At 38.7% G+C, this 72,089-nt stretch overlaps 3 protein-coding genes across 3 annotated transcripts; all 3 read left to right on the top strand.

Moving 5' to 3' along the window:
• The first annotated feature begins 13,213 nt into the window (after positions 1-13,213).
• Positions 13,214-14,146, top strand: LOC122450056 (olfactory receptor 491-like). The gene has a single exon (XM_043482193.1). It carries the CDS (start codon positions 13,214-13,216, stop codon positions 14,144-14,146), a length of 933 nt encoding a protein of 310 aa, XP_043338128.1.
• Positions 14,147-36,013: 21,867 nt separating this feature from the next.
• On the top strand, positions 36,014-36,952 carry LOC122450053 (olfactory receptor 491-like). Its single transcript, XM_043482189.1, has one exon. The coding sequence runs from the start codon at positions 36,020-36,022 to the stop codon at positions 36,950-36,952; it is 933 nt and encodes a 310-aa protein (XP_043338124.1). The 5' UTR covers positions 36,014-36,019.
• A 22,241-nt stretch (positions 36,953-59,193) lies between these two features.
• Positions 59,194-60,138, top strand: LOC122450039 (olfactory receptor 491-like). Its single transcript, XM_043482167.1, has one exon. The coding sequence runs from the start codon at positions 59,194-59,196 to the stop codon at positions 60,136-60,138; it is 945 nt and encodes a 314-aa protein (XP_043338102.1).
• The last annotated feature ends 11,951 nt before the right edge of the window (positions 60,139-72,089 follow it).

Here is a 72,089-nt window from a genome sequence, read left to right as displayed (position 1 = left end):
ATAGTTGTGAATATAATAGCAAAGTACTAAAAACCAAAGTGAATCTTGAAAGCAGCAAGAGGGAAACATCACATTATCTGTAGGGAACTCTGATATAAATGGGCTTCCCTGGTGGCTCAGATGATAAAGAATCTGCCTGCAATTCAGGATTGGACCCCTGGGTCGGGAAGATGCCCTGGAAAGAGGAATGGCAACCCACTCCAGTATTCTTGCCTGGAGAATTCCATGGACTTAGAAACCTGGCAGGCTACAGCCCAAAGGGTTGCAAAGAATCAGACCTGACAGCAACTAACATTTTCACTTTCTTTTTTTCTGATATAATTAATGCCTGATTTCTAATCAGGAAAAAAATAAAGGCATGGGGGTCAGAATCTATTGGAAAGAAATATTCAAAGCTGTAAAAGGGAAAATAAACTTTCAACAAAAAATTTTATAATTATAAAATGACCTTTTAAAAATAAAGAAACAATTAAGATATCTTCAGACAAACCACCCTGGAAAGATTTGTTATCTACAGACCTAAGCTTCAATAAAAATCTAAAGGAAAAATTCTAAGCTGCAGAAAAAAATTCTAAGCTGTAGTTTTGATGTCTATGAAGTAGTAAATTACATTAAAAAATGAAAGGTATGTGTGGTTTAAGATGCTAATTGATCATTTTCTATGCATCAATAGAAGTACAATGCCAGAATCAAAAAGACAGCGCAAAAAAATAAGACATATTATGATCTGGGTTAAGAAACTTAACAAAGATGTCAATGCTACTTATATTAATCTCTAACACTCATGCAATCCTAAATAAAATTCCAAATTGATTTTTTTTTGAGAACATAAAAATTAATTCTAAAACTCATATGGGATCAGGGACTTCTGGGTAAAGATGATATAAATACAAGCATCCAATTTTATAACCCTCCTATACCCCATTAAAATGACAAAAGGGGGATTTTTAATTTTTTGTTACTTCATTCATTGAAGGATACCTACCTATAGTAAAATGTATAAACCTAGGTATACAGTTTGGGGAGTTCTGACAAATGTGTACACCCATGTAACCAACACACTAATCAACATGAAGAACAACATCATCACACAGTAAAGATTCTATATATCTAAACTGTAGGCTTCAGTTTTTTTTTTTAAAAACCTTTTCTAAAGTATAATAACCTTCCGTAAAATAATCAAATCCATTTAAATAGTTACCCATTAAAACACAACCACAGTCAAGCAAAAAAATATTTATGTTATATCTCAATGTCCTTCTGCTCCATGGCAATATATTTTTTTCTGTACTCCTGATTAGAGATAACCAGTGATTTATTTTCTGACAATATAAATCAGTTTTTCTGTAAATTTATAAGATGAGGAGTATACAGTATATACACTATGGCACGTGATTTCTTTCTCTAATCATAATTATTTTGATACATACAAATACATTAATAATTTATATATCCATAGTTTTGCTTTATGTTGTAAAGTAGTATTTCACTGTATAGATACGCCACTTTTCTAAATCTACTCTCCAGTTGGTGGGAATTGTTTCTAGTTGGAACTACTGTGAATGATGTTGATATGAACATTTGAATTATTTCTGTGTGGATATATTTTTTCCATTTGTTTTAGGTAAACACTTAAGAGTGGGATTTCTAGGAGACATGCTTTTGTTTTTAGAATTTTCAAACTATTGTCAAAGTGATTGTACTGTTTTATACTCACATTTGCAATGCTGAGAGTCCAATTGCTTCAAAATCTTGCCAACATCTGGTATTAGTTTTCTCTAAATTTAACCATTTAACGGGTGTGTGGTGATATCTATTTATGCCTTTAACTTGCATTTTTATATTTCCAATTTATCAATTTTTGGATATATATTGGACTTTTGGTGTCAAGAACTGGTCATGAGTAACTCTATGTTTTCTTCTGAAAATCTTACATTTCATATTTTGGTCCATGGTCCATCTTTTTTTTTTTTTTCATGGTCCATCTTGAGTGTATTTTTGTATAAGATATGAAATTTAGATTGAGGTTTGTTTGGTTTTGCCTATGAAATTCTAATTATTCCATTTATTGAGACACTATTTATTGAAAAACTATCTTTTCTCCATTGAATTGTCTTTGTAGTTTTGTTTAAAGTTAGTTGGCTATACTTGTGTGAACCGATTTCTGAATTTTCTGTTCTATTCCATTGCTTTTTTTTTTTTTAACACCAAAAACATGTTGTATTGGGGTATAGCTGATTACCACAATGTTGCAATAGTCTCAGGTGAACAGTGAAGGGACTCAGCCATAGATATGCATGCATCCATTCTCCCCCATGTCCTCCTCCTATCCAGTCTGACATATAACATTGAGCAGAGTTCCATGTTCTATACAATAGGTTTTCGTTGGTTATCCATTTTAAATCAAGTAGTGTATACATGAAAATGACAAAAGGAAAGATATTCCCATTTGAATACAGAGCTCCAAAGAATAGCCAGGAGAGATAAGAAAGGCTTCCTCAGTGATCAATGCAAAGAAATAGAGGAAAACAACAGAATGGGGAAGACTAGAGATCTCTTCAAGAAAATTAGAGATATCAAGGGAACATTTCATGCAAAGATGGGTTTGATAAAGGACAGAAATGGGATGGACTTAACAGAAGCAGAAGATATTAAGAAGAGGTGGCAAGAATACACAGAACTGTACAAAAAAGATCTTCACGACCCAGATAATCATGATGGTGTGATCACTCACCTAGAGCCAGACATCCTGGAATGTGAAGTCAAGTGGGCCTTAGAAAGCATCACTACAAACAAAGCTAGTGGATGTGATGGAATTCCAGTTGAGCTATTTCAAATCCTGAAAGATGATGCTGTGAAAGTGCTGCACTCAATATGCCAGCACATTTGGAAAACTCAGCAGTGGCCACAGGACTGGAAAAGGTCAGTTTTCATTCCAATCCCTAAGAGAGGCAATCCCAAAGAGTGCTTCAACTACTGCACAATTGCACTCATCTCACACGCTAGTAAAGTAAGGCTCAAGATTCTCCAAGCCAGGCTTCAGCAATCAATATGTGAACTGTGAGCTTCCAGATGTTCAAGCTGGTTTTAGAAAAGGCAGAGGAACCAGAGATCAAATTGCCAACATCTGCTGGATCATCAAAAAAGCAAGAGAGTTCCAGAAAATCATCTATTTCTGCTTTATTGACTATGCCAAAGCCTTTGACTGTATGGATCACAATAAACTGTGGAAAATTCTGAAGGAGATGGGAATACCAGACCACCTGACCTGTCTCTTGAGAAACCTGTATGCAGGTCAGGAAGCAACAGTTAGAACTGGACATGGAACAACAGACTGGTTCCAAATAGGAAAAGGGGTACATCAAGGCTGTATATTGTCACCCTGCTTATTTAACTTATATGCAGAGTACATCATGAGAAACACTGGGCTGAAAGAAGCACAAACTGGAATCAAGATTGCTGGGAGAAATGTCAATAACCTCAGATACGCAGGTGACACCACCCTTATGGCAGAAAGTGAAAAGGAATTAAAAAGCCTCTTGATGAAAGTGAAAGAGGAGAGTGAAAAAGTTGGCTTAAAGATCAACATTCCAAAAACTAAGATCATGGCATCTTGTCCCATCACTTCATGGGAAATAGATGGGGAGACAGTGGCTGACTTTATTTTTCTGGGCTCCAAAATCACTGCGGATGGTGATTGCAGCCATGAAATTAAAAGACGCTTACTCCTTGGAAGGAAAGTTTTGACCAACCTAGATAGCATATTAAAAAGCAGAGACATTACTTTGCCAACAAAGGTCCGTCTGGTCAAGGCTATGGTTTTTCCAGTGGTCATGTATGGATGTGAGAGTTGGACTGTGAAGAAAGCTGAGCACTGAAAAATTGATGCTTTTGAACTGTGGTGTTGGAGAAGACTCTTGAGGGTCCCCTGGACTGCAAGGAGATCCAACCAGTCCATCCTAAAGGAGATCAGTCCTGGGTGTTCATTGGAAGGACTGATGCTGAAGCTGAAACTCCAGTACTTTGGCCACCTCATGCGAAGGTTTGACTCATTGGAAAAGACCCTGATGCTGGGAGGGATTGGGGGCAGGAGGAGAAGGAGACGACAGAGGATGAGATGGCTGGATAGCATCACCGACTCGATGGGCATGACTTTGAGTAAGCTCTGGGAGTTGCTGATGGACAGGGAAGCTTGATATGCTGCGATTCATGGGGTCGCAAAGAGTCGGACACGACTGAGCGACTGAACTGAACTGAACTGAACTGATACATGACCGACCTTCTCAACTTCCTTAACTATCCCTCCCCACCCCCAACCCCACCCCCTGGGAACAATGGAGTTCATTCTCTCAGTCTGTGAATATCTTTCTGTTGTGTAATTTCATTTGTATCATTTCTTTTTAGATTCCACATATAAGGGATATCATATGATATTACTCCTCCGTCTGACTTACTTCACTCATGTATAGGACACTGTATAGGTCCATCCATGTTGCTGCAAATGGCCTTATTTTTTTAATGGTTGAGTAATATTCTATTGTATATTTATACCACATCTTCTTTACATTGATGTTTGTTTTTAATCCCCCTCCCCACTAAAAACACTTTATCTTGATTACTATTGATATGTAGTGAGTATTAAAATCAGGTATGTCCTTCTATTTTTAAAAAATTGTATTGAACTATCCCTTTGCTTTTCATTTAATTTATGTAATCAGATTATCTATAACTATAAAGATTCAAGCTGCTGTTTTAATAGGAATTGCATCAAACCTATAGATTAATTTGGGGAGAACTGATATACCTTCATTATGTTGAGTCACCAAATTCATGATTATATTCCTCTCCACTTACTGAGAGCTTTGATTTCTTTTAATGCATTTGATAGTCATTGCCTATAACACAATGATAAAAAGGAGGGTGGGGGACTGAAGTGCATGTCCTTATTTTTGAGCAAAACATTTGACTAATATTGTGCTTAATAGTGAAAGATTGTATACTGAAAACTATCAAATGCATTTGGAGAAGGAAATGGCAACCCACTCCAGTACTCTTGCCTGGGAAATCCCATGGTCGGAGGGGCCTGGTAGACTACAGTCCATGGGATCGCAAAGAGTTGGACATGACTGAGCGACTTCACTTTCACTTTTCACTTTCATGAACTGGAGAAGGCAATGGCAACCCACTCTAGTATTCTTGCCTGGAGAATCCCAAGGACAGAGGAGCCTGGTGGGCTGCCATCTATGGGGTCGCACAGAGTTGGACACGACTGAAGCGACTTAGCAGCAGCAGCAGCAGCAGCAGCACAGTAGAAAAAAAAAAAAAGAAAAAAAACAAAGACCTAAGTTTTTAAGGAAAGAAAAAAAAAGTTTTTTTCACTTGCAAATGGTCACAGAGAATTCAAAAAATTAATCTTTAAATAGTGACTATAATTATATTTAACAAATTCACTTCATACAAGGTCAATATTTTAAAAATCAACTGTATAGTGACACTAAGCAACAGAAAACTAAAAATAAATTTTAGGGAGTTTCCTTATGGTCCAGTGGTTAGGTCTCAGTGCTTTCACTGCCATGGCCCAGGTTCAATTCCTGGTCAGGGAACTAAGATCCCTGCAAGCCACAGGGAGAGATCAAATAATAATAAATGCAATTTTAAATTATTATCATTAAATAATTTAAATCATCATTAAATAATTGAATCATTTTAAATTATTATAATAGCATCAAATATTAAGATGTCACTTCTCCCAAAAATGATCTATAAATTCAATGCAATAGAATAAAAATTTTAGTATTTTGTGTGTGTGTGTATGTGTAAGTGGATAAACATTCAAAAGTTTATAAGGAAAATAAATGAACTTGGAGTAGTCAAAACAAATTTGGAGGAGGAAAACAAATTTAGAGGATATAAATTATCTGATTTCAAGCCTTACAATAAAGCTGAGATAATCAAGACATGTGATATTGTCAAAATGGTAAATATATAGATCAATGGAATAGGTTAGAGTCCCTAAAATAGACCCACACATATTACATGGTTAATTGGCTTCTTAAAAGATAAGACAATGAAATTTAATGGAGAATATATAATCTTTTCAACAAAGTATGCTGGATCAGTTGAATAGCTGTTTTGTTTTAAAAAAAAAAAAAACAGGGATCGGGTAGAAAGGGAGGTGGGAGGGGGGATCGGGATGGGGAATACATGTAAATCCATGGCTGATTCATGTCAGTGTATGACAAAAACCACTACAATATTGTAAAGTAATTAGCCTCCAACTAATAAAAATAAATGGAAAAAAAAAACCCTCAATACTTATTTCACACACAAAGCAAAAATTAAGTCAAATGAAATCTTAGAGTGAAATGTAAGCCAACATCATAAAATTTTAAGAAAAAAAAGTAAAGAAAATTTTATTGACCTGGAGCAAGGTAAACTTTTCTTAAATATGACATGTGAACCACAAAAATAAATAAATTAGATTTCATAATAATTAAAGTCTTAATCACAGCTAAAGTCCTTGTTAAAAATGAAATAACAAGCCACTGATTGGAATAAAATATTTAAAAACATATGTCTCTTAAAGGATTAGCATCTAAAATATATAAAAAGCTCTTAAAACTCAATGATAAGAGAACAAACAATCCAAATTTTAAAATTGAGCAAAAGGTTTAAATAGACATTTCACCAAAGAAGAGATATGGATGGCAAACAAGCACTTGAAATTGAAGCTAAGCACAATTAGTCAATAGGGAAATAGAACCTAAAATAATGCTACACACATATTTACTAAATTTATTGATATAAATGCTACACACATATTAGAATAGCTTTTCTTTTCACCTGAGTATACCAGGTACTGGGAAGGACCCAGAGCAAACAGAACTTGATACAGTGCTGGAAGGAATGCCGAATGGTACCGCCATTCTGAAAAAAATGTTTTGCAGTTTCTTATAAATATGCACTAACCATTATACCAAGCAATTATAATCCTAAGTATTTATGCAAGAGAAATGAAAATGCATTTCCACACCAAGACTCATAGAGAGATATTTATAGAAACTTTATTCATAGCTGTCAAAACCTAGAAAATCCTCAAATGTTCATTATTAAATGAATAGGTAAATAAATAAATGGTAGTACACTAATACAATGACTATTATCGAGAGAATTATAACACAATCCAGACACTCTAAAACCTATCCTTCACAATATCCATGACATCATTCAAAATTGCTGCCACATAATAAAACAAACAAAAATATAAAAATATGGTCCATATTCAAAATAAAGGTTTGGAAACTAGTCTCAAGGAAAGGCTGAAAACAAAATTATAGTTTGCATCTCAGGAAACTTGAAAAGAAACTATAATTGTGTCAAATACAAGAATTGAAAGAGCATAAAGAAAGAAAAAATGATCCAGAGTAAAATAAATCTGTAATTTTATTCATTGAAAAGATTAATAGAATTGAAAAAACCATAGGAATAATGAAGGAAAAGGCAAAAATATTAATTAACCAAATAAAACACACAAAAGAGGGCATAACTACTCATTCTGCAGATATTAAGGTAGTCAAAAATATATAGTATGAACAATTTTATATCAATAAATTTAGTAAATGATAAGAAATGAGTATTTCCAGAAAAAACAAAACTTTCTAGGATTGAAAAAAAAAAAAAAAAAGTCCATCATTCTTCAGGCTGAGAGGAGAGACACAGAATAACCTACCAACAAAGTTAGTAGAAAATGTTTCTCCCAACTTTATGCTGCAACTACAAAAACACCAAAATGATCTAATTTTTCAGTGACTACTGCTTTCTTAGTATGGTGTACCCAAGCCTGAAATGTTATTCCTACCTATTACTCGAGATACCCAACTACTAAATTGTCATCATTATGTAACAGCATCCAGTCCCTCCTACGGTAACAGCAAACTGTCAGAACTGAACCCCAGAACCTCTAGCCCTTCTTCAATATCCTTAAATAAGAATCAAACCCTTCAAAGGTCCTGTACCTTCTCTCTGTTGTTGAGAGATATGTGATGCTTCTCTGCAGAGCCCTCCCTCGCTACACTGACCCAACAAACTTGATTTTGTTGAATTTTATGTTATTTCTGGTTGCCTTTGGCTAATTAAGCTTTGACAACATAGTAGTACGTATTTTTATTTTAGTGGTGGAATAGAGCTGCAAATTAATGAGATTTCAAGTATGAACATGATTAAGGTTTTCATAAGTAGAGTGTGGATAAATAAAAGCTATTGAAGTCAAGAAAGTAAAGGAAATTTGAGGTTAAGTGGTCAGTTGAGCTATTCTAATGGTTAGAAGTTGCCTTCGCTCATGACAAAGACAGAAATGGAGAGGAAAATGGTCATGCAGGTGATAAAGTCTTCAGGGGTTGAGGAGCAGCATGGAAGTACCATAGATGGAAAGTCATGGATCTCAAAGGAGGAAGAATCTGGGACTGAAGATGTGTGTGCTATGCTGTGTTCCTTGGTCATGCCCACTCTTTGAGATCCCATGGACTGTGGCCCACCAGGCTCTCTGTCCATGGGGATTCTCCAGGCAAGAATGCTGGAGTGGGTTGCCATGCCCTCCTCCAGGGAATCTTCCCAACGCAGGGATCAAACCCAGGTCTCCTGCATTGCAGGTGTATTCTTTACTATCTGAGCCTCCAAAGAAGCCCAACACAATAATTTGCAAAAGGTAACAGGCTCCTCCCAACTCAGGTGAGTGTGACCCAAAATAGTCAACACATCCAGGAACTTTGTTCCATTTGTCATATTTTTGAGACACACCAATAACTTCAAGTAACTTTTCCAGTTTATTTCTCTTTTAAATCACACAAGCCTATAAAGTACAAGTTATTAATCAAAGTAATCATAAAATCGAGTCTCAAAAAAGTTAAACAGTTTTATTGAATTTATATACCTCAAAATGAATGTAGGTTTCCTGGCTACAAAACCACACCTAGTATTTCTCAAACTATTTAAATGAAGGATCGCTTTTTCCCAAGCATCCGTGGGTGAATATTTTTAGGAAGAAAATAAAATGAGGTCTATTCAAACAATTTAGTAAGAGAAACCAAAATATAAATGTATAAACCCATTTTTCAGGTTACTGGAGTCAACACACAAAATTACTTTCTCAAATTGCTGTGAAGGATATAAATGATTCCCCACAACTCCTGCTGTTATTTGGTCCTGGACTGACAGTGGACAGTTTGCCAGCCAGCGCCAGTCCAGGCACTACACTTTGAGTAACACTGGACTGTGTTTTGTTTCTGCGTACTTACGCTTATTACTCCATGGCTTTCGCCACTACCTGAAGCCCTCAATTAAGGGAACTTTTGTCCACAGAGATGTAATTAGAGCCCTGGTGGCACTGACTCTTGTACTGATCTCCCACCAAATTTCTATTTCAACAGTTTTTTCTCCAAGTTTCTGGACAAAGCTTCTATCAGGATCCTCAGAAGTATACCTTTTGTTAGGAACTGGATCTTCTACTTATGCCAGCTTAATGAGACACACAGCACCACAAGTCACTTCTGGAGAACAAACCTAGGAAACTTTATCTCACAGGGGCAAGCAATAATGCCCAAGGGGATCCATCACACTCTATTACAGCCTTCACTTTCCTCCCAGCTCACACACAGACACCCACCCTCATCCTCACAGAATGTATGTAACTATGTTCTTGATGGAGGGGGAGGATTCAGTGGCTTTCACTGCCAGGTATTCAGTGCACAACTACTTGTAAATGTAGTGGAAAACATCTGCTTTATTACATTCTCTTTGGAATCAGTATCAGCGATTCTGGCTCTGAAAGGTGAGTGCAATAGTCATGGATTTTATTTAAACTTGTTATTTTTAACAATAACATGGATATTAATAATAACATTATTATTGTTGTTAATAAATTAATTTATTAATAAATTATAATAAATAATTAATAAATAAAAATTATTGTTAATAAATTAATATTATTGTTAATAAATAATAAATAAAAATAATAAATTATTATTGTTACTAAATTAATATTATTGTTATTAATAATATTAATATTATTAATAACAATGAACATGGATTTATTTAAACTCATTATTCAATGAGAAATGAAAAATAAACTCTGACAACAACTTTTGTGCTTGAGTCCTGTTGAAACTGTGGCCTCAGCAAAATTTGCACTGCAGAATGGTCATCCTGAACACCCAAAGCAAGCTGCCCAGGAGACCCCAGAGAAGTGTGGATGGTCTGCAGCAGTCAGAGCCACTCATAAGCTTGTATTACTGCAGCTATGATAATGAAATCAAGAAGAAACCAACTGATATTCAGGTTGGATGAGGCATAGAGCATAGGAGGCTATGCTTTCTCTCTATCATCAAAGTGATCAGTGCATTGAAGGAAGGGATATTTGACCTTCAGAACCCCTGAGCCAGCTGGAGAAGCATCAACAGGATGTTTATAGAAAGAACCCTAAGTAGCCAGTAGAGAGGACAGGAAGGGCAAGAATTAGTTATGAATCATTACACTTCTCATCAAAAATTAAATAATTGAAAACCTACCAACACATCATTTTTACTTAATGAAAAATAATTACTTAGCTCTAATATATGACCAAACACCTTTGAGTACTTTTCAGATATCATTTCTCTTAATCTCACAACAAAGCTGCATTATAAGGACAATTATTCCCATTTTAAAAAGAAACAACAAGGAGTCAGAGATTTAAGTATCATGTACAAGTTAAAATATCTGGTCACTGGGAGGATCTGAGTCTTCCATCTCCAGTCTCCATGACTGCTGTCAGCAAGATTGAAACTCACACTGTGTGCACAGTGAATGCAGGATTGGTCCCCCTTAACTCTTCTTGGGTCAGAAGGCAAAGATTATACATGCTGCCAGTGCTTGGCTCAGGCCTCAGATAAGAGTATGTTCGGAGGCTGAGAGCAGAACCATGGGGGATCTGAAAAGGATACCACGGGATGAATGGGAAAAGGATTTGTGAATGTTAATATTGCAAAAGGGGAGGCAATTAAGGCATGCTCTGCTTAGTTGCTCAGTCGTGTCTGTCTCTTTGACTCTTGGCAACTGCATGGACTGTAGCCCGCCAGGCTCTTCTGTCCATGGGGATTCTCCAAGCAAGAATACTGGCATGGGTGGTCAAGCCATCCTCCAAGGTATCTTCCCAACCCAGGGATCGAATCCAGGTCTTCTGCATTGCAGGCAGATTATTTACCACCTGAGCCACAAGGGAAGCCCAAGAATACTGGAGTGGGTAGCCTATCCCTTCTCTGGGAATCGATCCAGGGTCTCCTACACTGCAGGTGGATTCTTTACCAACTGAGCTACCAGGGAAGCCCATATTTAAGTATCAGTGTTTTGATATTGAAAGGAGATGACTTGTGCCAACCACACAGAGAATCAAGTGAAAAACTAAAATCAGCTTTTTCATGATAGAGCCAACATCTCTGGCAGTAAGCTTGCCTCTCACTAGAGTAATTTAAGTGCACTTACAGAAGATGAATCAAAAAGAACACATTGTTTAATGAATTGAAGATTCTTAGCTGTTGGTTCATAATATCTCCCAATTCATTCTGTCAAAATCCCATCAGTGGAAACAATAAAGGCTTTCATATTCTAAAGTAAGGAATTAAGAATGGTGAATATATTTTATACTTATATTTATCATTTATGGTAAATGTTTAAAATCTTAAGAATGGAAATAACATTAGCAGAAAATTGTCTATGAAAATTAGAAATAACACCAAATAGAAAATTTCATGTTTGGGTTAATGTGACTCTTAAAAGTACAAAAGTGGTAAAGAAGTGTATAGGGATATATGTTTCAAAAAATAATTAGTGATAGAATATGAAGCTCCATGAATATTGTACTAAGGAGTTGGGTCATATATTCCATCTGGCATATTAATTGTACAAATCATGCCTAAATTCATTTAACATGTTCTCTCCAGCACATTTTACTCCCACACAATAGTTATTTGTGATGCAGGAATACACACCATTTTGAGGAGACTATGTATTAATTGAGAATAATAAAATATAAACAAGCAAAAAACCAAACAAAACAAAACCCAATAAACCAGTACAAAGAATGGCAATCTAGACATCTTCAGAGCATGATGTCCACACAAAGGAAATTTAGCTGATTACACCTTAGATGTCAGAGCAGATTTGGTAGAGAAATGAACATGCAGGATGAGTAGAAGTCACCCAGGATAATGATGGTGGGAAGTTGGGGGGCCATCCAAGTGAGAGCACAAGGATTAAAAGTTAGAGAGGGTAAGTGCACTAAGGGGACTCTAAAGTGTTCAGGAAGGTTGAATCAGTGCAAGTGCTGGATGGAAACATCCTGAGAGACAAGCAAAGAGTCATATGCAGGGGATACATCAGAAAGTATACACTGTGCTGTGCTAAGGAGGATAGGTTTCATCTTGGAGGCTAAAGAAAGCATGAAAGACTTGAAAGAATCACTTTGGCATTACCTTTTACTTCAATAAGAGATCACTTTGGCAGATGTATTGTGAATTATAAAGGCACAGAACGAAGACAGGGAGGCAAACGGACGAATACAATAAAAGAGAAAAATGAACAGAGCCTAAAATGATTAGGGAAACTAGCAGTGTAAATATGGGAATGGATTAATAAAATGGAGAGCTAAATTGTAGATAGTATAAGCAGGATTTTATTAGATGTGGTACAATGAGAAGAAGGCTAGGATCACTTCCATGTTTCAGACATGAGAGAGTGGGTGGATTGTGGAGTCATTCCACAAACACAGGACACAGGAGTGGTCTAATGAAAGGATGAGTTTGGTCTGGAGAAGGCTGAGTTTAAGGTATTTGTGGGATTTCTAGCTGGAGACTTCCAAGATAACTGAACTTATAGAACTGGATCTTGGGAGACAGATATTTCTAGAAATAAGGTCGGAAAGATATTATACAATAAACATTAGACAAATAAAAGAATATAATTGAGGTCCCAGAAAGTGAGATTGAATCATGCTTCTTTTGTGAAAAAAAGACCCCCCCCCAAAAAAAAAAATCCTGTTCAGCACCATATTTACAGCTAGGCAGAGGGAGAAATTATTGTGAATAAGTGTAATGAATAACCAAGAAAAAATAAGAATGTATAGAATAAAAACATTTTTAATGAATTTTCAAATTTCCCTCAACAGGAGCAATTCCCAGAGGAGATGGAGGTTGGAAACCACACCAGTGTGACAGAGTTCATCCTTTTGGGATTAACAGAGGATCCTACACTTTGTGTCATCTTCTTTGTGATATTTCTAGGAATCTATGCTGTCACCTTAGTAGGCAATATCAGCATAATTATTCTGATAAGCAGCTGTTCCCAGCTTCAGACTCCCATGTACCTCTTCCTCAGCCACTTGGCTTTTGTAGACACCGTGTTTTCCACATCCATCACACCTCTGATGATCATAGGATTCCTGAAACATAGACTGGCCCTCCCAGTTGCTGGCTGTGAAGCCCAGCTCTGTTCTGTGATCACATTTGGGTCAGCTGAGTGCTTCCTGCTGGCTGCCATGGCCTATGACCGCTATGTGGCCATCTGCTTGCCCCTGCTCTACTCCACCCACATGTCCCCCAGAGTCTGTGTCCTCTTGGTAGGGGCTTCCTATGTGGGTGGATGTGTCAATGCTTGGACATTTACTAGTTGTTTATTGACTCTGTCTTTCTGTGGACCAAATCACATAAATGACTTTTTCTGTGATTTCTCCCCTCTGTTGAAACTTTCCTGCTCAGATGTCTCCACTATTGAAATTATCCCTTCCATCTCCTCTGGCGCCATCATTGTGGTCACCGTGTTTGTCATAGCTCTCTCTTACATCTGCATCCTCAACACCATCCTGAAGATGCGCTCCACTGAAGGGAGACACAAGGCCTTCTCCACCTGCACCTCTCACCTCACTGCAGTCACTCTCTACTATGGAACGATTACCTTCATTTATGTGATGCCCAAATCCAGCTATTCAATTGACCAGAACAAAGTGCTGTCTGTGTTCTACACAGTGTTGATCCCCATGTTGAACCCCCTCATCTACAGTCTGAGGAACAGAGACGTAAAGGAGGCCCTGAGAAAGATAATTCTAAGAATATATTCTTAGGATCCATTCCCAACATTTCAGATGCTTGTTCATCAGCATTACATTTGGGTGTGTCTGTGTGTTATTTGCTCAGTTATATCTGACTCTGTGCAACCCCATCAACTGTAGCCCACCAGGTTCCTCTGTCCATAGAATTTTCCAGGCAAGAACACTGGAGTGGGTAGCCATTTCACTCTCCAGGGGATCTTCCAGGGATCAACCCAGGGATCTCCAGGGGATCGACCCAGGGATTGAACTCTTGCGTTGCAGGCAGTCTCTTTACCATCTGAGCCACCAGAGAAGCCCACCCACTAAATACTGCTTAACTGATTGCTTAAATTTAAATCATAATATTTCTAATTCTCCCTTATATACACTTATGAGCCAGTTGGGAGACGTCTTGAAATCACTAATAATGACAGTAATTACTTTCACTATTACATGTTAACACTTGCAGATGCCTAGAACTTTTTCTTGAATCATTTCTACTTATAATATGCCCAGCCCTATTCTAAGTACATTGGTATATTAGCTGCCTTATTTCTTGTAAAAATCCTACATTAGTAGTTCTTATTTCTATTTTATAAATAAATTATCTGATACACAGAGACATTAAGTAGATTTCCCAGAATGCTACAGCTAGGAAGTTTTTCAGTCAGTCTTTGAATCTAGAAAGTCTGAGTCCAAACCACCATGCTTCTTCATTTAATTTTCACAGCAATCTCATGATGCTGCTTATTTAAAAAATTACCTCAATTTATAGATAAGACTACCAAGTCTCAGAGGGATTCAATAGTTTGTTTGAGAGATATGGACCCAAGTCTCCGATTCACTTGGATTCAAGTCCTCTCATTCCATGCACTTGATATACTCCGTAAAACATAATCCATTTAAGGACTTCAGCACTGTTACTGATCTAGAGGATTTGAGCAAGATAAGAAATCCTAAGTTGTTTCTTTTCATCAACCTTCTGAAAAAACTCTACTCCCAGTAAGTCTAGATTGTGAGGACTCCAAAAACAAGTATGAGAATGGGAAAACTGGATTGGTTTACATCTATAAAAAAAGAGGTCTAGACCTGACAGTTACATGATTTGACTGGAAGTCTAACTATATTTAAGCATATATTACAAATACTCCCATTTGGCTTAATGTAGTTTTCCTTAGCCTGTAGAAACTAAAAAAGGTATCTTTGAATTAGCATTCCAACTAATGTGATAACATTCAGAGTTCCATAATCTAGATTTATAAAAAAACTTAATTAAGAAGTGCTGCCAGATGAATGGATAAGGAAGCTGCGGTACATATACACCATGGAATATTACTCAGCCGTCAAAAAGAATTCATTTGAACCAGTCCTAATGAGATGGATGAAACTGGAGCCCCTTATACAGAGTGAAGTAAGCCAGAAAGATAAAGAACATTACAGCATACTAACACATATATATGGAATTTAGAAAGATGGTAACGATAACCCTATATGCAAAACAGAAAAAGAGACACAGAAATACAGAACAGACTTTTGAACTCTGTGGGAGAAGGTGAGGGTGGGATGTTTCAAAAGAACAGCATGTATACTATCTATGGTGAAACAGATCACCAGCCCAGGTGGGATGCATGAGACAAGTGCTCGGGCCTGGTACATTGGGAAGACCCAGAGGAATCGGGTGGAGAGGGAGGTGGGAGGGGGGATCGGGATGGGGAATAAGTGTAAATCTATGGCTGATTCATATCAATGTATGACAAAACCCACTGAAATGTTGTGAAGTAATTAGCCTCCAACTAATAAAAAAATTTAAAAAAAAAAAAAAGAAGAAGTGCTGCCAAAGATTGTAGTAAATGTATTTCTTACATAATAATCTACCCTCATTTTTTTCTGGAGTTCAGCAACTCCTAACTCAGTGTAAATACTGAGACAACTTTTTAGAGCATCTGAAAGCAAGACTTCGATTATAAAGGCCCTTGACTCAGTGTAATGGAGTGAAACAAGTGAGGATTTGGGAGACATAGTAAAAAACAAAATGGGATGTTATTTATAATACACTGCTAAGTTAAAATGTAGATTTTCTGTCATATTCTGGCAAATTTTAGGTGGAAACATACAACAATTAAATGAAACAAGGATAAATTAAAACACGTGAAATGATCGAATAATGGATAAAGGAAAACATTCTCTAACCACAACACTTCTGACACCAAATTTGTGGTATTTTTTTTCCCTATATCAACCAACTGGAATACTGGTATGTTCTATATATCCAGACATCAAATTGACATTCTATTCTTTCATTCAATTCTGACACTAACTCCCTGGAGGTACGGTCAGACTTCACAGGTTTAAGACTCAGTTCCACAACTCTGCCCTCCCTTCTGACACCAGTTGCAAGTAATGGGCCCCCAAGGTATCCACATTTCTGTCCACCTTGGCTACAAGTCAAGGATTCCCACAGGCCTCTTCCAGGTTTGAGAGTTTGCTAGAATGACAAAAAAATTCTCTTAAGCATCTGCTTACATTTACCAGTTTAACATAAAAGATATTATAAAGGAAAAATTAATAGCCAGATGGAGAGACACATTGCACCAGGTCTGGAAGGGTCTCCAGGGCAGGAGTTTCTATCACAAGGAAGCTGAAGTGTATAATTTGGAGTGTATAATCCTTCTAGCCTGGGAATCTGTTGACTAAATTGGAAGCTCTCCACCTCATAGTTTAGGAGCTTTATGGAGGCTATGTAAAAAGTCTCCAGCCTCTCCAGCCTCACTGCAGAAACACATGTGAACATAAAGTTCCAAGCTTCTAATCATGGTTTGATCTTTTTGGTGACCAGTCCTCATCCAGAAGCTATACACAATCCCACTGAGAATCTTCTCATTCCGACAAAAACACTCCTATCACCTAGGAGGTTCCAAGGGATTCAGGAGCCCTGTGTCAGGAACCAGGTTTAAAGAATATTTAAACAAAAGATGCTTCTAGCACCCTTGTCATTCAAGAAACTGCAAGAGTTTGAGAGCCCTATGTTAGGAACTGGGGGTAGAGACCAAAGATTTATTTCTATTATGTCACAGTCAAAGACCTGGTATGTGGCTATGGGCCACTCATAGCAAATGACCGTAAAGAATGAAGATACTGGCACACTGTTAGAATTCCATTTGGTCATTAATAATTATTCAGTTCATTATCATAACATATGAAAAGGTCCCCCAGGGTGAGTCTATTCAGGTTTACAGGCTTCCAATTTATCTTATCAGGTTCTAAGCACAGGAGTGGTCTCAGCAACATACGGCTTCACTCTTCTAGGCATCAGGTTTAATTGAGCTAGGAGTCAGATTTATCACTTACTTTGAGTCTCTTTTGAGTCTCTCTTCTATTAGTAGAATACTGAATTTTTAATAAATAGCAGTTGTAATTGTCCTGTAAAAATCCCAAATACATACTGACTAGTATGACCAGAGCTTTAATTATGTGAACTCTGAAGTCCTGTATACAAGACTAGCTTCCCTCTGGACATTTTGTACCCATATCTCAGTGGTCAGAGTGTCTGTATTTTACCTCAGGTACCATATGAGCATTGCTAATTGGGAATTATGTGACAAACAATAATTTTCAGATCTGTTAAGATTTATATATATCTCTTGGCATGTGTGTGCTAAGTCACTTTTGTCATGTCTGACACTTTGTGGCCCCATGGACTATAGACCCAGGCTTCCCTCTACATGGGGTTTCCCAGTCAAGAATACTGGAGTGGATGGCCATTTCTTTCATCAGGGGATCTTCCCAAGCTAGGGATCCAACTCACATCTCTTACCCCTCCTGCATTGGCAGGCAGATTCTTTACCACTAGCGCCACCTGGGAAGCCCATCTCTTGACATACTTACGAGTAATTCTGGGGAAAAGAGAAGGAGGTGGCCTCAAACATTGACAATTCCCTGCCATTGTGACCTCCAAATACAAGAGGAACATTTAATCAAGGCCTTTTGGTTATTTTACATGTAGATATGGGATAGTTATTCATTCATTTCAAAAATACTTGTGAGCCCTGATTATACTGTAGAAACTAAGTAAACACTGAAGATATTTTAATAAATTGACAGATATATAATATGCAATAGAATTTTCATGTAGCTTAGATTTTTGTGGGGGGGGGAATAAATATTATAAATGCAGAATGTATGAGTGGCTGGATGATACAAATCAGTTGAGTTGATATGACTTCTAAAAGGTAACTCTGCTGGTATGGGTGGTGACTCCTAGTGATAGTATGACAGGGAAGGCCACTGGAGGAAGTGATAGTTGAGTAGAATGTCGAGATATTAAAAAGACCAAAGCTGCTAGACAGAAAACAGCTTGTGCAAAGATTCTGAGAATCTCAAGAAATAAAGAGGCCATGGTAAACAAGGAGGAGAGATACACAGAAAGGGTTCAAGCACAAGGTGCTTCACTGGCCGTGGAGCAGTGTTTGAATTTCACTCTACAAGGAATGGGAACCCATTAAATGGCTCTTTGACAGTTCTAATGTTCTATAGTCTTCTAAAGAAACCTCTGTAATTTGGGGGCTTAGATTATTTGGTGAATGTGAATGGTATGTCATTTATTAGCAGAAGTAACATGATGTGGTTATCACGGCTGCCTGACAAGTCACTCAAAGCCATTTTATTATATTACATTATATTGTGAATCAGGAATTATCATTGGGTTTGGCTCAGCATTTCACATGCCCCGCATGCATTAATGAGAGTCACTGGGTGATACTCAGGTGGCATCTGGGCATGTCTCAAGAATCTAGAGTGGCTTCACTCAGATGCTTGGAACCTTAGAGGGATGGCTAAAAAGTCTCTCCTTCTCCATGAGTCTTACTTAGAGTCTCTTCATATGGTCTTACTATCAGAGTAGCTGAATTTTTCACATGGTGGCTTAGGACTCTAGCAAATGTCCCAAGACAGTAAAAAGCTGCTATGTTTCCTATGAACCAGCCCCAGGAGACTCAGGGCATCATTTACACAGTCATCTATATGTAAAAAAAAAAAAATCACTAAAGCCTGTTCAGATTCAAGAAAAGGGTTATGTGGGGCAATTCTAAAGGATATAGGATTTCTTTATCAGGTGATGAAACTATTTCAAAATTAATCATGGTGATGGTTGCATATATCTGTGCATATTCTGAAAACTACTGTTTACTTTAAATGGGTTAAGTGCTGGTATTGAGTTACATCTCAAGAAAATTGTTTTTAAAAAACTTAGATGGCTTTCAGTGTATCAAATTATAATTCATTCAGTCAAACAAATCTACTGCTTAATTCTCTTCAAGATAATTCTCCCTCTGGAGCTTTGTGAGGCAGCTATGAGAAAGTTCCCTTAAGATTTTAAAAGTCTTATATTTTAGAAAGAGAGGGTCTATGACCCAGGCTATCAAGATTCTTAGATTGAATTTTTTTTCCATTTATTTTTATTAGTTGGAGGCTAATTACTTTACAATATTGTAGTGGTTTTTGTCATACATTGACATGAATCAGCCATGGATTTACATGTATTCCCCATCCCGATACCCCCTCCCACATCCCTCTCCACCCGATTCCTCTGGGTCTTCCCAGTGCACCAGGCCTGAGCACTTGTCTCATGCATCCAGCCTGGGCTGGTGATATGTATCCCCCTAGATAATATACATGTTTCGATGCTGTTCTCTCGAAACATCCTACCCTCGCCTTCTCCCACAGAGTCCAAAAGTCTGTTCTGTACATCTGTGTCTCTGTTTTGCATATAGGGTTATCGTTACCGTCTTTCTAAATTCTATATATATGTGTTAGTATTCTGTATTGGTCTTTATCTTTCTGGCTTATTTCACTCTGTATAATGGGCTCCAGTTTCATCCATCTCATTAGAACTGATTCAAATGAATTCTTTTTAATGGCTGAGTAATATTCCATGGTGTATATGTACCACAGCTTTTAGATTAAATTTTGTATAGCTGAAAGGGGCAGTGTTGTCATAAATCTTTCGGAGATTTTAACAAAGAAAATTACCATATGAGCATGTTAGCAGAGATGAGATGAAGAGTGAAAATCAAGAACTGACCACCCGTCTCCTCTGGAGGGGAAGATCCATGCTTCAGATAACTCATTCCAAGGGGTGCTAGTTCAAGGCAGCCTTTGTGACACCATCTCATGGGAAAGTTTCCCAAAGGGAGTTGTATCTCTGGCTGTGGGCTTACTTAGGCACAGCCCAAATGCCCCTTTGATGGCATCTAGTGGCCATTGTGTCATTTTCACCTCAGCGAGTATTAGGAGAGAAAGGTTTCCCCTAGTGCAGAATGCAGTACTGTGAGGAGGACCCGTGACCAGGACAGCTAGCCCCTCCCGCTGTCCTAGGCTGAGTCCTGGCGAGGTCTGGCCTCCATGCCCAGCAGCTCTGACTGCTGTGAGCTGCAGTGACTCTACTGTCAGTTTGAGGCCTGGAAGAATGTGCCCAGGATAACAAATACACACATGTAAGAAGAAGCCACTAGGGTTCTTGGGGTTTTGACAGTTCACCAGTATCCTTTTGTTGAATTCTGCATTTGTGAAGCACCAAGAACAATCTCTGGCCTTTTGCTATGAGCAAGAAGACCCTGAGAGATGAAAAAGTACACAGTGAAAAAACTGGCAGTAATAAGACTTCTGAGAAATGGGGTATTTCCCCCCCTACCCCTGGCCTGTTTCCCATCCCTAACCTTGGGTCCCTGGGTTAGAAAAGCCAGCAAATCAGTTTTTTTCCTTACCGTGGTTGGTGAGCCACTTTCTGCCTTTGGGGGATTAGCCATCTCTTTTTGGGTTCTCCCTGCAGCTTGTCTGAGGAGTTGCTCTAAAACCTCTGAGAAAGTTCTGGGACAAGTTCTTGGCTTTTGAGCTTAAAAAAATCTTTTTTTTTAAGATTTGTCTATTTATTTTTATTTTTTAACTGTGACGAGTCTTCATTCCTGCATGTGGGGTTGCTCTAGTTGAGATGAGTGGGGGCTACTCTTCATTGCAGTGTGTGGGCCTCTCATTGTAGTGGCTTCTCTTGTTGCAGAGAATGGGCTCTATGGCACACAGGTTTAATTGCTCTGTAACAGGTGAGACCTTCCTAGCCCAGGGATTGAACTGGTGTCCCTTCCACTGCAAGGTGGATTCTTAACTGCTGGATGGCTAGGGAAGCCCTAATTAAAAAAAAAAAATTTATTGCAGTATAGGTGATTTATAATGTGTTAGTTTCTGCTGTATAGCAAAGTGAGTCAGTTACACATACATATATATCCACTCTTTTTTAGATTCTTTTCCCATATGGGTCATTAAAAATTACTGAATAGAGTTCCCTATGCTCTGCAGTAGGTCGTTATTACTTATCTATTTTAAATATAGTAGTGTGTATATGTCAATTCCAATCTCCCAATTTATCCCTCCCCCACACTGTCCTCCTTGGCAGTCATAAATTTGTTTTCTACTTCTGTCATTCTATTTCTGTTTTATAGCTAAGTTCATTTGTACCATTTTTCTAGATTCCACATATAAGTGATATCATATATTTATCTTTCTCTGTAAGACTTACTTTTTTTTAGGGTTGGGTAATATTCCATTGTGTGGAATATTACCACACCACACCACATCTTCTTTATGCATTCCTCTGCTGATGGACATTTAGGCTGCTTGCATGTCCTGGCTATGGTAGATAGTGCTGTAGTGAACTTTGGGGTGCATGTTTGTTGATGTTGTTTAGGTGCTAAATCCTGTCCAGCTCTTTTGCAACCCCATGGACTGTGGCCCATCAGGTTCCTTCGTCCATAGGATTTACCGGAGAAGAATGCTGGGGTAGGTTGCCATTTCCTTCTCCAGAGGATCTTCCAGACTGAGGGATCGAACCTGGGTCTCCTGCATTGGTGGGTGGGTTCTTTACCATCTGAGCCACTAGGGAAGCCCCTTGGGGTACATGTACATTGAATTATGCTTTCTCTGAATTATCACCAGGAGTGGGATTGCTGGATCATATGATAGGTAGTTCTATTTTGAATTTTTTAAGGAGGAAAAGGGAAACTTCCTACACTGTTGGTGGGAATCTTAACTGGTACAGCCACTGTGGAGAATAGTATGGCACTTCCTTGAACCCTTTTTAATTGCATTGGCATACCAATCCCAAACTGAGAGAGTGTATCACCATTTTTACATTTTAACACTCAAATCCAGAAACTACAGAAGATAATGTCTGTGCTTCATGAAATATATCATTCATTTGACACTTAATACATAATACTTTGCACTATTACTTACCTTTCTTAGTTTTTTATTGATTATATTTCTGAAAAACCTTAGACCATACAGACAAAAAATCTATAGGAGATAAATTAAAAATCATCTGTCATTTCATTATCTAGAAGTAACTACTGTTAATATGTTTGATTTATTCTTTAAAATTTAACTATATTAATACACACATATTTATTAAACATTTGACTATACTATGCAAACTAATTAGGAAACACCTTTATTTTTTTCTATATCAATGAATACAGGTCTTAATTACTATTTTATGGACTCATAGTTTCCATAATGTAGATGAACTGTAATTGACTCAAGGTCTCCATTGCTGGTGGGTTTTTGATTTGTTTCTGATATTAAAAAATTTTTTATCTTAAATAAACAAAGTGAACACCACTGTAAATACACCTTTTTCACTTGGAACATTTTTCCTTGTAATAAATTACTAGGAGTCTAAAAAAACAAAAGAAAGAAAAAGAAAATTACCACTCTAATCTGGATTTGACCTTTCATTTGAAGCCATTTCCTATCTTGAGAAACTTTTCTCTGGAAGGTATTGGAGGGTGAGAAGTAGCCTTATTTTCAAACCTAGCAAGGTATGGCATCCTTATTATTTTTCTGAATTTTTTCTCAAGAATCAAACAGTTAAATAAATCCTTTCCATAATTCACATATTTCTTCTCATACATTAGCTTAGGCAGCTATCTATCAGACACTAGATAGAAATTTTAACATTCTTCCTGGAAATCTTCCCAGCAAAACCCAGGAGTATATTAGGTATCCTTTATATTATTCATTTCATCCCAGGTGACAATATTGATAAACATTTCACCACTGCCTGGCAAAAGTCTTTTCTTCCGCCTTTAAAAATATTTTCCTCACTATCCTACAGGCCCTCAACATCTTATAAGAACCTTCCAGATATTGCTAAAAGTCTCCTCATGGTCTTTCTACTTCACCCCACTATGCAGTCTCAAAGCCAATGCCATATGACCTCAGGTTCTGTTACAGCAAAACCTTTTTCAAGCCTTAAGTTGTGATATGCCGTTTAACACTGCATAAGAAACTAGTGTAAGCCTTAGTGTTTAAAGTAACACCGGTTTCACAATATCTTAGGATGTCATGATTCAACTTCGCTGTGAGATTCCAGTGGTGAGTCTTCTGTGCCTCCCAGCTTTACTGAGATTGCTGGTCATGTTTAGATGACAGCTGGCCTAGTTGGGAAAATAACGTGGTTTCATTCACATGCCTGGTGCAAATGGTGGAGAATTTGAAGGTTTGGTTTACCTAGTCCCCTCTTTCTGTTTCTCTCACTTGATTTTCATGGGAATAGTCAAATTTCTTATATGGAACCTCAAAGCTCCATGACGAAATCTTCCAGGAAACCCAAGCAAAGGCTTCAAAGCTTCTTATCACCAAGATTCAACATTTTCAGATTATTCCCTCTATATTCTACATGTATGGCATACCATGAAAGTCAGTCCAGATCAAGGGAAATTAAGTAGCCTGCATCTCTACTTAAGTTGAGAGAAATTGTGTATGTTTTCATTTAATCTGCCACAAGATGGGATGTTAAATTTTTGTGAGTGGTGGAGAAAAAAGAGTATTTCCATTTTGGGCTCATTATATTTAAGATGTCTATTATTGCCAAAGACAGATATCTGTTAGCTCACAGAAGAAATCAGGGTTAGAGATATTAATATAAATTAGGGACCAAACAAATGTAGATCAAGATGGAGGAGTAGAAGCAGTTTGAGAACACCTTTCCCCTAAATACATAAAAATATCTCCACATGTCGAGCAATACTCCTTGTAAACAAACTGGACACCAGTAGAAAGTCTCTTGTACAATCAAGGCTCTGTCAACTACAAATTGACACTCACCAAGAGCATTGCCAACAACTGAACAACAAGGGCATTTGCCATCTGCCTCTGTAGAGATTGAACCCTGTGCTGCTGCAGCTCTTGACCTTCAACAAGCCCTGAGGGAGTTCATGGGGGAGTGAGGCACCCTGTGCTCCAGGGACACTGGTGGGACCGGTCTTTAGATAGTTAGATGTCTTTAGGAACAGATTTTATGATCTCAATACTTATATCTCCTCACTTCTAGAAAAGCACTAAATCCCTTCATGGTGACAACAGATCCTCATGACTAGCAGAAAACCTTTTGTAAAATGAGTGCTTGGTGGTTTATTCGCTAAGTCGCATCCACCTCTTCTGACCCTATGGACTGTAGCCTGCCAGGCTCTTTTGTCCATGGGATTCTCCAGGCAAGAATACTGGATTGGATTGCCATTTCCTTCTCCAGGGGATCTTCCTGATCCGGGGATCAAACCTGGGTCTCCTGCATTGCAGGCAGATTCTTTACTGACTGAACTATGTATGGTATTGAACTCTGTCTTCACCAAAGCCTTATATATTGACTTTCCTCCCACTGCCCCTTTGGAGCAGTTTCTCAGAGCTATCTGAGGTGCTGCCTCCCAGGTTGCAGTCTTCATTTTGTCTCAAATGAAACTTAACTTGCAACAGTCAAGTTGTGCATCTTTTTTTAGTTGACAGTTACAAAGATAGATCCACATAAAGTCAGGTAGGACAGGAAAGAAAGTGATCAGGGTTGGACCTGTACGCCTAGTGGTGAACACAGAAGAAGAGAGGACTGTGTGGGCTTGGACATCCTCCCTTGGGAGTGAGCTGTCTGAACCACATATTGGGCACCCCACGCCTGGATTCTAACACTGGAAAGGCAAGTCTCCTTAGCTGGTTTGAAAACCAGCACAGCATCTGATCTACAGCAACCATAACCAACTTGGGAGCTGACACTGCCCCCAATAGGGCAGTGATAGCCACTGAGTGTAGGAGACAACCCTCCTTATGTCTGGGCCTAGATTCTAGCCCTGCCATCTCCAGCCCTACATCCCACCATGGTGGTATCCACCAACAAATTCTGGGGGAAGATGTGACAAGTGCTCATGTCTGATTGAGCTATTCCACCAAAGTCACTGGGTACACGTGGACTGCCTAAGGATGCTGTCACAATAGGACATCCATTCAAGACCAGGAATAGGGAATTGTTGCACCTAATTTCATAGAGACAGAGAAAGTTAAGCAAAATGAGAAGACAGAGGAATCTGTGCCAAACAAAAAACAAACAAAGGGAAAAAAAAACTAATGAAACAGAGATAAATAATTTACCAGAAAAAAATAGTTTGAACCATTAGTAATAAGACTGGTAACTGAACCAGGGAAAAGACTAGAAGAACAAAGTTAGACGTTTAACAAGGATACACACACACACAATAGATACCTACAGTGGAATATTACCAAGCCCAAAAAAGGAATGGAATTCTGCCATTTGCAACAACATAGTGGAGCTGGAGCAGCGAGGGGCCGAGAGGAGATACCCCACTACCAAGGTAAGGAGCAATGGCTGTGCTTTGCTGGAGCAGCCATGAAGAGATACCCCACATCCAAGGTAAGAGAAAGCCCAGCAAGACAGTAGGTGCTAAGAGAGGGCGTCAGAGGTCAGACAGACTGAAACCACAACCACAGATAACTAGCCAATCTGATCACATGGACCACAGCCCTGTCTAACTCAGTGAAACTAAGCAATGTCGTGTAGGGCCACCCAAGATGGACAGGTCTTGGTGGGGAGTTCTAACAAAATGTGGTCCACTGGAGAAGGGAATAGCAAACCACTTCAGTATTCTTGCCTTGAGAACCCCATGAACAGTATGAAAAGGCAAAAAGATGGGACACTGAAAGATGAACTCCCCAGGTCGGTAGGTGTCCAAATTCTACTGGAAATCAGTGGAGAAATAATTGCAAAAAGAATGAAGGAACAGAGACAAAGCAAAAACAACACCCAGTTGTGGATATGACTGGTGACAGAAGCAAGGTCCAATGCTGTAAAGAGCAATATTGCATAGGAACCTGGAATATTAGGTCTATGAATCAAGGCAAACTGGAAGTGGTCAAACAGGAGATGGCGAGAATGAATGTCGACATTCTAGGGATCAGCAAACTAAAATGGACTGGAATGGGTGAATTTAACTCAGATGACCATTATATCTACCAATGTGGGCAGGAATCCCTTAGAAGAGATGGAGTAACCATCATTTAGTCAACAAAATTGTCTGAAATGCAGTACTTGGATATTCTCAAAAATGACAGAATGATCTCTGTTTGTTTCCAAGCAAACCATTCAATATCACAGTAATCCAAGTCTATGCACCAACCAGTAATGCTGAAGAAGCTGAAGTTGAATGGTTCTATGAAGACCTATAAGACCTTTTAGAACTAACACCCCAAAAAGATGTCTTTTTCATTATAGGGGATTGGAATGCAAAAGTAGGAAGTCATGAAACACCTGGAGTAACAGGCAAATTTGACCTTGGAGTACAGAATGAAGCAAGACAAAGGGTAATACAGTTTTGCCAAGAGAACACACTGGTCATAGCAAACACCCTTCTCCAACAACACAAGAGAAGACTCTACACATGGACATCATCAGGTCACCAACACCAGAATCAACTGATTATATTCTTTGCAGCCAAAGATGGAGAAGGTCCATACAGTCAGCAAAAACAAGACCAGGAGCTGACTGTGGCTCAGATCATGAAGTCTTTATTACCAAATTGAGACTGAAATTGAAGAAAGTCGAGAAAACCACTAGACCATTCAGGTATGATCTAAATCAAATCCCTTATGACTATACAGTGGAAGTCACAAATAGATTTAAGGGACTAGATCTAATAGGTATAGTGCCTGAAGAACTATGGATGGAGGTTTGTAACACTGTACAGGAGACAGGAATCAAGACCATCCCCAAGAAAAAGAAATGCAAAAAAGCAAAATGGCTGTCTGAGGAGGTCTTACAAATAGCTGTGAAAAGAAGAGAAGTGAAAAGTAAAGGAGAAAAGAAAAGATATACCATTTGAACGCAGAGTTCCAAAGAATAGCAAGGAGAGATAAGAAAGTGTTCCCCAGTGATCAGTGCAAAGAAACAGAGGAAAATAATAGAATGGGAAAAACTAGAGATCTCTTAAAAAAATTGGAGATACCAAGGGAAAATTGCATGCAAAGATGGGCTCAATAAAGGACAGAAATAGTATAGACCTAACAGAAGCAGAAGATATTAAAAAGAGGCAAAAATACACAGAAGAACAAAACAAAAAGATCTTTACGACCCAGATAATCATAATGGTGTGATCACTCACCTAGAGCCAGACATCCTGGAATACAAAGTAAAGTGAGCCTTACGAAGCATTACTATGAACAAAGTTAGTGGAGGTGATGGAATTCCAGTTGAGCAATTTCAAATCCTGAAAGATCATGCTGTGAAAGTGCTGTACTCTATATCCCAGCAAATCTGGAAAACTCAACAGTGGCCACAGGACTGGAAAAGGTCAGTTTTCATTTCAATCCCAAAGAAAGGCAATGCCAAAGAAGGTTCAAACTACTGCACAATTGCACTCACCTTACATGCTAGCAAAGTAATGCTCAAAATTCTCCAAGCCAGGCTTCATCAATAGGTGAACTGTAAACTTCCAGATGTTCAAGCTGGTTTTAGAAAAGGCAGAGGAACCAGAGATCAAATTGCCAACATCTGTTGGATCATCAAAAAAGCAAGAGAGTTCTAGAAAAACATCTATTTCTGCTTTATTGACTATGCCAAAGCCTTTGACTGTGTGGATCACAATAAACTGGAAAATTCTGAAAGAGAAGGGAATACTAGACCACCTGACCTGCCTCTTGAGATATCTGTGTGCAGTTCAGGAAGCAACAGTTAGAACTGGCCATGGAACAACAGACTGGTTCCAAATAGGAAAAGGAGTATGTCAAGGCTGTATATTGTCACCTTGCTTATTTAACTTATATGCAGAGAACATCATGAGAAATGCTGGGCTGGATGAAGCTCAAGCTGGAATCAAGATTGCCGGGAGAAACATCAATAACCTCAGCAGATATGCAGATGACACCACCCTTATGGCAGAAAGTGAAGAGGAACTAAAGAGCCTCTTGATGAAAGTGAAAGAGGAGAGTGAAAAAGTTGGCTTAAAGCTCAACATTCAGAAAACTAAGATCATGGCATCTGGTCCCATCACCTCATGGGAAATAGATGGGGAAACAGTGGAAACAGTGGCTGACTTTATTTTTCTGGGCTCCAAAATCACTGTAGCCATGAAATTAAAAGACCCTTACTCCTTGGAAGGAAAGTTATGACCAACCTAGATAGCATATTAAAAAGCAGAGACATTACTTTGCCAACAAAGGTCCGTCTAGTCAAGGCTATGGTTTTTCCAGTAGTCATGTATGGATGTGAGAGTTGGACTGTAAAGGAAGCCGAGCGCCGAAGAACTGATGTTTTTGAACTGTGATGTTGGAGAAGACTCTTGAGAGTCTCTTGGACTGCAAGGAGATCCAACCAGTTCCTCCTAAAGGAGATCAGTCCTGGGTGTTCATTGGAAGGACTAATTTGAAGCTGAAACTTCAATACTTTGGCCACCTGACGCAACGAGCTGACTCATTGGAAAAGACCCTGATGCTGGGAAAGACTGAGGGCAGAAGGAGAAGGGACGACAGAGGATGGGATGGTTGGATGGCATCACCAACTCGATGGACATGGGTTTAGGTGGACTCCAGGAGTTGGTGATGGACAGGGAGGCCTGGCGTGCTGCAGTTCATGGGGTCGCAAAGAGTCAGATACGACTGAGCAACTGAACTGAACTGAACTGAAGGTTGGTCATAACTTTTCTTCCAAAGAGTAAGCATCTTAATTTCATGGCTGCAATCACCATCTGCAGTGACTTTGGAGCCCCAAAAAATAAAGTCTGTCACTGTTTCCCCATCTATTTGCCATGAAATGATGGGACCAGATGCCATGATCTTAGTTTTCTGAATGTCGAGCTTTAAGTCAACTTTTTCACTTTCTTCTTTCACTTTCATCAAGAGGCTCTTTAGTTCTTCTTCACTTTCTGCCATAAGGGTTGTGTCATCTGTGTATTTGAGGTTATTGATATTTCTCCTGACAATCTTGATTCCAGTTTGTGCTTCATCCAGCCTGGCATTTCTCATGATGTACTCTGCATACAAGTTAAATCTGCAGGGTGACGGTATACAGCCTTGATGTACTTCTTTTTCCATTTTGGGACCAGCCTGTTGTTCCATATCCAGTTCTATCTGTTTCTTTTGACCTACCTACAAGAAGATAACAAGTGTTGGCAAGAATACAGAGATAAGGAAATCTTTGTACACTGTTGGTTGAAATGTAAATTGGTATAAAAAGCAGTTTAAAACTAGAACTGGATATGATTTAGCAATTCCACTTTGGGTTTTATATGAAAAACAAATGAAAAGAGGAGTTGAAGAGGTATCTGCACTCTTACATTTATTGCAGCCTTACAACACAACGTTAGACAAAGTTTTCCTAAGGAAACAATGCAAAGGAATAGAGGAAAACAATAGAATGGGAAAGACTAGAAATCTCTTCAAGAAAATTAGAGATATCAAGAAAATATTCCAGGCAAAGACAGGCACAATAAAGGAAAGAAATGGTATGGACCTAACAGAAGCAGTGGATATTAATAAGAGGTGGCAAGAATACACAGAAGAACTATACAAAAAATATCTTAATGACCCAGATAACCACAGTGGTGTGATCACTAACCTAGAACCAGATAGTCTATAGTGTGAAGTCAAGTGGGCCTTAGGAATCATCACTATGAACAAAGCTAATGGAGGTGCTGGAATATCAGCTGAGCTATTTCAAATCCTAAAAGATGATGCTGTTGAAGTGCTGCTCTCAATACGCCAACAAATTTGGAAAACTCAGCAATGGCCACAGAACTGGAAAAGGTCAGTTTTCATTCCAACCCCAAAGAAGGGCAATGCCAAAGAATATTCAAACTACCGCACGATTGCTCTCATTTCACACGCTAGCAAGGTAATGCTCAAAATTCCCCAGGTGATGCTTCAACAGTACATGAACTGAGACTTCCAGATGTTCCAGCTGGATTTAGAAAAGGCAGAGGAACCAGAGATCAAATTGCCAGCATCCAGTGGACCAAGGAAAAGAAGAGAATTCCAGAAAAACATCTAGTTCTGCTTCATTGACTACATGAAAGCCTTTGATTGTGTAGGTTACAACAAACTGTGAAAATTCTTAGAGATGTGAATACCAGACCACATTTACCTGCCTCCTGAGAAACCTGTATACGGGTCAAGAAGCAACAGTTAGAACCAAATATGGAACAACAGACTGTTCAAATTGGGAAAGGAGTGTGTCAAGACTGTATATTGTCACCTTTTTTATTTAGCTTATGCAGAGTACATCATGCAAAATGCCAGGCTGAATGAAGCACAAGCTGGAATCAAGATTGCCAGGAGAAATATGAATAACCTCAGATATACAGATGACACCAACCTTATGGCAGAAAGCAAAGAGGAACTAAAGAGCCTCTTAATGAAGATGAAAGAGAAGAGTGAAAAAGCTGACTTAAAACTCAACAATCAAAAAATAAAGATCAGGGCATGAGGTCCCATAGCTTCATCTTATATTGATGCAGAAACAGTGGAAACAGTGACAGACTTTATTTTCTTGGGCTCCAAAATCACTGCAGATAGTGACTGCACCATGAAATTAAAAGACGCTTGCTTCTTGGAAGAAAACCTGTGACAAACCTAGGCAGTATATTGAAAAACACAGACATTACTTTTCCAACAAATGTCTGTATAGTCAAAGCTATGGTTTTTCCAGTAGTCATGTACAGATACGAGGGTTTGACCATAAAGAAAGCTGAGACCGAAGAACTGATGCTTTTGAACTATGGTGTTGGAGAAGACTCTTGAGAGTCCCTATGGACCCAGATCTCCTGGATACAAAAGGCAAGCTTAGTGTTTCTCAAACTATTTAAATAAAGGATCACTCTCTCCTAAGCATCCATGTGTCAATACATCTTAGGAAGATAGTAAAAGGAGGACTATTGCAAAAAATAAGAAAAACTAAAATACAAAATATAAACTCATTTTTTAAAATTACTGGAGTCAACACACTTGAAATTACTTTCCCAAATTGCTATGAAGAGTACAAACGGTTCCCTACAACTCCTGTTCTTACTGGGTCCTGGACTGACAATAAAGAATTTGCCAGTCAGCACCAATCCAAGGATTATTAATACACTTTGAATAACAGTGGACTGTGCTTTGTTCTGCTTACTTTCTGCTTACCCATATTACTCCAGGACTTTCCCCACTACTTGATGTCCTCAATTAAATAAACTGTTTTGTCTACAGAGAGGAAATTAGAACCCTGGTTGCACTGACTCTGATCCCCATCTCCCACCTAATTTATATTTCGACAGTTTTTTCTCCAAGTTTCTGGACAAAGCCTCCATCAGGACCCTCAGAAATACACCTTTTGTTAGGAACTGGACCTTCCACTTATGCCACCTTAATGAGACACCTGGCTCCATGAGTCACTTCTGGAGAACAATCCCAGGAACTTATCTCAAAGGGGCAAGCAATAACAGTCCTAGGGGATTCTATTAGACCTTTTCTTTTCCTCAACACGCATTAAAAAAAAATGCTCATATCACAGAATGTATGTAACTATGTTCTTAAATGGAGGAGAGCATTTCTTGCTAATATTGTCAGGTAGTCAGCGGACAACTGTTTGTAAAAGTAAGTGGAAAACATCTGCTTTATAAAATTCTCTTTGGAATTCAGCAACAGCAATTTTGGCTCTAAAAGGTGAGTGCAGTAATCACAGATTTTATTTAAATAGTTTAAATTTTTGTTTGTTCAATAAGAAATTAAAAATAAAAGAACCTCAACAACTGTTTCATGACTCCTGTGAAAACTGTGGCCTTAGCAAGATTTACACTGCAGTGACTAGAGACAGAGACATGGAAAAGAAATTTGTGGACATGGCGGAGGGAAGGAGAGGGTGGGATGAATTGAGAGAGTATACACTACCTTAAGTAAACATATACACTACCTTAAGTAAAATAGATAGCTAGTGGGAAGTTATTGTATAATAGAGGGAGCTCAGATTGGTGCTCTGTGATGACCTAGAGGGTTGGGATGGGATAGGCGGTGGGAGGAAGGTTAAGAGGGAGGGGTCATATGTATATGTATATTCATATGTATATTCATCGGGTTGTATGCAAAAAACTAACACAACATTGTAAAGAAACTATCCTCTAATTTAAAAAAAAAAAGTTAAGGGGAAAAAAAAGAAATGTACTGCAGAATGGTCATTCTGTGTTCCCAAAGCAGATTTCCCAGGAGACCCCAGAGAAGTGTGGATGGTCTGTGGCAGCCAAAGCTACTGCTAAGCTTGTGCAGCTATGAAAAGGAAACCAGGAAGAAATCATCTGATATTCAGGTTGCATGAGGCTCTAAGCCCTATGACCCCTAATCATCAACAAATGTGACCCAATCATTGAGGAAGGGATTGGGGAGAGTTGTAATTCCTGAATCAGAACCTGAAGCATGAATGCCACAAAGATGCGTCCACAGAGATGCCACAGAGTTCTAGAAAGTTCCCTAGGTAGTCAGTGAAGAGGAAGGGAAAGGCAAGAATCAATTGTCATATTATTCATATGATTATGAATGACATGGTCCAGAACTAAGAAGCCATCAGGTCCTATACTTCCTGACTTCTTTTGGATTTGTGAAAAATCTGATGGGTTGAAAGAAAACTTACATTATACTTCTCATAAAATTTTTAAACAATTGAAAATCTATCCAAATTTCATTTTTACTTAATGAAAGATAGTTACTTAGCTCTGATGTATGACCAAATACCTTTAAAGACTTTGCAGTTGTCATTTCATTTAATCTCACAGCAAAGATGTTATATGGGGACAATTTTCCCATTTTATGAATTAAAAAAAAAAAACTGGGAGTCAGAGAGATTTAAGTGTCATATGCAAGGGAAAACAATTGGCCACTGGGAGGATCTGAAATTTCCATCTCAGTCTCCGTGACTGCTGTCAGCACAGACTGAAGTTCACTGTGTGCGCAGCGAATGCAGAATTGGCCCCACTTAAATCTGCTTGAGTCAGAAGGCAAAGAGCACACATGCTGCTGTGTGCTCGGCTCAGTCCTCAAGTGAGGGAATGTTTGGAAGCTGAGAGTAGAACCGCGAGGGCTCTGGAAGGTATGCCACAGGTGGAATGGGCAACTGATCTATGAATGTTAGTTTTGAAAAAGGGAAGGTAGTGGAGGCGTGCTGGCTGCATTCAAGTATCATTGTTTTGATACTGAAAGGAGATGGTTTGTGCAATTAAACTCATAGAGACCAATTCATAAAACTAAAAACATATTTTTCATGATAGAATTAACACTCCTGGCAGTAACTTTGCTTGTCACTAGAGAGTAATTTAAGTGCACTTAAGGAAGATCAATCTAAAACATATAACACATTCTGTAATGAGCTGTACGTTCTCAGCTGTTGGTTCATAATACCTCACACTGATTTTGTCAAAGTCCCACCACTGGAAACACTAAATGCTCATATTCTAATGTAAGGAATTTTTAATAAATTAAGAATTGTGAAAATATTTGGTACTTACATTTATCATTTATGGTAAATGTTTCAAATCTTAGGAACTGAAATAATGTTAGCAGAAAATTGTCTTTCTATGGAAATTAAAAGCAATAACACTGAGTAGAAAAATGCTGGTTGGGTTAACATGACTCTTAAAAGCACAAAAGTAGCAAAGAGGTATATAGGGAGATACATTTCAAAAAGTAATTAAGAATAGAATATGAATCTCTATAAATATTGTATGAAAGAGTTGGGATGTATATTCCACCTGGCATATGCATTATATAAATCATGCATAAATTCACATAAAAAGTTTTCTCCAGCACATATTACTCCCAAACACTAGTTATTTGTGATATAGGAATACACACCATTTTGAGGAGTTTATGTATTAACTTGGAGGAATAAAATGTAAGCAAGCAAAAAACAAAACAAAATTCCATAACCCAGTACAAAGAGTGGCAATCTAAACATCTTCAAAGCATGATGTCAACACAAAGGAAATTTATCTGATTACACCTTAGATGTCAGAGTAGACATTGTAGAAAAATGAACTTGAAGAATAAGTAGAAGCCGTCTGGTGTAATATTAGTGGGAGGTACATCATGACAAATGTTGGGCTGGAAGAAGCACAAGCTGGAATCAAGATTGCCAAGAGAAATATCAATAACCTCTAGTCGAGGCTATGGTTTTTCCAGTAGTCATGAATGGATGTGAGAGTTGGACTGTGAAGAAAGCTGAGCGCCAAAGAATTGATGTCTTTGAACTGTGGTGTTGGAGAAGACTCTTGAGAGTCCCTTGGACTGCAAGGAGATCCCACCAGTCTATCCTAAGGTAGATCAGTCCTGGGTGTTCATTGGAAGGACTGATGCTGAAGCTGAAACTCCAATACTTTGACCACCTCATGTGAAGAGTTGACTCATTGGAAAAGACCCTGATGCTGGGAGGGATTGGGGGCAGGAGGAGAAGGGGATGACAGAGGATGAGATGGCTGGATGGCATCACCAACTCAGTGGACATGAGTTTGGGTAAACTCCAGGAGTTGGTGGTGGACAGGGAGGCCTGGCATGCTGCGATTCATGGGGTTGCAAAAAGTTGGACACGACTGAGTGACTGAACTGAACTGAACTGGGAACCATCCAAGTGCGAGAGCAAGAATTAAAGGCCAAATAAGATAGATGGACCACAGAGACACCAAATACTTCAGGAAGGTTAGATTAGTGCAAGTGCTGGATAGAAACATCCTGAGACAGAAGCAGAGTCATATGCAGGGGATACATCAGAAAGTGTACACTGTGCTGTGCTAAGGCAGTTATGTCTCATTTCAGAGGCTGCAGAAATCATGAAAGACTTGAAAGGACCACTTTGGCATCAACTTTTTACTTTGGCAAGAGATCACTTTGGCAGACGTACTGTGAATTATAATGGCAGAAGAATGAAGACAGAGAGGCAAACAGATGAATAAAATAAAAGAAAGAAATGAACAGGGCCTCACTTACAGTAGGGACAGTAGCAGTGGAAATATAGGAATGGCTAAATAAATTGGATGGCTAAATTGTAGATAGTATCAGTAGGATTTTATTAGATGTGGTACAATGAGAGGAAGAAGGTTAGGATGATTTCCATGTTTCGGACACGAGAGATTGGGTGGATTGTGGTGTCATTCCATAAACACAGGACTTGGGAGGATGGTCTAATGAAAGGATGAGTTTGGTCTGGAGGAGGCTGAGTTTCAGGTATTTGTGGGATTTCTAACTGGAGACTTCCAAGATAACTGGAACTATAGACCTGGATCTTGGGAGACAGATCTTTCTACAAATAAAGTTTGGAAAGGGGTTTTAGAATAAACATTAGGTGAATAAAAGAATATAACTGTGTTCCCAGAGAGTGAGGTTAAATCATTCTTCTTTTGTGTAAAGGGACAAAGGAATCCTGTACAGCACCATAATTACAGCGAGGCAGAGGGGGAAATTCTTATAAATAAGTGTAATGAATAACCAAAGAAAACCAAGAATGTGTAGAATGAAAACATTTTTTAAAGTGAATGTTCAAATATCCCTCAACAGGAACAATTCCTAGAGGAGATGAAGTTTGGAAACCACACCAGTGTGACAGAGTTCATCCTTTTGGGGTTAACAGAGGATCCTACACTTTGTGTCATCTTTTTTGTGGTATTCCTAGGAATCTATGCTGTCACCTTAGTAGGCAATATCAGCATAATTATTTTAATAAGAACCTGTTCCCAGCTTCACACTCCCATGTACCTCTTCCTCAGTCATTTGGCTTTTGTGGACAGTGGGTATGCCACATCTGTCACACCTATGATGCTTATAGGATTTCTGAGACAAGGAGTGACCATCACTGCTGCTGGCTGTGAAGCCCAACTGTGTTTTGTGGTCATGTTTGGGACAGCTGAGTGCTTCCTGCTGGCTGCCATGGCCTATGACCGCTATGTGGCCATCTGCTTGCCCCTGCTCTACTCCACCCACATGTCCCCCAGAGTCTGTGTTCTCTTGACTGGGGTATCCTACCTGGGTGGGTGTGTCAATGCTTGCACATTTGGTAGTTGTTTATTGACTCTCTCTTTCTGTGGACCAAATCAGATAGATCACTTTTTCTGTGATTTCTCTCCTCTGTTGAAACTTTCCTGCTCAGATGTCTCCATCATTGAAATTATCACTTCCATTTCTTCTGGATCTATCCTTGCCGTTACAGTATTTGTCATAGCTCTCTCTTATGTCTATATCCTCAACACCATCCTGAAGATGCGCTCCACTGAAGGGAGACACAAGGCCTTCTCCACCTGCACCTCTCACCTCATCGCAGTCACTCTCTACTATGGAACGATTACCTTCATTTATGTGATGCCCAAATCCAGCTACTCAACTGACCAGAACAAAGTGCTGTCTCTGTTCTACACAGTGTTGATCCCCATGTTGAACCCCCTCATCTACAGTCTGAGGAACAGAGATGTAAAGGAGGCCCTGAGAAAGGCAAGTGCCAGAATATATTCTTAGGATTTGTTCTTAACATTTCTGATGACCTATAAATTTTTGTTTACCAGTAGCACACTTAGAACCTATCAAATACTGATTTACTGTTTGCTTAAAATGAAATTATAAGGCTTCTTATTCTCCCTTATATGCACTTATAAACCAGTTGGTAGACATCTTGGGATTAGTAATACTGATAGCAATTATTTTCACTATTACATATTAACACTGGTAGATGCCTACAACTTTAATTTATTTAGCAAACAATTATTTCTACCTATAATATGTCAGGTCCTATTCTAGCACAATGGTATATTAGCTGGCTTACTTCTCATAAAAATCCTATAATGATAGTTCTATTATTTCTATTTGACAAATAAATTATCTGGCACACAGAGACATTAAATAGATTGCCCAGACTGATACAGCTAGGACGCTGTGCAATCAGTCTCTGAATCCAGAAAGTCTTTGAGCCCAAACCACAATGTTTCTTCATTTAATTCTCACACAATCTCATGATGCTGCTTACTAACAATTTACCTCAATTTTACAGGTGAAACTGCTGAGTCTCAGAGATATTCAATAGTTTGTTTTGAGAGATACAGACTCAAGCCTCTGATTCACTTGGAATCAAGTCCTCTGATTCCATGCATTTGATCTACTCTAAAAACAACAATCAGTCCAAGGACTTCAGCACTGTTACTGATCTAGAGGATTTGAATAGGACAAGCAAGCCTAAAGCTGTTTTTTTAAGTCAGTCTTCTGAACAAACTCTGCTACCAAGAAAGTCTAAGTTGTGAGGAGTCCAAAAACAAGGATGAGAATGGAAACCTGATTGATTTATATCTATAGAAAATAAGGTCTGAACACCACAATTACATGATTTGACTGAAAATCTAACCATATTTAGCTCAGAGGGTAGAGAAGCGGCCTGCAATGAAGGAGACCTGGGTTAAATCCCTGTGTTGGGGAGATTCCTTGGAGAATGGAATCCAACCCACTCCACTATTCTTGCCTGGAGAATCTCATGGACAGGGGAGCCTGGCAGCCTACCATCCATAGACTTGTTAAGAGTCAGACATGACTGAACAATTAACACTTTCTTTTAATCATATTTAAGCACATGTTACAAACAAATACTCCCATTTGGAATAATGTAGTTTTCCTTAGCTGTAGAAATTTAAAAGGGTATCTTTGAATTCTAAGCATTGCAATTAATACGCTAACATTCATAGTTCCATAAGCTAGATATATAAAAAATTAATACCCATTAATTAAACCAGAAGTGTTGCCAAAGATTGTGGTAAATGTATTACTTACATAATAATCTACCCTCATTTACATCATCACCATGAGACTGGAAGAGTGAAGAGGGATTTTTATGGAGTTCAGGAACTCCAAACTCAATGTAAATACTGAGACAACTTTTTAGAGCATCTGAAAGCAAGACTTAGATTATAAAAATCCTTGACTCAGTGTAATGGGGTGAAACAAGTGAGGATGGGGAGACACAGAAAGAAGGAAATGGGATGTTATTTCTAATACATTGCTAAGTTAATGCTGCTGAGTATTGAGGTTTTTGAACTGTGGTGTTGGAGAAGACTCGTCAGCTTCAGCTGAAGCTACAATACTTTGGCCACCTGATGCAAAGAACTGACTCATTAGAAAAGACCCTGATGGTGGGAAAGATTGAATGCAAGAGGAGAAGGGGACAACAGAGGGTGAGATGGTTGGATGGCATCACTGACTCGATGGACATGAGTTTGAGCAAGCTCCAGGAGTTGGTCACAGACAGGGAATCCTGGTGTGCTGCAGTCCATGGGGTCGTAAAAAGTCAGACATGACTGAGAGACTGAAATGAACTGAAGTTAAAATATAGAGTATGTATCATATTCTGGCAAATTTTAAGTGGAAACATACAATGACTAAATGAAACAAGGATAAATTAAACATGTGAAATGATCAAATAATAGATAAAGAAAACTTTCTCTAACCACATTTTTGACACCAACTTTGTGATCTTTTTCCCCCATACCAACCAACTGGAATACTGGTATGTTCTATATATCCAGACATCAAACTGATGCTTTATTCTTTCATTCAATTGTGATACTAACTGCCTGGAGGTATGGTCAGACTTCACAGGCTTAAGGCTCAGTTCCACAACTCTGCCCTCCCTTCTGACACCAGTTGCAAGTAATGGGTCCCCAAGGTACCCACACTTTTGTCCAACTTGGCTACAAAGTCAAGGATTGCCACAGGCCTCTTCCAGGTTTGAGAGTTTGCTAGAATGACAAAAAAATTCTCTTAAGCATCTGCTTACATTTACCAGTTTAACATAAAAGATATTATAAAGGAAAAATTAACAGCCAGATGGAAAGACACACCACACCAGGTCTGAAAAGGTCTCCAGGGCAGGAGCTTCTATCACCAGGAAGCTGAAGTGTATAATTTGGAGTGTATAACCCTTCTAGCATGGGAATCTGTTGACCAATTTGGACGTTCTCCACCCCATAGTTTAGGAGTTTTAAGAAGGCTATGTAAAAAGTCTCCAGCCTCTCCAGCCTCACTGCAGAAACCCAAGTGAACACAAAGTTCCAAGTTTATAATCATGGTTTGATCTTTTTGGTGACCAGTCCTCATCCAGAAGCTATACAAAATCCCACTAAGAGTCTTTTCATTCAAAGAAAGACTCTCCTATCACCTAGGAGGTTCCAATGGATTCAGGAGTCCTGTGTCAGGAACCAAGGTTAAAGAACAAATATTTGAACAAAAGATGTTTCTAGTACCCCTGCCATATAGGAAATTATAAGAGTTTTAGAGCCCTGTGTTAGTAACGGGGGGCAGAGACCACAGATTTATTTCTACTGTCTCACATTCGACCCCCTGCTTTGTGACTATGCAACCCTCACAGCAAATGACCATAAAGAATGAAGTTACTGGCACATTATTAAAATTCCATAGGGTCATTAAGAACTATTCAGTTCATCATCATAACATATGAAAAGGTCCCCCAAGGTTAGGCTATTCAGATTTGCAGGCTTCCATTTGATCTTGTCAGGTTCTAAACACAGGAGTAACCTCAGCAATACAAGACTGCACTCTTTCAGGCATGTTTTAATTGAGCTAGAAGTCAGAATTATCAGTTGCTTTGAGTCTCTTTCAAGGTTTTAGTAGAATACTGAATTTTTGATAATAGCAGTTGCAATTGTCCTGTAAAAATCCCAAGTGCATACTGACTCACATGACTTCTGGAGCTTTAATTATGTGAACTCTCAAGTCCTGAATACAAGACTCGCTTCCCTCTGGGCATTTTGGACCCATAATTCAGAGGTCAGCATGTTCATAGGTCTTTTGTATTTTAACTGAGTTATCATGTGAGCATTGCTAATTGGGAATTACGTGACAAACAATTTTCAGGTCTGTTAATATTTATAGCTATCTCTTGGTATATTATTATAGCAATTCTGGGGAAAAGTTAAGGAAGCAGCCTCAAACATTGACAATTTCCTGCCATTGTGACCTCCAATTACAAGAGGAACATTTAATCAAGGCTTTTTGGTTATTTTACATGTAGATATGAGATAGTCAGGCTTCCCTGGTAGCTCAGCTGGTAAAGAATCTGCCTGCAATGCAGGAGACCTCAGTTCAATTCCTGGGACAGGAAGATCTCCTGGCGAAGGAATAGGCTACCCACTACAGTATTCTTCCTGGAAAATTCTCATGGACAGAGAAGCCTGGTAGTTTACAATCCATGGGGTCACAAAGAATCAGACACAACTAAGCAACCAAGCACAGCACAGCAGATGGGATAGTCATTCATTCATTTCAAAAACACTAGTTGAGCTCTTATACTCTAGAAACTGAGTAAGCACTGAAGATATTTTGATAAACTGAGCAGAGATATAATGCATAATAAAGCAGAGTTCTCATGTAGTTTAAATTTTAGTGGCAGAGACACTAGGGAATAAATAAACATTATAAATGTAGAACACATTAGTGGGTGGAAGACACAAATCAATTGGGTTGATATGACTTATAAAAGGTAACTGCTGGTTTGGGTGTTGAATCCTTAGTGAGTATGACAGGGAAGGCCACTTGGAGGAGGGGACAGTTGAGTAGAATGTTGAAAGCTAAGAAAGACCCATTGACTTGGAGACTGGAGAGAAAGCTGCAGACAGAAAACAGCACGTGCAAAGATTTTGAGAAGCTCAAGAAATAAAGAGGCCGTGGCAAATCAGGAGGAGAGAGATAGATACACAGAAAGGATTGATCATGCGGTGCTCCACTGGCCATGGAAAAATATTTGAATTTCACTATAAAAGGAATGGAAAGCCATTAAATGTTTTTTAAATAGTTCCAATGTGAATGTTTTTTAAAGATCATTCTTGTTGTTAATCATAAGAGGGAGAAAGGGGAGCAGGGGGCAGTGAAGTTATTAATTAAGATCTGAGATGCTGCTGCATTGTGCTAGGGTGGTTGCAGTTTTGCTGGAGAGGAATTCACCTATTCAACATTCAGTTTAGGTAAAGATTCAAGAAGGACTTACTGATGAATTAGTGTGACAGGTTAAAATTAAAAGGAGTTAAGAGGACCTCAGAAATTTGGGGGTTTAGATTATTTGGTGAATGTGAATTGTATATCATTCATTAGCTGAAGAAAAGTGATATGTAGGTTATATATGGCTGCATGACAAGACACTCAAAACCATTTTATTATATTATATTATGACTCAGGAATTTTAATTGGATCTGGCTCAGCACTCCACCTGCCCCACATGCATTAATAAGAGTCACTAGGTGATATTCAGGTGGCATCTGGGCATGTCTCAAGAATCCAAGGTTGCTTCACTCATATGCTTGGCATCTTGGCCAGGTGGCTTAAAAGCCTCTCATTCTCCATAGTCTTAGAATCTTTCTATATTGTCTTACCAGCAGAGTAGCTGAATTTCTCACATGGTGTCTTAGGACTCTAGCAAGTCCTCAAGAGAATAAAAAGGAAGGTGCAGTGTTTTCTATGACCCAGCCTCAGGAGACTCACAACGTTATTTATACTGTCTTCTACCTGTAAAACAAATCACTAAAGCCAGTTTAGATTCTAGAAATGGGTTGTGTGGGATGATTCTAAAGGATGTAGGATTTCTTTATCAGGTGATGAAACTATTCTAAAATTGATCATTGTGATTGTTGCATATATCTGTGAATATTCTATAAACGATTCACTTGTATTCTTTAAATCGTTTAATTGTTGGTATGTGAGTTATATCTCAAGAAAATTCTTTTTTAAAAAAACTTAGATGGCTCTCAGTGTATCAAATTATAATTCATTCAATTTGACAAATCCACTCTTATAATTCCCTTCCAGATAATTAATCCTCTGCAATTTTGTGAGGCTACTATGAGGAAGTTCCCTTAAGATTTTAAAAGTCTCATATTTTAGAAAGAGACAGTGTATGAGATATGCCATTAAGATTCTTAGAATGACTTTTGTCTAACTGAGACTTTTGTAAATATTTCTGAGATTTTGACATGGAAAACCACCACTCCAATCTGGATTTGACCTTTGACCTGGAGCCATTTCTTATCTTGAGAATCTTTTCTCTGGAAGGTATTGGGGATGAGAAGCAGTCTTATTTACAAACCATGCAAAGTATGGCTCCCTTATTTGTTTTCTAATTTTTTCTCAAGAATCAATCAAACAAGTCCTTTCCATAAGTTCATACATTTCTTCTTATACATTAGCTTAGACAGCTATCAGACACTAGACAGTACTTTTAACATTTTTTCTCAGAAACCTTCCCAACCAAACCCAAGAGCATATTAGGTATGCTTTATATTTTCTATTTCATGCCTGGTGACAATACTGACAAACATCCCACCACTGCCTGGCAAGTGTCTTCTTTTCTTTAGCTTTTAAAAATATTTCCTACTATCCTACATGCCCTCTCCACCTTATAAGAATATTCCAGATATTGTTAAAAGTCTCCCCAAGGTTGGTTCCACGTCATCCCACCATGGAGTCTCAAAGTCAATGCCATATGAACTCAGCTTCTGTTATAGCAAGATCTCCAGATCAGGTGTCAAGTTGTAATAAGCCATTCTACACTGCATAACAAACTACTCTAAACCTTAGTGTTTAAAGTAACACCTATTTCACTATATCTTAGGATGTCGTGATTCAGGAATCAAGGCAAGACTTGACTGTGAGTCTTGGCTGTGAGATTCCATGGGTGATTCATCTGTGCCTCCCAGTTTTACTGAGATTGCTCTGTCATGGTCAGCTGACAGCTGGCCTAGTCTGGAGAATCTAAGATGGTTTCATTTACATGCCTGGTGCCAAATGTGGGGGAGTTTGAAGGTTTGGTTTAGTCACCTCTTTCTCTCTGTTTCTCTCTCAAGTGGTATTCATGGAGGTAGTCAAATATCTTTCTGACCTCTCAAAGCTCCATGAAGAAATCTTCCAGAATACCCAGGCAAAGGCTTCAAAGCTTCCTATCACCAAGATTCAACATTCTCAGATTATTATTGTCACTAGCCCAGTTGGTAAAGAATCCGCCTGCAATGCAGGAGACCCCGATTTGATTCCTGGGTCAGGAAGATCCCCCGGAGAAGGGATAGGCTACCCACTCCAATATTCTTGGGCTTCCCTTGTGGCTCAGCTGATAAAGAATCTGCCTGCAATGCGGGAGACTTGGGTTCGATCCCTGGGTTGGGAAGATGTCCTGGAAAAGGAAAGGGCTACCCACTCCAGTATTCTGGCCTGGAGAATTCCGTGGACTGTATAGTCCATGGGGTCACAAAGAGTCAGACACAACTGAGCAACTTTCACTTTCACTTTCATATTCTATATGCATAGTATACCATGAAGGTCAGTCCAGATTAAAGGGAAATAAATTAGGCTGCATCTCTTATGGGGAGAATGGCAGAGAAATTACATGTTTTTATTTAATCTGCTACGAGATGGGAAGTTAATTTTTTGTAGTTTATGTGGATATAAGAATATTTCCATTTTGGCCCCATTACATTTAAGATGCCTATTATTGCCAAATACAGAAATTTGATAGCTCACAGAAGAAACTGGGGTTAGAGAAATTAATATAAATTAGGTATCAAAAAAGTATAGATCAAGATGGAGGAGTAGGAGCAGGCTGAGCGCACCTTTGCCCTAAATACATCAAAAATACATCCACATATAGAGCAAGACTGCCTGAAAACAAGCTGGGGACCAGCAGAAAGACTCTTGTAAAACCAGGGCTGTAAAGATAGATCCACATAGGTTCAGGTAGGGCAGAAAAGGAAGTAATCAGGGTGGGACCTGTGTACCTTGGAGTGAATGCAGAAGACAAGAGGATTACATGGGCTTGCACATCCTCCCTGGGGAGTGAGCAGTTTGAGCCATATATTGAGCAACCCAGGTCTGGGCTCTGACACTGCAAAGACAAGTTTCCCTCACTGCTTGGAAAACCATGGGACTTGCAGGAAGGCTGTACAAAGCCTAAAATCAGTTCATGGAGAACACACCCACCATTGCCTCTTCCTGGGAACAAGGCAAAAGAAGCAGACTGAAACTGCCTGGGAGTGTGAGTGGTTTCCAGCAAACACCTCAGCACTTGGTCCATGTTAAATGTCTGCCCCACCACCCCTAGCTCCAGCACAGTTCCACGCTAGGGTGCAGTCCGGGAGGATGAAGCTGGCTCAGATCAGAGCACCATCTGAACGGAGCTACGGCAGCCATAACTACCTTGGGAGTTGACCCTGCCTCCAGTAGCATAGTGACAGCCACTGAGGATAGGAGACATCACTCCTCATGTATTCCTCTAACACTAGCCCCTGCATCTCCAAGCCCTACATCCCACCATGATGGTAGCTGCCAGCACCTTCTGAGGGAAGATACAACATGTGCCCACTCCAGATTCAGCTCTCACACCAAAGCTACTGGTTACATGCAGATTACGTAAGGACACTCCCACACAAGGGCAACCCTTCAAGACCAGGAATAGGTAACTTTTGCACCTAATTTCATAGAGACAGAGAAATTAAGCAAGATGAGAAGACAGAGGAATTTGTACCAAACAAAGGAAAAAAAAAAAAAAAACCACTAATGAAACAGAGATAATTTATCAGAAAAAGAGTTCAAAGCATTAATAATATATATATGTATATGTGTGTGTATATACACACATATACATATACACTGTGAAAAATTACCCAGTCAGAAAAAGAGATGGAATTCTTCCATTTGTAACAACATGGGTGGACCTAGAGGGTATTACGTTTATTGAAATAGGCAGAGAAAGATAAATACTGTTTGTTATCACTTATACATGGAATTTAAAAAATAAAATAGGCCGCTTTCATCTTTTGAGATGTACCACATTCTGCCTATGTAGTGTCTATCTCTCCCAATAAACCTGCTTTCACTTAAAAAAGAAATATAATAGGGCTTCTCGGGTGATCCACTGGGTAGAAATCCAATTGCCAATACAGAGGACATGGGTTCGATCCCTGGTCCCGGAAGATTCTACATTTTGTGGGGCAACAAAACCTATGTGCCACAAGCATGGAACCCAGACTCTATAGCCCACGAGCTTCAACTACTGTTCCCATGCACCACAACTACCGAAGCCCGCACATCCTAGAGCCCAAGCTCCACAATGTGCCTGCACATCACAACTAGAGAGAGCATGCATGCAGCAACAAACACCCAGTGCAGCCAAAAATAAATAAGATTTTTAAATAAAAATTTATTTTAAAATAAATAAAAATTTAAAATAATAATAAATAAGTTAAAAAATACACAAGTGAATATAACAAAGCAGAAACAAACTCATAGATATAGACAATAAAATAATGATTATCAGTGGAGTTTGGAAGGGTGGAAGGGCAATATAGCAGTAGGGGGTTAGAGGCACAAACTACTATGTATAAAATAAATAAGCGAGACTTCTCTGGTGTTTAGTGCTTAAGAATCTGGCTGCCCACTGTTTATAATAGCCAGGACATGGAAGCAACCTAGATGCCCATCAGCAGACGAATGGATAAGGAAGCTGTGGTACATATACATCATGGAATATTACTCAGCCATTAAAAAGAATTCACTTGAATCAGTTCTAATGAGATGGATGAAACTGGAGCCCATTATACAGAGTGAAGTAAGCCAGAAAGATAAACACCAACACAGTATACTAATGCATATATATGGAATTTAGAAAGATGGTAACGATAACCCTATATGCAAAACAGAAAAAGAGACACAGATGTACAGAACAGAATTTTGGACTCTGGGAGAAGGCGAGGGCGGGATGTTTCGAGAAAACAGCATTGAAACATGTATATTATCTAGGGTGAAACAGATCACCAGCCCAGGCTGGATGCATGAGACAAGTGCTCGGGCCTGGGGCACTGGGAAGACCCAGAGGAAACCGGTGGAGAGGGAGGTGGGAGGAGGGATCGGGATGGGGAATACATGTAACTCCATGGCTGATTCATGTCAATGTATGACAAAAACCATTACAATATTGTAAAGTAATTAGCCTCCAACTAACAAAAATAAATGGGAAAAAACAACAGCAACAACAACAAAAGAATCTGGCTGCCAATGCAGGGGACATGGGTTCAATCCCTGGCCCAGGAAGATCCAACATGCTCTGGAGCATCTAAGCCCTTGACCACAGCTATTGAAGCCTGCAGGCCCTAGAGCCCATGCCCTGCAACAAGAGAAGCCACCACAATGAAGAGTGGCCCCTGCTCACTGCAACTAGAGAGAGCCCATGCACAACAACAAGGACTCAGCAGAGCAAAAACAAATACAAAAATAAGTTTTTAAAATAAATAAATAAATAAGCTATAAGGATATATTTTACAGCATGAAAAATAGAGTTGAGATTTTATAACTTCAAATGAAATATAATCTATGAAAATACTGACTCACTATGCTGTTCTAAAATTAATCAATATTATAAATCAACCATACTTTAATAAAAAATAATAAAGCTAAAAGTAAAATCTTTAAAGGAAAGAAAATAAGACATCCAAATAACCAACAATAACATGAAACATGTTCTTTGCTAATTACCAAGGTAATGCAAATCAAAACCACAATGAAATATTATCTCACACCTCTTAGAATGGCTATCAACAAGATAAGAGATAGCAAGCATTGGCAAGAATATGCAGATAAGGAAATCTTTGTACACTGCTAGTTGAAATGCACATGGTATAAAAAACAATTTAAAATTAGAACTGTATATGATTCAGCAATTCCACTTTGGGGTATATATGAAAAAGGAAATGAAAAGAGGAGCTTGAAGAAACATCTGCACTCCTACGTTTATTGCAGCATTGCTCCACAATAGTCAAGATGTGGAAACAAAATGACCATCAACAGAAAAGTAGAGCTAAGAAGAACTTGAAACTGATTCCTAATACAGTCAGTCAAAAGGGATGCGCAAATTAAATTGAAAGATCTAATGCTACCCACATATTAGAATAGCTTTTTTTTTTAAAACTGACAATAGCAATCCTAGAAAGGACCCAGAGCAAGTAAAACTTAAATGCAAAGCTGGTAGGAATGCAAATGATAGTCATTTTGAAAAAAACAAATTTTGCAGTAACTTATAAACATATACTAACCATAACACACAGCAATTACAATCCTAAATTTTGTCAAAGAGAAATGAAAACACATGACTACACAAAGACCTACATAGAGGTACTTAGAGAAGCTTTATTCCCAATTGCCAAAACCTAGAAAATCCTAGAAAATGTGCATCACTGACTAAACAGGTAAAGGTGTTACTTTCATGCAATGACTATGTTTGAGAGAATTGTAACACAGTCCAGACTCTATAACTTGTCCTTCACAATAGCCAGCACATCATTCAAACTTGCTGACAAATTACAGATAAGAGCGGGGATATATTGTCTATACTCAAGATACAGATGAAAACGAACCTTAAGGAAAGACTGAAACCAGAAATGTAAGCTTCCATCTCAGGAAGCTTGAAAAGGAACAGCAAATAAACAAGGAAAAAGCATATGGAATTCCCTGGTGGCCCAGTGGTTAAAACCCATGTTTCCACTGCTGGGGTCACGGGTTCAGTCCCTAGTGGGGAAAGTTAGATACACAAGCCATACAACATGGCCAAAAAAACATATGAGTAATGGATAAACAATATAAATCAAAGAAATAGAAAACATGTCCCATAGAGAAAATATATTTATAATTTGATTCATTGAAAATATTAATAAAATTGAAAAATCCATAGGACTATTAAGGAAAAGATAAAATATTAATTATCCAAATAATACATGCAAAAAGGGGCATAGAAACACTTTCTGCCAACATATTAAAATGGTTAAAAACAGATATTATGAAAAATTTATATCAATAAATTTAGTAATTTAGTTGGATGGCATCACCAAATAAAAGGGCATGAGTTTAAGCAGGCTCCAGGAGTTGGTGATGGACAGGGAAGACTGGTGTGCTGCAGTCCAGTTCAGTTCAGTCGCTCAGTCATGTCCGAACCACAGCACGCCAGGCCTCCCTGTCCATCACCAACTCCGGGAGTCCACCCAAACCCATATCCATGGGTCGCAAAGAGTTGGACATGACTGAGTTACTGAACTGAATTGAAATTTAGTAAATAATGAGAGGCAAATATTTTCAGACTTAAATCAAATTCAGACTTAAACAAAGTAGGGAAAACCACTAGACCATTCAGGTATGACCTAAGTCAAATCCCTAACAATTATACAGTGAAAGTGAGAAATAGATTTAAGGGACTAGATCTGATAGACAAAGTGCCTGATGAAATATGGATGGAGGTTTGTGACATTGTACAGGAGACAGGGATCAAGACCATCCCCAAGAAAAAGAAATGCAAAAAAGCAAAATGGCTGCCAGAGTCTTACAAATAGCTGTGCAAAGAAGAGAAAGCAGAAGCAAAGGAGAAAAGGAAGATATTCCCATTTGAGTGCAGGGTTCCAAAGAATAGCAAGGAGAGATAAGAAAGCCTTCCCCAGTGATCAGTGCAAAGAAATAGAGGAAAATAATAGAATGGGAAAGACTAGACATCTCTTCAAGAAAATTGGAGATACCAAGGGAACATTTCATGCAAAGATGGGCTCAAAAAAGAAAGAAATGGTATGGACCTAACAGAAGCAGAAGATATTAAGAAGAGGTGGCAAGAACACACAGAAGAACTGTACAAAAAAGATCTTCATGACCCAGAAAATCACCATGGTGTGATCACTCACCTAGAGCCAGACATCTTGGAAGGTGAAGTCAACTGGGCCTTAGGAAGCATCACTATGAACAAAGCTAGTGGAGGTGATGGTATTCCAGTTGAGCTATTTCAAATCCTAAAAGATGATGCTGTGAAAGTGCTACACTCAATATGCCAGCAAATTTGGAGAACTCAGCAGCGGCCACAGGACTGGAAAACGTCAGTTTTCATTCCAATCCCTAAGAAAGGCAATGCCAAAGAATGCTCAAACTACCACACAATTGCACTCATCTCACACACTAGCAAAGTAATGCTCAAAATTCTCCAAGCCAGGCTTCAACAATACATGAACTGTGAACTTCCAGATGTTCAAGGTGGTTTTAGAAAAGGCAGAGGAACCAGAGATCAAATTGCCAGCATCTATTGGATCATCAAAAAAGCAAGAGAGTTCCAGAAAAACATCTATTTCTGCTTTATTGACTATGCCAAAGCCTTTGACTGTGTGGATCACAGTAAACTGTGGAAAATTCTTCAAGAGATGGGAATACCAGACCACCTGACCTGTCTCTTGAGAAATCTGTATGCAGGCCAGGAAGCAACAATTAGAACTGGACATAGAACAACAGACTGGTTCCAAATAGGAAAAGGAATATGTCAAGGCTGTATACTGTCACCATACTTATTTAACTTATATGCAGAGTACATCAGGAGAAACTCTGGGCTGGAAGAAGCACAAGCTGGAATCAAGATTGCTGGGAGAAATATGAATAACCTCAGATATGCAGGACATAGAGCAGACTGGTTCCAAATAGGTAAATGAGTACATCAAGGCTGTATATTGTCACCCTGCTTATTTAACTTATATGTAGAGTACATCATGAGAAATGCTGGGCTGGAGGAAGCATAAGCTGGAATCAAGATTGCCGGGAGAAATATCAATAACCTCAGATATGCACCCTTATGGCAGAAAGTGAAGAAGAACTAAAGAGCCTCTTGACGAAAGTGAAAGAGGAGAGTGAAAAAGTTGGCTTAAAGCTCAACATTCAGAAAAATAAGATCATGGCATCTGGTCCCATCACTTCATGGCAAATAGATGGGGAAACAGTGGAAATAGTGGCTGACTTTATTTTTCTGGGCTCCAAAATCACTGCAGATGCTGACTGCAGCCATGAAATTAAAAGATGCTTACTCCTTGGAAGGAAAGTTATGACCAACCTAGATAGCATATTAAAAAGCAGAGACATTACATTGCCAGCAAAGGTCCATTTAGTCAAGGCTATGGTTTTTCCAGTAGTCATGTATGGATGTGAGAGTTGGACTGGGAAGAAAGCTGAGCGCTGAAGAATTGATGCTTTTGAACTGTGATGTTGGAGAAGAATCTTGAGAGTCCCCTGGACTGCAAGGAGATCCAACCAGTGCATCCTAAAGGAGATCAGTCCTGGGTGTTCATTGGAAGGACTGATGTTGAAGCTGAAACTCCAATACTTTGGCCACCTGATGCGAAGAGCTGACTCATTGGAAAAGACCCTGATTCTGGGAAAGATTGAAGGCAGGAGAATAAGGGGAAGACAGAGGATGAGATGGTTAGATGGCATCACCGACTCAATAGAGATGAGTTTGAGTAAACTCCAGGAGTTGGTGATAAACAGGGAGGCCTGGCGTGCTGCAGTCCACGGGGTCGTAAAGAGTTAGACATGAGTGAGCGGCTGAACTGAACTAAACTGAAATATTTTCTAGAGAAACACAGTTTGTGGGACTGAAAGAAAAAAACATCCCTGTAATTCTTCAGGCTGGGAGGACAGACAGAATATTCTAGCAAAAAGATTAGTAGAAAACATTGTTTCTTCAACTTTTATGCAGCAATTTTAGCAATGTCATAATGATCTAATTTTTCAGTAATTACTGTTTTCTTATCAACAATATACCCAAATGTGAAATGCTTTTCCCATCTAATACAAAAGACATTCAAATGTTAAATTGTCATCATTTCATGACAACTTTAAACCTCAGATTAGTCCCTCCTCTTAATCTCACCAACGAATCAGCAACCTGTCCAGAACTGAAGCCCACAACACCTAATCCCTCCTTGATATCCTTCAATAAGAATCCAAACCTTTCAAAAGGCTTGTGCCTTCTCTCCATTGTCAGGAGACGTGGTAATTATTTGGAGAGTTCTCCCTTGCTGCACTTCCCTGATGGCTGAGAATCCTGCCTGCAATGCAGGAGACCCACGTTCAATCCCTGGGTGGGGAAGATCGCTGGAGAAGGAAATGGCAACCCACTCCCTTGCCTGAAGAATCCCATGGACAGAGGAGGTTGGTGGGCTACAGTCCGTGGGGTTGCAGAGAGTCGGACACGACTTACCAACTAAACCACCACCCTAGCTGCTCTGACCCAATAAACTTGATTTTGTTGCAATATAGGTATATTTCTGGTGGCCTTTGGCTGATTAAGCTTTAACATGGTCATTACATGTTTACACTTAAGTTATGGAACAAAAAAGAAAATTAGTGAAATTTACGATATGAATATGATAGGTTTCATAAAGAGACGATGGATAAAAGTTATTGGAATCAAGAAATAAGAAGAAATTTGAGATCAAGTTGTTAGTTGAGAATTCAAATGATTAGAAGTTGCCATTGCTCATGACAAAAACAGAGATGGAGAGAAAAATGGTTCTGCAGGTGCTAAATTCCTCAGGGGATGAGCAGCAGGGAGATCAGTTAGGGATAGGTGCCGGAAGTGCCAGGGTTGAAATGTCTTTAATCTCAAAGGAGGAAGTATCTGGGACTGAGCATAAAATAGAATAAGTTACAAAATGTAACATATTCAGGAGCTTTGTTCCATTTGTCATATATTTGAGACACAACAACTTTAGATAACTTTTCTAGATAATTATATGTTAACTCTTTGAAATCTCATGTATAGCCTATAAAATGTGAATTTTAAACCCCATTTCACAGATCATAAAACTGAGTCTCAAAGAAGTTAAAAACTTTCACTCAATTCATCCACCTCAAACTGACCCCAGGTCTCCTGGATACAAAAGCCACATCTAGTGTTTCTCAAGCTACTTTAAAAAAGGATCAGTTTTCCCCATGCATCCATGGGTCGATACTTTTTAGGAAAATAGTAGATTGAGGACTATTAACAACAACAAAAAATAAAAACTAAAATACAACAGAATAAACCCATTTTTAAAAAGTATTGGAGTCGAAACACTTAAAGTTACTTTCTCAAATTGCTATAAAGAGTACAAATGGTTCCTCACAACCCCTGTTCTTATTTGGACCTGGACTGACAATAAATAGTTTGCCAGCCAGCACCTGCCCATTAGTATACTTTGAGTAACAATGGACTCTGCTTTCTTCTGCTTACTTTCTGCTAACTGACTCATATTACTCCAGGGCTTTCCCCACTACCTGATGTCCTCAATTAAAGAAACTGTTTTGTCTACAGAGAGGAAATTGGAGCCCTGGTGACACTGACTCTGGTCCCCATCACCCACCAAATTTCTATTTTGACAGTTTTTCCTCCAGGTCTCTGGACAAAGCTTCCATCAGGATCCTCAGAAATATACCTTTTGTTAGGAACTGGACCTTCCATTTATGCCACCTTAATGAGATATCTGGCTCCATGAGTCACTTCTGGAGAACAGTCTGAGGAATTTATCTCAAAGGGGCAAGCAGCAACAGCCCTAGGGGATTCTATTAGAGCCTTTCTTTTCCTCCCAATACACACAAAAGACACTCATCATCATAGAAAGTATGTAACCATGTTCCTAAATGGAAGAGTGAATTCAACGATTAACACTGTCAAATATTCAGTGCACAACTACTATACAAGTAAGTGGAAAACATCTGCTTTATAAAATTCTCTTTGGAATTCAGCATAAGTAATTCTGGCTCTAAAAGGAGAATGCAGTAGTCAGAGATTTTATTTAAGTAATTCAAATTTTTATTTTCTCAATGAAAAATCAAAATAAAAGCAGCTCAACTTTGTTTTATGACCCCTGTGGAAACTGTGGCCTCAGCAATATTTGCCCTGCAGAGAATAGAGACACAGACATAGAGAAGAGACTTGTGGACCCAGCAAAGGGAAGAAGAGTGTGGGACAGATTGAGAGAGTAGCATTGAAACATATGCACTACCATATGTAAAACAGATCACTAATGGGAAGTTGTTGTATAACACAGGGGCCTCAGCTCCGTGCTCTGTGATAACCAAGAGGGGTGAGATGGAGTAGGGGATGGGAGGGAGGTTCAAGCGGGAAGGGACATATGTATGCTTATGGCTGATTCATGATGTTGTGTAGCAGAAACCACACAATATTGTAAAGCAACGACCCTCAAATTAAAAAAAAAAAATTAAGAGGAAAAAAAGATTTTCACCATAGAATGGTCATTCTGGGCACCCAAAGAGGACCTTCCCAGGAGAGCCCAGAGAAGTGTGGATTGTCTTTGGCAGGCAAAGCAACTGCTAAGCTTGTGTAACTGTAGCTATGAAAAGGAAATAAGAAAGAAATGACTTGATATTCAGGTTGCATGAGGCTCTTAGCCCTATGCCCACTGATCATCTTCAAATGTGACCCATTTGTTGAGGTAAAGTATTGGGAAGAGTCAGAATCCCTGAGCCAGATAGGGAAGCATAAATGGGATGCCATTGAGCTCTAGGAAGACCCACAGGGAGCCAGTAGAGAGGAAGGGAAGGGTAAGAATCAGTTGTTATATTATGCATATAACTACGAATGACATGGTCCAGAACCAAGAAAGCAACAGGTACTATACTTCCTGACTTCTTTTGGGTTTGTGAAAAATCTTCCAACATGGGTTGAAAGAAAACTTAAACTTCTCATAAATATTTTAAATAACTGAAAATCTATCCACTCTTCATTTTTACTTAATGAAAAATAGTTACTTAGCTCTAATGTATGACCAAACACATTTAAATACTTTGTAGATGCCATTTCTTTTAATCTCACAACAAAGATGCTATATGGGGACAATTATTCTCATGTTACAAATTAAAAAAAAAACAAAACTGGAAGTCAGAGAGATTTAAGTGTCATGTGCAAGCTTCACTGGGAGGATCTGAGTTTTCTGTCTCCAATATCCATGACTGCTGTCAGCACAGATCGAAACTCACACTGTGTGCACAGTGAATGCAGGATTGGCCCTCCCTAACTCTGCTTGAGTCAGAAGGCAAAGAGTACACATGATGCTCAATGTTTGGCTCAATCCTCAGATGAGTGTATGTTCAGAGGCTAAGAGGAGAAATGTGATGGATGGGAAAAGCATGCCACAGGTGGAATGCGCAGAGATTCTATGAATGTTAATTTTGGAGAATGGAAGGCAGTGGAGGTGTGCTGGCTATATTCAAGTATATCGGTGTTTAGATACTGAAAGGAGATGATTTGTGCCATTAAAACTCATTGAGGATCAAATGATAAAACTAAAAACAGATTTTTCATGATAGAGCTAACACCCCTGGCAGTAAGCTTGCCTGTCACTAGAGTAATTCAAATGTATTTAATGTGGGCCAATCAGAATGCATTCTTTAATGAGCCATAGATTCTCAACTATTGGTTCATTATACCTCACAATTCATTCTGTCAAAGAACTGAATTCCACAACTTGAAATATTAAATACTTTCTTATTCTACAGTAAGAAATTTTTAAGAAATTAAGAATTTTGAAGACATTTGCACTGATATTTTTCATTTGTGTTAAATATTTCAAGGTTTAAGAATGGAAATATTGTTAACAGAAAATTTTCCATGAAAATTAGAACCAATAACACTGAATAGAAAATGTCAATGTTATATGACTCTTAAAAGCACAAGTTAAAGGAAACTAAAGATGTATTATTTTTTAGATATTATTTATTTATTTAGATATTTATTTAAGATTATCATTTGGATAAATATAACTTTTATAATTTTCACTCAATCTTTAGTAACCATGAAAATATTGGAGTGTAGTAATTTCTGTTTATTCTCTTATAATTTATCATTAATTCTGTTTTCTCAAGACTATCTCAAAACGCAATAACTTTGCCTTTGTCACAACACATGGCAAAACGTGAGAAGGTACTAAGCTCTTTACTGAAACTACAGCCAAGAAGTCAACAAAACAATGCAGATAGTTTAGCATGTTGATTTAGTATTTTTATTATTGTAAATTATGGAGATACACAAATTAGAGCAGAGAATATACTTTTGAATCATGCTTTATATATCTAGGAATGTGTATGTTTTGTAATGTTATCCTCCCAATGCTTTATCCAATTTGTGGGATTACAACAGTTAAAAGTTGTGAACAGTTATGTGTCCAAAATTAGTTCAGTTCAGTCGCTCAGTCATGTCTGACTCTTTGCGACCCCATGAATCGCAGCACACCAGGCCTCCCTGTCCACCACCAACTCCCGGAGTCTACCCAAACCCATGTCCATTGAGTCAGTGATGCCATCCAGCCATCTCATCCTTTGTCGTCCCCTTCTCCTCCTTCCCCCAATCCTTCCCAGCATCAGGGTCTTTTCCAATTAGTCAACTCTTCACATGAGGAGTAAGCGTCTTTTAATTTCATGGCTGCAATCACCACCCCAAAAATCAATTCGGACACTGTGTCCACTGTTTCCCCATCTATTTCCCATGAAGTGATGGGACAAGATGCCATGATCTTAGTTTTCTGAATGTTGAGCTTTAAGCCAACTTTTTCACTCTCCTCCTTCACCTTCATCAAGAAGCTTTTTAGTTCCTCTTCACTTTCTGCCATAAGGGTGGTGTCATCTGAATATCTGAGGTTATTGATATTTCTCCCAGCAATCTTGATTCCAGCTTGTGCTTCTTCCAGCCCAGCGTTTCTCATGATGTATTCTGCCTATAAGATAAATAAGCAGGGTGACAATATACAGCCTTGACCTACTCCTTTTCCTATTTGGAACCAGTCTGTTGTTCCATGTCCAGTTCTAACTGTTGCTTTCTGACCTGCATACAGGTTTCTCAAGAGACAGGTCAGATGGTCTGCTATTCCCATCTCTTTCTGAATTTTCCACAGTTAATTATGATCCACACAGTCAAAGGCTTTGGCATAGTCAATAAAGCAGAAATAGATGTTTTTCTGGAACTCTCTTGCTTTTTCAATGATCCAGGGGATGCTGGCAATTTGATCTCTGGTTCCTCTGCCTTTTCTAAAACCAGCTTGAACATCTGGAAGTTCACGTTTCATGTATTGCTGAAGCCTGGCTTGGATTAGTGGGTGATTAAATTAAGAGCTAGTAACTCATTATCATTATCTCTAGTAACTCATTGTCACTAGTAACTTCATTATCATGAAGATCTCAAATATTATGTGAGGAATTATAATGTGATAAACTTTTTATGGGTTTCCCTGGTGGCTCATTGGTAAAGAATCTGCCAGCCAATGCAGGAGACACAATTTACATCCCTGGGTTGGGAAGATCCCCTGGAGAAGTAAATGACAACCCACTCCAGTATTCTTGCCTGGAAAATTCCTTGCACAGAGGAGCATGGCAGGCTATAGTCCATGGGGGTATCAAAGTGTCAGACACATCTTAGTGACTATACAACACACTTTTTACATGAAATGCAAAGAAAACTAATGACATTAAGCTTCCATATACAATATCATAGAAGTTGTATTAAAATATATTGTGTGCATGTGTGCTCAGTCGCTTCAGTCATATCCAACTCTTTGAGACCCTATGAACTGTAGCCCACCAGGTTCCTCTGTCCTTGGGATTCTCCAGGCAAGAATACCGGCATGGATTGCCATGCCCTCCTCCAGGGGATCTTCCCAAACCAGGAATCTAAGTGAAGTGAAAGTCACTCAGTCATGCTCAACTCTTTGTGACCTCATGGACTATATATAGTCCATGGAATTCTCCAGGCCAGAATACTGGAGTGGGTAGCCTTTCCCTTCTCCAGGAGATCTTCCCAACCCAGGGATCAAACCCAGGTGTCCTGCATTGTGGGCAGATTCTTTACCAGCTGAGCCACAAGGGAAGCCCTAGAATACTGGAATGGGTAGCCTATCCCTTCTCCAGCAGGTCTTCCCAACCCAGGAATCAACCAGGGTCTCCTGCACTGCAGACGGATTCTTTACCAACTGAGCTATCAGGGAAGCCTGTCTAAATATATTAGAAGAAAAAATTCATGGAAATAAATTAGCTTGTAATAGTTAACTTGTATAATAGTAGCCAGATTTCAGAGGAATGTTTCTTTTGAATTTTCAAGTGTTCACCCTCAATGTAATTATACAATTTTCGTTTAGAAACAGTACAGGCAGTTATTTTACTTACACTACTCTTACAGACTTTCTATACATTAATAATGTTTAATGTCTTTCTTCTCTACAAGACTTGGTTTCTCTCAACAAGGAACCTAAATTTTATTCATTTCTGGTTCCCAACAGTATATTCATTATATTGTACAAATCATGCATGAGTTCATTTAGCAAGCTTTTCTTTAGCACAGTTTGTTCCTAAGCACTAGTTATTTGTGACACAGGGATAAAATGCAACATTGTTGAGGAGAATGTATATTAATTGGGGGTAGCAAACTGTAAAAATGCAAACAACAACAAAAACCATAACCCAGGTATAAACAATGGCAATCTAGACAACTTCCAACTGTGATATCAACACAAAGGAAAGTTTTCTGATTCTCTCTTAGAAGGCAAAGAAAGCTTTGCAGGTAAATGAATCTTAAGGATGAATGAGGTCAGCCAGGGTAATGACAGTGGGAGAGACTGGAGGGCCATCCAAGTGAGAGAACAAGAATTAAAGGCCAGAGAGGACGGAGTGCACTGCTGCTGCTGCTGCTGAGTCGCTTCAGTCGTGTCCAACTCTGCGCGACCCCATAGATGGGAGCCCACCAGGGTCCCCCATCCCTGGGATTCTCCAGGCAAGAACACTAGAGTGGGTTACCATTTCCTTCTCCAGTGCATGAAAGTGAAAAGTGAAAGTGAAGTTGCTCAGTTGTGTCTGACTCAGCGACCCCATGGACTGCAGCCCACCAGGCTCCTCCCTCCATGGGATTTTCCAGGCAAGAGTCCTGGAGTGGGGTGCCATTGCCTTCTCCAGAGTGCACTGAGGGGACTCTAAATAGTTCAGGAATTTGGATTAGTGCAAGTGTTGGATGGAAACATCCTGAGAGACATGCAAAATGTCCTATGCAGGGGGTACACCAGAAAGTGTACACTGCCCTCTGCTAAAGAGGTTAGGTTTCCTCCTGCAGGCTGGAGAATCATGAAAGTCTTAAAAGAATTCCTTTGTCATCACCTTTTTACTTGAGCAAGAGGTCACTTTGGCAGATATATTGTGAATTATAAGGACGCAAGAACGAAGACAAGGAGGTAAATAGATGAATAAAATAAAGAGGAAAAATGAACATAGTCTCAACTAAAGCAGGGACACTAGCAGTGGGAGTATGGAAATGGATAAATAAATGGGGAGCAAAATTGTAGATAGAATCATTAGGATTTTATTAGATGTGGCACAAGGTGAGGAATAAGATGAGGACCAGTTGCATATTTCAGACACAAGAGATTGGGTGGGTTGTGGTATCATTCCACAGATACAGAACACAGGAGGAGTGGTCCAAGGAAGGGATGAGTTTGGTCAGGAGGAGGCTGAGTTAGGGTATTTCTTGGATCTCCAACTGGAGACTTCCAATCAATTATTGAAACTATGCATCTGGATAGTAGAAGAGAGTTCTAAGATTCAGAGTTAAGGAGGTGTTTTAAAATAAATGGTGGATAAATAAAATAATAAAATTGAGACCGCCAGAGAGTGAGGTTGAATCATTCTTTTTTCTGTAAAAAGGAAAGAAACAAAAAATCAAAACAGCATCTACAGCATCATATTTACAGACCAGGCAGAGGAAGTAAACACTATGAATGGCTCTGAGGAATAACCAGAGAAATTCAGAAACAGCTAAAGAAAACTGGAAATGTGTAGAAAGAAAGCATAAAACAAGTGAACATTCACACTTCCTTCAACAGGAACAATTCCCAGAGGACATGGAGGTTGGAAACCACACCAGCGTGACAGAGTTTATCCTTTTGGGGTTAACAGAAGATCCTACACTTTGTGTCATCTTCTTTGTGATATTTCTAGGCATTTATGTCATCACCTTAATAGGCAATATTAGCATAATCATTTTAATAAGAAGCTGTTCCCACCTTCATACTCCCATGTATTTCTTTCTCAGTCACTTGGCTTTTGTAAACATAGGGTTTTCCACATCCATCACACCTATGATGATTATAGGACTTCTGAAACATAGATTGACCCTCCCAGTTGCTAGCTGTGAAGCCCAGCTCTGTTCTGGGGTCACATTTGGGACAGCTGAGTGCTTCCTGCTGGCTGCCATGGCCTATGACCGCTATGTGGCCATCTGCTTGCCCCTGCTCTATTCCACCCACATGTCCTCCAGAGTCTGTGTCATCTTGGTTGGGTCTTGCTATCTGGGTGGGTGTGTGAATGCTTGGACATTTGCTAGCTGTTTATTGACTCTGTCTTTCTGTGGACCAAATCAGGTAGACCACTTTTTCTGTGATTTCTCCCCTCTGTTGAAACTTTCCTGCTCAGATGTCTCCACTATTGAAATTATCCCTTCCATCTCTTCTGGCTCCATCATTGTGGTCACGGTGTCTGTCATAGCTCTCTCTTACATCTGCATCCTCAACACCATCCTGAAGATGCGCTCCACTGAAGGGAGACACAAGGCCTTCTCCACCTGCACCTCTCACCTCACCGCAGCGACTCTCTACTATGGAACGATTACCTTCATTTATGTGATGCCCAAATCCAGCTACTCAACTGAGCAGAACAGAGTGGTGTCTGTGTTCTACACAGTGGTGATCCCCATGTTGAACCCCCTCATCTACAGTCTGAGAAACAGAGATGTAAAGAAGTCCCTGAGAAAGCAAGTGTCAGAATATATTCTTAGGATCCATTCTTAACATTTCAGGTGACCTATAAATTTTTGTTTACTGGTAGCACACCAATTGCTTAAATTGAAAACACAATACTTCTTTAAAGTTTTATTGAAGTATAGTTGATTTATAATGTGTTAATTTCTGATGCACAGCAGAAAGACTCATAAATACATATATATATTCTTTCTCATATTCTTTTCCATTATGGCTTATCGCAGGATATTGAATATATTTCCCTGGGCTATACAGTAGTACCTTGTTATTTATTGGTCCTATATATACTAGTTTGCATCTGCTTGCTAATCCCGAACTCCCAATCCTTCCCTCTCCCACTCCCCATCCCCTTGGCAAGCACAGGTCTATTCTCTATGCCTGTGAGTCTATTTTTGTTTCATAAATACATTCATTTGTGTCATATTTTAGATTCCACATACAACTGATACATTTAGTACATATACTACATCATTATCTATTCATCTGTCAATGAACATTTAGGTTGTTGTCTCGGCTATTGTAAATAGTGCTGCTATGAATATAGGCGTGCATTATTTTATTGAATTATAGTTTTGTTTGGCTATATTCCCAGGAGTGGGGTTGCTGCAGCATATGGCAACCTCCATACTGAGGAGGTTTTCAGAGGAACCTCTATACTGTTTTTCATAATGGCTGTGTGGAAAACGTTACCACTTGTAACTCTCAATTTTATATACTTATAAACCAACTGGGAGACACCTTGAAATCAGTAAAATGATAGCAATTATTACTATTATGTATTAGCACCTGTAGCCACCTTGGACTTTTTATCTCTCAAACAAAAATTTGTACTTACAATGTGCCAGGCCCTATTTTAAGCACACTGGGATATTAACTGGCTGACTTCTCATAAAAATCCTATGAAGTAGTACTATTATTTCTATTTTACAAATGAATCATCTGGGGCACAGAGACATCACATAGATTGCTCAAAATCATGCAGCTAGGACGTTGTGGGACCACGGTCTGAATCCAGAAAACCTGGCTACAAAACCACTATTCTCCATTTAATTTTCATAGTAATCCCATGATGTCGATGTTATAAATTTACCTCAATTTACAGATGAGAATATCGAGTGCTAGAAAGTACCAATAGTTTCTCTGGAGAGATATGAACTCAATTGTTCTAAATCTAACAGCATCAAGTCCTCTGATTCCATGCCCTTGACCTACTCCATGAGCCACAATCAGTCCAAAGCAGGACTAGCAAGCCTAACCTGTTCCTGTGCTTCAGTCTTCTGAACAAGCTCTACCCCCAAGAAGATCTAGGTTGTGAAGACTACAAAACAAGGAGAAGAATGTGAAGACTGTATTGACCTCTACCTACCTATACAAAATGAGGTCTGGACACCACAATCACATGATATGACTGGAAGTCTATCCCTATTTAAACACATTAAAAGCAAATACTTCCATTTCACACAATGTAGTCTTCCTTATATATGGGAATTTTAAAGAGTATCTTTAATTCTAAGCATTGCAATTAATATGTGAACAACAATCATAGTTCCATAGTCTAGATTTATAGAGAGATTAGAATCTAATTAAAAGCTAGAAATACTGTCAAAGATTGTACTAATGTATTTCTTGCATAATAACATAATAATGCACCCTATAAACATCACCACTGGAAAGGGTGAGAAGAGATTTTTCTGGAATATAGGAACTCTCAACAGAAGCAAATATGAGACAATTCTTTAAAGCATCTGAAAGCAACATTTAGATCTTAAGTCCTTGTCTCAGTATAATGGAAAATGGAAAATATTTATAATATACTGCTATATATTATCTATATAAAACAAATATTAAAGGCCACAGAGATCATTTAAAATACATGATATTATTAAATAATGGGTAATGGGACTGACTATTCTCCATTCACAACACATCTTACAAAAATATGTAGTGTTTCTGCCTTCCATACTAACCAACTGGAAAATACTATATAGTTTAAATATCCAGATACCAACTTGCTGTTCTATTCTTTCATTCAGTTGTGACCTAACTGCCTGGAGGTAGTGTCAGACTTCACAAATTTAAGCCTCAGTCCCACAACTCTGCCCTCCCTTCAGACACCAACAGCAAGCAATGGGTCTCCAGGATATCCACACTTCTGTCCAACTTGGCTACAAAGTTAGGGAGTCCCACAACCCTCCTTCAGGTTTGATCATTCTCTGGGATGGTTTACAAAACTCTTGAACACATTTGCTTACATTTTTCTAGTGTATCATAAAAGATATTATAAAGGAATAATAATGTCTTTATTAATTTAATTAAAACTTAACTGCCAGATGGAGAGACACAATGTACTGGGTCTAAAAGGGTCCCCAGGGCAGAAGCTTCCATCACCAAGAAGTTGGAGTATATAACCCTTCCAGCAAGTGGATCTGTTCACCAACTTAAAAGCTTTCCACCAGATAGTTTAGTATTTTATGGAGGCTATGTAATCAATCTCCAGCCTCTCCATTCTCACTGCAGAAATGGGTGTGGTTGTAAAGTTCCAAGCTTCATCATGATTTGATATGATGACTAGCCCTTGTCCAGAAGTTATACAGAATCCCACCAAGGGGGATTCCAATAAAGGACACCCACCCAGAAGTTCAAAGGGGTTTAGCAGCCCTGTGTCAGGAACCAAGGTTAAAGAACAAATATTTGAACAAAACATGCTTCTAGCACCATTGTCATTCAGAAAATTACAGGAGTTTCAAGCCCTGTGTTAGAATCTGGGGGCAGAAACCAAACGTTTAATTCTATTATGTCACAGTTCATCCCATGGTTTGTGGCTCTGGACCCTTCACAACAAATGACCATAAAAGAATGAACTTCAGTTCAGTTGCTCAGTCATGTCCAACTCTTTATGACCCCAAGGAGTACAGCACACCAGGCTTCCCAGTCCATCACCATCTCCCAGAGCCTGTTCAAACTAATGTGCATCGAGTCAGTGATGCCATCCAACCATCTCATCCTCTGTCGTCCCCTTCTCCTGCCTTCAAACTTTCCCAGCATCAAGGTCTTTTCCAATGAGTCAGTTCTTCGCATCAGGTGACCAAAGTATTGGAGCTTCAGCTTCAGCATGAGTCCTTCCAATGAATATTCAAGACTGATTTCCTTTAGGATTGATTGGTTGAATCTCCTTGCAGTCCAAGGGACTCTCAAGAGTCTTCTCCAACACTACAGCTCAAAAGCATCAATTCTTCAACCTCAGCTTTCTTTATGGTCCAACTTTCACATCCACACATGACTACTGGAAAAATCAAAGCTTTGTCTAGACGGACCTTTGTTGGCAAAGTAATGTCTCTGCTTTTTAATATGCTGACTATGTTGGTCATAGCTTTACTTCCAAGGAGCAAGTGTCTTTTAATTTCATGGCTGCAGTCACCATCTGCAGTGATTTTGGAGCTCAAAAAAATAAAGTCTCTGTTTCCATTCTTTCCCCATTTATTTGCCATGAAGTGACAGGACCAAATGCCAAGATCTGTTTTTTGAACATTGAGTTTTAAGTCAGCTTTTTCACTCGCCTCTTTCACTTTCATCAAGAGGCTCTTTAGTTCCTCTTCACTTTCTGCCATAAGGGTGGTGTTTGTGGAGTGGCCACAGGACTGGAATTTCTCTCGGCAATGTTGATTCCAGCTTGTGCTTCATCTAGCCTGGTATTTCACATGATGTACTCTGCATGTAAGTTAAATAAGCATGGTGACAATATATAGCCTTGACGTACTCCTTTCCCAATTTGGACCAGCCCGTTTTTCCATGTCTGGTTCTAACTGTTGCTTCTTGACCTGCATACAGATTTCTCAGGAGGCAGGTCAGGTGGTCTGGCATTGCCATCTCTTTAAGAATGTTCTACAGTCTGTTGTGATCCACACAGTCAAAGCCTTTGGCATAGTCAATAAAGCAGACATAGATGTTTCTCTGGAACTCTCTTGCTTTTTCGATGATCCAACAGATGTTGGCGATTTGATCTCCGGTTCCTGTGCCTTTTCTAAATCCAGCATGAACATCTGGAAGTTCATGGTTCATGTACTGTTGAAGCCTGGCTTGGAGAATTTTGAGCATTACTTTGCTAGCATGTGAGATGAGTGCAACTGTGCAGTAGTTGGAACATTCTTTGGCATTGCCTTTCTTAGGGATTGGAATGAAAACTGACCTTTTCCAGTCCTGTGGCCACTCCAAAATAACCAAGATTGAAAACAAACTGACCATCAACTGAGAAGTAGAACTAAGAAGAACTTGAAATTGATTCTTAACACAGTCAAAAGGGAAGTAAGTTAAAATAAAAGACTTAATGCTATATATTAGAATAGCTTATCTTTTTTAAGTGACAATATCGATCCTGGTAAGGACCCAGAGTAAATAGAACTGAAATGCAAAGCAGGTAGGAATGCGAAATGGTACAGCCATTTTGAAAAAAACAAGTTTTGCAGTATCTTAAACACATACACTAACCATAACACCCAGCAATTACAATCCTAAGATTTTGTCAAAGAGAAATGAAAACACATGTTCACACAAAGATCTATATGGAGATATTTCAGAAGCTTTACTCGTAATTGCCAAAAACCAGAAAATCCTCAAATATGCATCACTGACTAAGCAGGTATAGGTGCTACTTTCATGCAGTGAATATGTTTGAGAAGATTATAACACAATCCAGACTATCTATAACCTGTCATTCACAATATTCATGACATCATTCAAAACTGCTAAGAGATTAAAAAAAGAAAAAAAACGGAAAAGGGGAAATATATGGCCTGTACTCAAGATAAAGGGTTGGAAACCAACCTCAAGGAAGACTAAGAACACAAATATAAGCTTCCATCTCAGGAAGATTATAAAGGAACAATAATAAATAAGAAAAAAGCATATGGAATTCCCTGGAGGTTCAGTGATTAGGACCTGTGCTGCCAGTACAGGGGGCACAGTTTCAATCTCCGGTGGTGGAAGTAAGATCCACAAGCCACACAGCATGGGAAAAATATATATATATGTGTGTGTGTGAGTAATGAACAAATATAAATCAAAGAAAAAGACAAATGTTCCTAGAGAAAATAAATTTACAATTTCATTCATTGAAAAACCCATAGGAGTATTAATCAAGGAAAAGCCAAAAATATTAACTATCTAAATAACATGCAAAAAGGGGCATAATTACACATTCTATATATATTAAGATGGTTAAAAACAGATACTATGAACAGTTTATATCAATAGATTTAGTAAATAATGAGAAGTAAATATTTTCTAGAAAAAGACTGAAAAAGAAAAACATATATGTCTTTCTTCAGGTTGGGAGGACAGACATAGAATAATCTAGCAATAAATTTAGTAGGAAAATTGTTTCTTCAACTTTTATGCAGCAATTTTAACAATGTCATAATGATCTAATTTTTCAGTAATCAACAATATATCCAAACCTGAAATGCTCTTCCTACCTAATGCAAGAGGCACTCAATCGCTAAATTGCCAGCATTTCAGACAGCATTCAACTTCAGATTAGTCCCTCCTCACTCTCACCACAAAATCAGGAACCTGTTCAGAACTGAACCCCACAGCACTTAATCCCTCCTCGTTATCCTTCATTAAGAATCCAAATCTTTCAAAAGGCATGTGCTTTCTGTCAATTGTCAGGAAACACATGGTAGTTACTTACAGAGTCCTCCCTTTCTACACTGACCCAGTAAACTTAATTTTGTTGGACTATACATTTATTTCTGGTGACCTTTGACTGGCTAAGCTTAAACACAATAATTTCACATGTCTAGATTTAATTTGTGGAACAAAAATGAAAATTAGTGAAATCTAGGATAGGAATATGATAGGCTTCATAAGGAGACTATGGATAAATAAAAGTAATTTAAATCAAGAAAGTAAAAGAAATTTGAAGTCAAGTTGCCAGTTGAGCTATTCAAATGGCTAGAAGTTGCCTTTGCTCATGGCAAAGATAGAGATGGAAAAGAAAATGATCATGCAGGTGCTGAAGTCCTCAGGGGATGAGGAACATCAGGGAGATCAATGACAGACAGGAGGTCCCATAGCTGGAATGTCATGACTCTCAAAGGAGGAAGTAGTTGGGATTGAGGATAAAATAGAACAATTTGCTAAAGGTAACAGGGTTCCTCCCAAATCTGGCAAGTGTGACCTATCACAGTCGACACTTAGGCACTTGGTTCCATTTGTCACATATTTGAGACACATCAATAACTTTAGGTAACTTTTCCAGATAATTACATGCTATCCCTTTGAAATCTCATGAATAGACTATAAAATATGAATTATTAACTCCATTTTACAAATCATAAAATTGAGTCTCAAAGAAGTAAAACAATTTTAAAGAATTCACACACCTCACACTGAACCCAGGACTGTGTGCATGTACCCTCAGTTGCTCAGTCATGTTGGACACTTTGTGACCCCATGGACTATAGCCCACCAGGCTCCTCTGTCCATGGGGATTCTCCAGGCAATAATAATGCAGAGGGTTGCCATGCACTCCTCCAGGGGATCTTCCCAACCCAGGGATCAAACCCAGGTATGCTGCATTGCAGACGGATTCTTTATCATCTGAGGCACCAAGGAAGCCCAGGATTCCCGGATATAAAAGCCACACCTAGTATTTCTCAAGCTATTTAAATAAAGGATCAATTTTTACCAAGTGTCCATGGGTCAGTACTTTTTAGGAAAACAGTAAAATGAGGACTATTGAAAAAAAATAAAAACTAAAATACAAAAGTATAAACTCATATTTAAAAATTACTGAAGCCAGCACCCTTAAAATTACTTTCTAACACTTCTATAAAGAATATAAATGGCTCCCCACAACTCCTGTTCTTATTGGGTCCTGGACTGACAATAAGTAGTTTGCCAACCAGCACCAGCCCAAGGACTATAAATACACTTTGAGTAATAGTGGACTGTGCTCTGTTCTGCTTACTTTCTTCTTACTTACTCATATTACTCCAGGACTTTTCCCACTACCTGATGTTCTCAACTAAAGAAACTTTTTTGCCTACAGAGAGGAAATTAGAGCCCTGATAGCATTGACTCTGGTCTCTTTCTCCCACCAAATTTCTATTTCGAACTTGGTTTTTTTCTCCAAGTTTCTGAACAAAGCTTCCATCTGGATCCTCAGAGATATACCTTTTGTTAGGAACTGGACCTTCCACTTATGCCACTTTAATGAGATACCTGGCTCCATGAGTCATTTCTGGAGAACAGTCCCAGGGATTTATCTCAAAGGGACAAGCAACAACAGCCCTAGGGGATTCTATTAGAGCCTTCCTTTCTCTTCCAACACACAAAAAAGACACTCATCCTCACAGAATGTGTATAAGTAACTATATTCCTTAATGGAGGAGAGCATTCAGTGGTTAACATTGTCAGATATTCAGTGCACAACTACTATACAAGTACATGGAAAACATCTGCTTCATAAAGTTCTCTTTGGAATTCAGCATCAGCAATTCTAGTTCTAAAAGGTGAGTGCAGTAATCGTGGATTTTATTTAAATAATTTAAATTTTCACTTGTTCTATGAGAAATTAAAAGAAACTCAACAACTTTGTTTTGTGGCCTCTGTGGAAACTGTGGCCTCAGCAAGATTTGCACTGCAGGGAATAGAGACACAGACATAGAGAACAGACTTGTGGACACAGCTGAGGGTAGAAGAGGGTGGGACAGATCGAGAGAGTAGCATTGAAACATGTACACTACCATATGTAAAACAGAAAGCTGGTGGAAAGATGTTGCATAGCCCAGGGAGCTCAGCTCAGTGCTCTGTGACAACCTAGAGGAGTGGAATGCAGTGGGGAGTGGGAGCGATGTTCAAGAGGGAGGGGACATATGTATACTTATCATTGATTCATGCTGTTGTATGGCAGAAACACAACATTGTAAAACAGCTATCCTCCAATTCTAAAAAAAATTTTAAGAGAAAACAAAAATATTTGCACTGCAGAATGGTCATTCTGGACACCCAAAGCAGACTTCCCATGAGAACCCAGGGTGCAGTGTGGAGGGTCTTCACAGTCAAAGCCACGGCTAAGCTTGTGTAACTGCAGCTATGAGAAGGAGGAAAGAAAGAAACGACTTGATATTCAAGTTTATGAGGCTCTTAGCCCTATCCTCCCTGATCATTATCAAATGTAACCCATTCATTGAGGGAAACTATTGGGAAGAGTCAGAATTCCTGAGCCAGATAGGGAAGCATAAATGGGATGCCACAGAGCTCTAGAAAGACCCATAGGTAGTCAGTGGAGAGGAAGGAAAGGGCAAGAATCAGCTGTTAGATTATGCATATAACTACGAATGACATGGCCCAGAACTAAGAAGGCATCAGATACCATGCTTCCTGACTTCTTTTGGATTTGTGAAAAATCTTCCAACATAGGTTGAAAGAAAATCTATACTTCTCATAAAAATTTTAAATAATTGAAAATCTATCCACTCTTCATTTTTACTTAATGAAAATAGTTACTTAGCTCTAATGTATGGCCAAACACCTTTAAAGATTTTGCAGGTAGATATAATTTATTTTCATCCCACAACAAAGTTGCTTTATGGGGACAATCATTCCCATTTTACAAAAAACAAAAACAAAAAACTGAGAGAGAGATTCAAGTGTCATGTGGAAGTGACAACAGTTGGACACTGGAAGGATCTGAGTTTCTCATCTCCAGTCTCCATGACTACCGGCAGCACAGACTGAAGCTCACACTGTGTGCTCAGTGAATGCAGAGTTGGCCTCCTGGAACTCTACTTGAATCAGAAGGCAAAGAGCACACATGCTCAGTGCTTGGCTCAGTCCTCAGAGGAGAGTACGTTCAGAGGCTGACAGCAGAACCATGAAGGATCTGAAAAGTGTGCGACAAGAGGAATGGAGGCAGAGATTCTATGCATGCTAATTTGGGGAAATGAAGGTAGTGGAGGTTTTCCGACTGTATTCAAATATTTCGGTGTTTTGATACTGAAAGGAAATGTTTTGTGCCATTAAACTCATAGAGGATCGAGTGATAAAACCAAAAACAGATTTCTCATAATAGAGCTTACACCCCTGGCAGAAAGTTTGCCTGTCACTATGCTAATTTAAAAGCATTTAATAAAGATCAATCAGAAGACATTCTTTATTGAGCTGTAAGTTCTCAACTATTAGTTCATTATATCTCACAGTTCATTCTGTCAAAGAACTAAGACCCACCATTGGAAATACTAAATACTTTTCTATTCTAAAGCAAGAAATTTTAAAGAATTTTGAAGACATTTGTATTGATGTTTATCATTTTTGCTAAATGTTTCACATTTTAAGAATTGAAATAATACTGTTATCAGAACATTGTCTCTTTATGAAAATTAGAACCAATAACACTGAATAGAAAATGTTAATGTTACATGACTCTAAAGCACAAGTTAAAAGGAAGCATGTAAGGAGATACGCTTTGAAAAGTAATTAGAGACAGAATATGAAGCTCCATGAACACCACACTTAGGAGTTGAACATATATTCTATCCAGCATTTCAGTTATGAAGATTACTCAGGAAATTGGCACATACTTGATTGATAAAACTAAGTGAAAATGCAACTTAAAAATGTAATATATCACACGATTACAAATATGTCAATGTGTGCCTGTATGCATGCTCAGTCGTGTTTGACTCTGTAGCACCATGGACTGTTGCCCGCCAGGCTCCTCTGTCAATGAGATCCCCCAGGCAAGAATACTGGAGTGGGTTGTTATTTCCTTCTCCAGGTGATCTTCCTGACTCAGGGATCAAACCTGCGTCTCCTGAATCTCCTGCATTGGCAGGTGGATTCTTTACCAGTGAGCCACCGCAGAAGTCCCAAATATGTCAATACTATTAACATATGACTCATAATTAAAATAAGTCAATATGGATTTTGATGATTGTTAAAGTTGAATAGTAGGTAAAATTCTCTTTTGTTTTTAACTATATGTGAAAAATTAAAAGAAAATGTAGGTAAAAAGAATTTGTAGATCTTCAGAATTTAACTACAAGAATTGAGATTTAGCTGAAATTAATGGAAAGAAATGTGTGCATAAGTGAAATTTTCAAATCTATAGAGTGAATCTCAGATTAACTTATTTCATTGTATAATACTTGAAGAAACATTTTAAAATTATTTCTATGCTTCTCATTCTAATAAGTATAATGTTCTTTTAGTATTTTCACTGAATCTTTAACATGGCCCAAAATATTACATTGGACTGTAGTAATTTCTGTTTATTCTCTTAATAATTTATCATTAATTCTACTTTCTCAGGACTGTCTCAAAACAGAAGAACTTTGCCTTTGTCACAACACAATGACACAACACAGAGACAATACTAAGCTCTTTAGTGAAACTACAGCCAGGAAGTAAACAAAACAATGAAGATTGTTTAGCATGTTGATTTAGTATTTTCATTACTGTAAATCATGGAGATACTCAATGTAGAACACAGACTCTACCTTTGAATTATGCCTTAAATATATAGGAATGTGTCATATTTTATAATACTTAGCCTGGCTATCACTTTATCCAAAATATGGGATTACAATAGTTCTGATAGTTAAAAGTTGAGAACAGTTATATGTCCAAAAACAGTGGGTGATTAAATGAAGGGCTGGAAGTGGAAGTGTTAGTCATTCAGTCGTGTCCGACTCTTTGTGACCGCATGGACTGTAGCCCCCCAGACTCCTCTGTACATGGGATTCTCCAGGCAAGAATACTGGAGTGGGTTGCCATTTGCTTCTCCAGGGGATCTTCCCAACCCAGGGATCGAACATGGGTCTCCTGCACTGTAGGCAGATTGTTCATTGTCTGAGCCACCAGGGGCTAGTGACTCATTATTATGAAGCTATCAAACACTATGTGAGGAATTATAACGTGATAAACTTTTTATGGGCTTCCCTGTCTGCTCAGTGGTAAACAACCCACCAGTCAATGTAAGAGACATGGGTTTCCCAGCCTGGGAAATCCCATGGAGAGAGGAGCCTGTGGGCTACAGTCCATGGCATAGCAAAAGAGTCAAACATGACTTAGCAACTAAACAACAACAACAAACTTTTTATATGAAATGCAAAGAAAAACAATGATAATAAACTTCCATCTGCAATGTTATAATAGTTATATTAAAATATAACAAAGGAGAAAAAATTCCTGGAAATAATTCAGTTCAGTTGCTCAGTCGTGTCCAACTCTTTACAACCCCATGGACTGCAGCATGCCAGGCCTCCCAATCCATTGCCAACTCCCGGAGTTTATTCAATCTCATGTCCATTGAGTCGGTGATGCCATCCAACCATCTCATTCTCTGTCGTCCCCTTCTCCTCCTGCCTTCAATTTTCCCCAGCATCAGGGTTTTTTCAAATGAGTCAGTTTTTAGAATCAGGTGGCCAAAGTATTGGAGTTTTAGCTTCAGCATCAGTCCTTCCAATGAATATTCAGGACTGATTTCCTTTAGGATGGACTGGTTGGATCTCCTTGCAGTCCAAGGGACTCTCATGAGTCTTCTCCAACAGCACAACTCAAAAGCATCAATTCTTCAGTGCTCAGCTTTCTTTCTAATCCAACTCTCACATCCATAATTACCAAATTTGTAATAGTTAAGTTGTATGGTAGTAGCCAGATTTGAGAGGAATTTTTTTTTAACTTCCAAGTGTTTTCCCCCAACATAATTATTCAATTTTCATTTAGAAACAACATAAGCAATTATTCTACTTATGCCACACTAACAGACTTTCTATACACTAATACCTATTTAATCTCTTTCTTTTCTACAAGACTTGGTTTCTCTCAACAGGGAACCTAAATTTTATTCATCTCTGGTTTCCCACAGTATAATCATTATATTGTATAAATCATGCATGAATTCATTTAACAAGTTTTTCTTCAGCACATTTTGCTCCCAAGCACTACTCATTTGTGACACAGGGATAAAACACACC

The sequence above is a fragment of the Cervus canadensis genome, chromosome 11 (genome assembly GCF_019320065.1).
Source record: "Cervus canadensis isolate Bull #8, Minnesota chromosome 11, ASM1932006v1, whole genome shotgun sequence".
Lineage (NCBI taxonomy): Eukaryota > Metazoa > Chordata > Mammalia > Artiodactyla > Cervidae > Cervus > Cervus canadensis.
Note: the sequence above shows the minus strand (reverse complement) of the source record. Positions and strands in the feature narration are given on the sequence as shown.

Coding starts and splice junctions, on each gene's coding strand:
- LOC122450053 (XM_043482189.1), top strand. CDS start 36,020: ATGAAGTTTGGAAACCACACCAGTGTGACAGAGTTCATCCTTTTGGGG.
- LOC122450056 (XM_043482193.1), top strand. CDS start 13,214: ATGGAGGTTGGAAACCACACCAGTGTGACAGAGTTCATCCTTTTGGGA.
- LOC122450039 (XM_043482167.1), top strand. CDS start 59,194: ATGGAGGTTGGAAACCACACCAGCGTGACAGAGTTTATCCTTTTGGGG.